The sequence below is a fragment of the Ictidomys tridecemlineatus genome, chromosome 3, assembly GCF_052094955.1.
Source record: "Ictidomys tridecemlineatus isolate mIctTri1 chromosome 3, mIctTri1.hap1, whole genome shotgun sequence".
Classification (NCBI taxonomy): Eukaryota; Metazoa; Chordata; class Mammalia; order Rodentia; family Sciuridae; genus Ictidomys; species Ictidomys tridecemlineatus.
The window spans coordinates 65,895,765-65,967,853 of record NC_135479.1 but is presented as its reverse complement, the minus strand read 5'-3'; the positions used below and the strand labels follow the sequence as shown (position 1 = coordinate 65,967,853).

Here is a 72,089-nt window from a genome sequence, read left to right as displayed (position 1 = left end):
AATTGATTCATCCATTACCCCAAAGTATTTTCTAGTACCCTTTTTAGCCTCGTTCTTATGCTCTTCCCCACCACCTTTTGTGAAATTAATTTGATCTTATTTAACAATGCAAATACTTGACCACCATCAAAACTCTACAGATCAGTTAATTATTATGTGTGGAACATACTATGTAACTACTATTTCTATTAAGAAATAGACCATCAATGATACTATGGAGAACAGGTTTGTGTCCTCTTGCTTTCACTCTACCCTCCAGTAACCCTAGTGGTAATTTCAACATTTTTGTTCCAACTTGTTCTTTTAATGTATTATTCTTTAATTTTTTGAATTTTAATATTTATTTATTTATTACTTTTTTGAGGACACAACATCTTTGTATGTGGTGCTGAGGATCGAACCCGGGCCGCACGCATGCCAGGCGAGCATGCTACCACTTGAGCCACATCCCCAGCCCAATGTATTATTCTTCAAAATAAATAAATATATATACTGCAGTGGGACCATTTATTTATTTAATTATACCAAAAATATGAGTAAAATATTTAGCTCATTTTGTAGGAAACAGAATCTTACATGAACTATGCTTAAAGCATTTTTGGTGGAGAAAATCAGAGGATGATCCAGGAGTTAGAAAAAAGAGGGGTAGCTCAAAATGTCATGGATGGAACATTAAGAGTTCAGGTATGAGTGGTAACCAGAGTATAAGGATTGGTGGGATGAGTTGAACAAAAAGAAAAAAAAAAGATTGGGTATGTATTACTGGAGACATTCTGAGGGAGCTCAGACTTAACAGGTCTAGAAGTGGAGCAACAGCAGATTTAAGTTGGATGAGCAGTGCCTGGAGTGAAAAAATAGAAGTCTTGAATAAAAAGAGTGTGACATCTCTGGTAGAGCCCTAAGAGCAGGAAGCCAGGTGGGTGGCATACTTGTTTGATTACACCATTATACCATTAAGTTCTGGTTTTTAGGAATTTCCAAATATGAGGCCACTGGTGTAAGTATCAAACTGCCACAATATTTTCTATCTTCTTCCACTTGGGATGGACCTTTTTCTCATCTGATAAATGGTTAGCAGTTTCATCTTCCTCCTCAGTTCCATTCTTTTACTCCTTCACCACTTTTTCTTCTACTCATTCCAGGTTGCCTTTTTTTCCATTGTGTCCACATTGATATTTTTGATTCCCAACTATGCAACATTCCTTATGCTTTACTCTGACATTATTGTGGGACTGGGCATAGGCTCATGGAAATCTTGGTAACAAGGGCCCTGAGTTATGGAACTTGGACAATGGAAGGTGGTGGCACATGAAGTCTATATTCATGGTGAAAGCAGTAGTGGCAGCTATCTGCTGGAACATTCAGAATATTTTGGTGTACAAGAGTAGAACTAATGACTCATTAAGGTGTACCTATGTAGGCAGTACCAAATCACTTTTCCACTAGACCCTAAAACTTTGTATGGCAAAGAATAGGGTTTGGAAATTCCAATAAATTATGTTTGTAATTTCAGTCTTTTTTTCCCTTTCTACATTATGTTTTTCTTCCTGGTTGGTATGCAATAGTGAATTGGCTTTTTTGGAAACTTGTCTCAGTAGTAGTGATTTATACTCCTTTTTTGTGAATATATGTGATGGCTGAATATTTCCTCCTTTATTAAGTGAATTTAGAAATATTTTACCTGTAACATACTCTTTTGGTATGCCTTCTTTTACTCACAAATATAACACCACTTTCATTCTGTCATATCAATTTTTTTTGCTACATATGTACTTTAAAAGTATTTTCTCCCACTTTATATTTTAACTTTGATCACTGAGTGTTCCTCATTCTAAAATAGTAAAAATTAATCTTCAAATATATAAATCTGTGGGAATATACAGGGAAAGATCTTAAAAATTGAGTAACAGAGATCACTGTTGTAGTTTCTCCTTTCCCAATATTCAAATAGGTACCATGAATATTTATTGTAGGAGGATGACTAAGGACAGACAGAATGTATACATAGAGTATTAGTTGAAATAATCCAAAGCTCCATAGGATTAAGAAAATTTCCAGTGTTCCAAGAAAAGAAAAATAAGATGTACATTCTGGACATGGCTCTGTCCTCTGCTCTGAATCTGGAGAGAGTGTATGATGTCACTTTTTTATACATCACACTCACTTTTGTGCAAAATTAACCTGTCTTGCTACATTGTCCTGGCTCAGGGTCCCCTCTTTTTCTTCATCCACTGTGAATAAAATTTCTTTTGTGTGATTCTTTCAAATACTCTGTACAAGAATAAAAATAAGCTTAATGGAGTATCTACCTTCTATGTTGCTATAGTTTTCAGATTCTATAATGCTTGAATGTTGTAACTTGTTATGATAGCACCATCTCTCTCTCTCTCTCTCTCTCTCTCTCTCTCTCTCTCTCATATATATATATATATATATATATATATATATATATATATATATATATGGTTTGTCTTTATTTATTTGTTTGAAGGATGTATCACTACAAGGAGAAGAGAAACATTTGTTTGTTACCACGGAAAAAAATACCAATAGCCATTAGAAGCTAGAATGATTCTCTTTCAAAGTTTCTGGAAAGAGTGTAGCTTTGCTAATACTTTGATATTAATCTTCTGTCATGATAATAAAAGCATTCATAACTATAAAAGAATGAATTTTTATTATTTTAAGCTGTTATATATGTGATTATTTCTTTTAGTAGTAATGAAAATCTAGAGATCTTTTTCAAGTTTAATTGACGATGTGACCAAACGGAATCATACTAAAGTGGTAGGTATCAAATATAAATACTGGTTGTCCAAGTTGTGCATACATAGCTTGGTAAGACAAATTCCTCAAATTCTTCAGTATTTTAGATTATTTTTTTTGTTTAATTTTTTAACTTTTGCTTATTACAGATGTGACTTTAGGAAGTGTTCACTCTCTTTTATGTAACTTCTCACTACTCATTCTTTATTAAAGATGTTGTTCTAAAGTACTTTTGATATATATATATATATATATATATATATATATATATATATATATATATATATATATATATATTAAGTGTTTAAAAGTGTAGAGTTGATTCTGATAAACTTCCTGAATATATATGGAGAAATTCTTTATTTAAAATCTTTATTTAAAATTCTTTATTTAAAATCTACTGGTTCATGTTTCTTTTACTTTAACTGAGTGGATGTATTTGTGTCTCATTGGTGGTCTCTTTTTTTTTCTTTTGTTTCTGAACTGCAGGTTTGTGAGACTTTTACCAACGTTATTAATGTGGTGAAAGTCAGGTATACACAAGGTAGCTTCCTTGTGTCTCTTGCAATCTTAATTTTGTTCTTTCCCCCAATGATTAATAACAGAATTCAAAAAGTAGATATTTTTAAGGTCACCATAAATGAAGTGTGTAAAAATAGGAAAAATTTAGATAAAATGAAAAAGTCAACAAAGCATATGCACTTGAGCTTCCGATTAATGTGTATGATGTGGTGAATTTCTGGTTGAACGTTATCTAAAGTGTTCTGTCATTGTGTAGATTAAAATTTGAGTATGAAGACTTAAATTAAGAATGTTCACATGAAACTTTTTTTTATTTCTAATGTGTCTTAAGACTTTACACGAGGGGTATTAAAGGATCTCTATACTCCTTATTGTGTAGTGTTCAGTGACTTTGAAACCATTCTTGAATTCACTTTCCTGAAACTTTGAAATGCTGAGAGCAAAGTATCTTGTACACAATAAAACAATTAGTATACAGAATAATATATCCTGTTGTTTAAAAGGTATTTCAGCCTATAAAAATGACATTGAAAATTTATACTTAGAAATATATGGCACATAGGAAAGAAAATTTACCAAAAACTACATATCTACAGTATTATAGCCAAAATGCCATTAATAACATTTTATAATTTTTCAGTATTATCTATTGTTCTGTATGTGTTATGTCATTGTCAAAGTTTTACCACACTGCCTTAGTTTCATAATATATTAGATATCCTTTTTTTTTTTTGGTATCATTGATTGAACCTCGGTACACTTAAGCAATGAGCCACATCCTGAGCTCCCATGCCATTCTTATATTTTTACTAGAGACAGTGTTTAGCTGAGTGACTTAGAGCCTTGCTAAGTAACAGAGGCAATATTTGTCTTTGTGAGCCTCCTGTTTTATCCTCTCAAGTCACTGGAAAAAATCTGTCAACAAAATCTGTGAATACATATCTGGAATGGGAAATTCTGAGGAGCTCACAAGCTTGGGTGTGGCAGAAGAGATCCCAAAAGTAGGGGACAGAGTAAACATTCCACAAACTTGGAGCTGTGCTGGCCTAATGACTTCTTGACTATCTGCATCTGACATTTGTGCACTAGAAATATAGTTTTGTGCCTTAGCTTCCTTTGTCATGAGACCATGAAAGATTGGTCTGAGTCTATGCTTGAAGGAACCCAAGGATCTGTGATCATGACCAGTAGCTGGCATTGGAGACGTGTAGTTTACAAATAAGTGCTTTATATACATGAGTATTGCTAATCGTCACAACAGTTCTAGGACAGACAGTTTCACATGCCCAACGTCAGTGGAAAAGCACACTGAGATTTGGGGAGGCACCACGATTTGTCTCAGAGGAGCTGACTGGTGAGTTTCCTCCATACCCAGAACGGTGGAACTTTCCCTATCTAGAGTCCCTCCCTAAGCAGAGCCTGAGAGGCTTCTTCTTGCTCAGTTTCTGGCTCCAGTTGAGTGTAGGTCTTAGTCCTTTCTGAGCCAGTGTCTCCTCCGTATAAAGGGCCAGCATCATCTCCAGAGCGGGGAGGGAGGAGGGAAGCTATCACAAGCAATTTGTGAGAGGGAGAGCATTTGTAATGAGGTCACCATTAGATGAAGACTCAGGGCCTGGGCAGGGAGCACATAGGCTCAGGCCAGAAGAAGCCTTTCCCTGAGGGCAGGGCAGGGTAGAGAGATGCTGGATGTGGTACAGAAGCTTCTGGAAAACAGCCCTCTTCTGTTTAACTCTGTACCTAGGATTATCTGTACAGTCAGCCCCAAGGGCTCACATGGTCTCCAGCAGCCACCAGGGGCATACCTGAAAAGGTGGGCCTCCTGACAAGCTCAGAGGTCCTTTTTCCTATGGCAGCAGAGGACACTACTCTGTTCCCTAAGGCCTCAGCTTTGTGTCTTTGGAAGTCACTTAGTATCTCAGCTTCAGTCTCATCTGTGAAAAAAGGAAGTAAAACAAATGACCTGGAACCCCTTGAAGCTTCAGTTCCCACTCTTGAGGAGTTCACAATCTTCATTTCTCCCCCTTCTCTATATCCCAGTATCGTATATCTTTCATTTCCTAACTACTCCCTCAAGTCTTTTATTCTCTTGCCTAATCTTCTCAATTCTGAGATGAGAAAAACTGAGTTCCAGCAGATGGACAAATGTGTTGTCTTGCCAAAGTTATCTGAGTATCTTTCTGGAATCTCAGTTGGATGTGATTCCAAAGAATTCTTATCATTTTCATGACTGTGTGTGTGTGGGGGGGCGGGCACATACTAGAAAATTCCCAGTCAGCAGAAAGAGACCTTACTCCCTTTGGTGGTTTTTGAACACTTGGATGTGGACATACATCCACCCAACACCCCACTCTCTTCTGCTTGCTCTGCCAACCTTGTCTGCCCCGGAAGGCGTCCCACATGCAGTCCCCTGAGCCTCTGAACTCCATTCTCTCCCTCTGGCCTTCAGACTGTGGTGATCTGTGAAGTGGGCTTTTTTCTGACTTCCTGTGTTCTTCAGAAACCTTAATGAATGAGAGCTGAAGGAAGAAAGGCCAGGGACCATTACACCAAACACCAGATTATATCTGATGTGAGCTGAATTCATGACTTTGACAGATAAAACCCATGATTCTGACTACTCTGTCCCCAGGTCGGCTGAAGAGCAAATGGAACTTCTTGGAGGCTGGAAGTAGGGCCTAGGTCCCTCATTATTTTCAGACTTGGATCAAACTTATCTAAAAGAGAGCTAAAGTGATCCTTCACCAATGAAACCAAGCCAGCGTTGATGGGAAAAACAATTTCCTCTCTACTACAACTGCTTTAATTTCTCTATTTCCTCTTACTATAAAACTCAATTGTAAATATGCATGTTATCAACTTTTTGTCACTGTGTCAAGAACTCAAGTAAAAAAAGTGAAAGGAGGAAGAATTTTTTTGGCTCACACTTTCGGAGGTTTCAGTCCATAGTTGCTGGCCCCATTGCTCTAGGCCTAAGGTGAACTAGGATGCAGCACAGGAAAGGTGCTAAGCTCATGGCAGCTGGGGAGCAGGCAGAAATAAAAGAGAAGGGGTAAGACCCAGGGACGAGGTGTAGTACCCAAGGACATGTCCCCAAGGACCACTCCCTCCACCAGGTTCTACCTCCCAAAGTCTCCTCCACCTCCTGGATCCATCCAACTATCCATGGATTAATTCACTAATGAGATCATGTTCCAGTGACTTCCCAAAATATCCCACTTCTGAACATTACTGCACTGAGTTTGAAGCCCTCAACTCCCAAGTCTTTGGGGGACGCTTGATATTTAAACCATAACACTGTGGGAGTACATTTTTATAGTGACTGTGCATATAATATTTGGAGTTTGCATATTCATTTGAACTGTCTGCTTATTAATTACTTAATTATGAATTAAGCTCTGTACCCAGGTGAGATAGTACAATGGCCAAAACATGATGTTGCTTTTATTTTATTTATTTATTTATTTTTTGGAATGCTAAGGTAACTGTCCAAAAACTCCCATTCTCAGGGTCTTGCTACTGAAATTGAGGTCCACACGCAAGTCTAAGGGTTGGCTCTTTCCTGCCCAGCCCTCTCCCAGGTCTAAACTTTCATGCCTGGCTCTGGTTCTATGTGATCATTTTTTTCCAAAACTCTTAAAACCCTAAGAGTTGTCTTTCTACTGTTCGTGTTCAAGAGAGTGTCAATGAGGTTTTCTCTTTTATTTCACTCTCTAATCAGGGAGGAAAACTACTAATCAGCCTGAGCAGTGGTGGGAAAGTTGCTGGAGAAGAGCTTTGTGCTGGGGAGTTTCATGGGTCTACACCCAGACTCTCCACTTGGAACTTTCAAGGCTGGAGTTTCAGAAGACCAAAGTTCCCCCAAATTTTGTAAGCTGTGAACAATTGAAACTGTTTTTTTCTTTTTCTGCCCATTTCCCAATAAAGGGCTTGGATAACCAGAAGAAACTAAAATAGAAACCAGCACTGTACTCTGAAATCAGAGGTCCAGAGACACATAGGCATCTACCAATTGTAACCCATTAAGATCTGTTGCAACACCAAGCTTGGCGTGGACACCATCCTGAACACTGAACGTGTGGTTCGGAGGAAGGGATGCACAGTGGGGGGTCTGCCACCTGGGAACTGGGAGACCCTAGTTCCAGCTGAGAACTTAATCTCTGAAACTCAGTTCTCACCAGTGAGGCAAGGACCAGAGCAGTAGCTTCTCACTCTCACTGGGAAGGCATTTATCATCACCCCCTGGAAAATGGGGAGATGGTTGTCAAAGGAGACAGAACTCCTAGGACACAGAATTTGTAATCCCTAGAGGTCTAATGTCCTGTGATTTATCACACTGTATTATGTACTGGATATCTGCTGAGAGTGGATCTGACATGTTCACTCACACACACACACACACACACACACACACACACACACACACACACAGTAACTATATGGAGAGATGAATATACTAACAACCTTTATCACAATTATCAGTTCACTATGTATATGTATATCAAAATATTACACATTGTACATACAATTGGATATACAATTTCAACTAATTTAAAAAAATAACGCTGGGCATGGTGGTGCATACCTGTAATCGAAGCTACTTTGGGGACTGAGGCAGGAGCAACTTATCAAGATCCTGTCTCCAAATATAAAATACAAAGGGCTGGGGAATGTAGTTCAGTGGTAGAGCACCCTTGGTTTCAATCTCCATTACTATAATTTTTTAAAAAATTAACTAAAAACTATTAAAAATCAAAACCAGGCTTGATGGCACATGACAATAGTCTCACCACGTGGGAGGCAGTAAGAATTGCTTGAATCTAGGGGTTTAAGTTCAGCCTGGGCAACATAGTGAGACTCAAAAAATGTTTTTCTTAAAATCACAAATAGAGAAGGCTGAGCCCATCCACACAGGTCTGCACTCTAGTATGGAGCTCAGGCCTGGGAGGTCCGAGCCTCACTTCCCCCAGTGACACACTGATCAAGTGTTTATGGGGAGGGATGCATAGTGTTTCTCCAGGTTATGTTTCTAACCTGGAAAGTTTAAAATCCAGAGCCCCCAGGGCACTTCTCTGGGTGTGCTGTGGGGTAAGGCCTCCTGGGTGTACAGGCCTGGACTCTGGCTTACTGCCAGGGCTTTCATCACTGCAGGTCGGGGCAGCAAAGTGCCCTCATCTGGAGCCCTGTCCAACTCCATTGGAGTCTCATTTCTGCTCTCCACTTGCTGTGTGACCTTGGGAGTTACCTGCTCAGCCTCAGTTGCCCCATGGATGAGACAGGGGATACCAGTACCTCCATGTTGAGCTGTTATTAGGAAAGAATGGACTCATGGTGTAGGTAAAGTGCTAGGCTGGGACAGGGTGAGGAAAGTGCTCTGAATAATTTATCAGAAATGAGACCTTTGACAGCAAGGAGGGGTGAGAAAAGGGCCCAGGTGGGGCTAAAGTATGAGGGCTGCAGAGCAACCCACAGTTGCAGTGTAGGAAGGAATCTTGAACCCTTGCAAGACACTCTGAGTTCCTGACAGACTATTTAGAATCAGGGACAACTCCTGTGGTCTCAGTCTCTCCTGTAAAATTTCACTGAGATGTCTCTCTGCATTGTTTACCCCAAGCCTGATTTTTTTTGGATAGGATCCAGAAATTTTCATTGTAGGTGCTGTATGTGCTCTCTAGTCTAGCTTTGTGGCAAGAACATTGGCCACCCTCTTCATGGGCTGCATGAAGAGCACAGGAAATCAGACCACAAGAAAAGGCTCTAGAAGCAGATGCACAGGAAAGGGGGACAGCTTTATCCTTGGGGACAGACTGTACATATTTTTAAATATATTTAACCAGTTTAACAGTAAGAAAACAAAGACCTTTTAATTGCATGTAACTTTAAATATAGATGTGTTTTTGTAGTTATAATAAGTATGTAAATTCCATTCTCTGTCACATTACATTTTTATATAAATCTTTTCATGTGCAACTATTCCCCATATTCTTTTCATAGTATATCATGATTGGTATTGCTTAGCTTTTCCTCTGAAAATTTCCCTGAGCACTTTGTCTGGGTTATCATGATTTCACTATGATCAGTGGTACAGGTGTGAACATCTTCGTGCAAATGACCCACACCCCCTGTGCGGTATGTTTCCCACAGGTGGAGGACCAGGTCAACATTTAAGTTATTTTATATTTACTTAAGTTGTTCTTCAGGAAGCCAGTGCTGAGTTCATTGGCAACTGTACCAGTTTCTTCATAAGATATAAATGTAGGTGTTTTTAAAAATATTATCTGTCTTTAGGTCTCTTGGCTTGTTTGATGAGTTTCTAGTGATTCCTTAAAGTATTTTTTTTTTCATTTGCAGTTTTAACCACTGAGGGGTTTCCCATGTATTTTTCATCTTCCCAAGTCTTTCACACACAGGTGGTGTCCTGTTCGCTTGACAGGGCATCTACATTGGTGTTTTATCCAGCTCTTGTTAAAATGAAGGCTGACTGCTGCAGTGTATAGATGGGGGCATTGTCAAGTTGGATGTTTTTGGTGTTTGTTTACATGAAGCAAGTTTTTGGTGCAGACTGCATTTGCAACGAGTGGCAGATTGGAGACTGGCAGGTGGAGGTGCTTGTTCAAGGGATGTTTGTGTTGCTTCTACGGTGGTGATGGATGCACAGGACAACACCTGTGCTGTTAGACCTGTGTTTGTGCTTTTGGATTTTTTTAAAAAATAAAAGTATTGAGTCTTCTTTTAACCACCAGTTGTTTGGGGTTGTTTCTTTAATGTATCCTATGAGATGCCTCAAGAAAGCTCTATGCCTCCAACATTGCCACACCTATTAATAGTGTTGAAAGCTCACATTTATTCCAGGGCCACATGGCTAGATGCTGATGTGCTTACAGTAAGCAGTTTGGGTTCTATCAGAATTCTGGAAAGCAGGTTCCTCTGAGCACTTCTTGGGCACAGAGACAGAAGTGCAGGCGACCTGAAGACTTAGGTTCTGTATGAATGTGGGGTAAGATGGGAAATCTGAGATATAGTCCAGGCTCTGCCACTTAAGAAAGGAGGCTCTAGGCTGGCTGGCTTTATTGGGTCACTTTTTCTTATCCTCAAACTGGGAGGGACATCTGCCTCTGGAGACATCGGCAAATTAGCAAGGGTACAAACACATTAATGGGCAACTGTCATTCAGTTGGCCTTCCATGTCTGAGGGTTCTGCATCCATGTGTCCAACCAACTGAGTATTGAAAATGTTTGAAAAAAGAAAAATACCTCACCTGTACTGAACATGTACATAGTATTTTTAACTTGTAATTTTATTCCTCAAATTAAAGGGTAAAACAACTATTGACATAGCATTTACATTATATCAGGTATAAGTCATCCAGAGGATGTGCTTAGCTCAGATGCTAGTACTGTGCCATTTTATATAAGGGACTTGAGCATCCTTAGATTTTGATTATCTGCAAAGTTCTGCAATCAGTAGTCTGCAGATATTGAGGAATATATATATATATATATATATATATATATATATATATATATATATATATATATATCCTCCTCTCTTCTTTCCTCTGTGTGTTGCATTTTATTTTAAACCTTGACCTGGTTGAAGAAATCAGATTCATCTTTTTTTTAACATGGCACCTCAACCATCATAGGAAATCTGTAATCCATCCTGCCTTCCCCAGACTCACTTCTCCCTTTGGTCTTAGGGGTCTGCATCCTGCACCAAGGTCCCTAGTTCCCAGGGATCCAATTTCCACACCTAGAACACAGACTCTTAAGCCTCTGGGCCCTTAGCAGGCAGTGCTGAGCTGGGACCAAGTGTGCAAAGCCCAGGGGAATTAATATTCTCCTTTTTGGGATTTTCTAGAAACCCCAACACTGCATTAATGTTTTGTTTTGGGCAGCCACATCACAGTGACTAACAGTGAGTTTACAGTTAGCTTTAATCCTGTTTTTTTTTTTAAACCATACTGCTGCTCAAACCACATCTTCCTCATCAAAAACTGGGGAGAAATATATGTTGCTGTTTGCCTTTAAGAAGGCTACATTTATTCCATTTTCTAAGTTACATTTTGTTACATGGGAATGTCCTGCCAGCTTGTGAGGACTTCAGGGATCCTTTATTTATTGATTTTTACTTGTAGATGGACAAACATCCTTATTTTGTTGATTTGTTTTTACCTGGTGCTGAGGATCCAACCCAGTACCTCCCACATGGGAGGCAAGTGCTCTACCACTAAGGCAAAATTTCAGCCCCTGGAATCCTTCTTGATCCATAGCATGAGTCATTACCTCTCCCAATCCTTTACTCAACTTGCTGCCTCTCATTGGATGACCACAAACTCCTTCATACCAAGTTAAAAGGTGCACACGACGGGCATTTAGAACAACAGTCGGTCCTTAAGGTTAGCATGGATATTTGATCAGCAGTCTTTGAAGAAACTATCCCACCACTTATGAATTTTCCTGCTTATTATCTGGCCTTCTCCTTAACTTTTCAAGCAAATGGGGAAGAACTCAGTCAAAGATCCAGCCAAAGCAATGATTCATCACGGCACCAAATTTCTCTGCCTGACCACCAACTCTAAATCCTACTCACAGAGGGAAATGAGATTTTTTTCTGGGTTTGGTGGCAAAAGCTGAAATCATGATTCAAAGTAGAGTCTAGTTTGGGGTTAGAGACAATAAAGAGTGTGGCTTTGAAAATTACAGCTTCTAGGAGATTGGACAGTAGCAAGTTCCTTGCAGAAGGGCCACCTCTTGAGTTGTGGAGCTTCTGTGTCTCCTGTACTTCACTGTCTTGCAGTGCTGGGTGATGACACCACTATAGGAACAAATGGAAATCAAGGGTCAAATGCTGGCTGGAGAACAGTGACCCAGAAATCTGCACTCCTTGCCTGGGTTCTCTCACTGTTTTCGCAGTGGTGGGCTGTAACCACCTCTCATAAGTGGTTGGTGCTCATTTCTCTCCAATTCTGCTTTCAGTGAGGTCACTCTTGTAGCTTAAAATTGGCCAGAGAAACTTACACCAGAGAAATTGGCCAATGCTACAAATTGAGGCCTCCCTGCTCTGGTTTGCCAGTGGCTAACATGCACAACCCTATACTAATGGCTTCCCTATCTCCCAGCTCACCCTGGTGTTCTTCTGTTGCCAGATTTATAATTTTAAGATGAAAATCTGCTTTTCAGCAGAAGGAAGCTCAAATTTCTTAACATATTGCCATCTTCTGGCCCTTTTTCCCAGCAACTCCTCACCTATTCTCTTTCTCAGGCTGACATCTGGTCATTTGGTTTCCTCATCTTGCTGGGTCATGTTTTCCTAAGGTCTCCAAGCTGGTACTCAGCCCTGTCCTGAGGTCCTCTCATGCCAGGCCACACTGTGGCTGGTGTGTGAGTGTGTCTTTTCCCTCTGGTCTGAATGAGAAGGGTCTGTCTGTAGGCAGAGACCCTCTTCCCTCTTCTGCTTATCCTCATATTTCCAAGCTCTGGCATGACTCCTGAGACACAAGAGGGTAGATAGGGATAAAAGGGAGGAGAGGGCACAGGGGAAGGAGGGGAAGAATGCAGGAGGAAGGAGAAAAGCCATTTGTGAACTGCCAGATAAAGAGCAAGGGGATTGTGAATTTTTTGAGGGGTCTGGAAAGCAGTGGAACCCAGAGATCAAATAAGAGGAGAGCTAAATCTGGCCAGCTAAGGGCAAAGGCCTTCAACTGTCGAGGGAAGCAGAGATCCCCTCAAAAAGAAAGAACAGGGTAACATGTCTCATTGCTCCCTTCCTGCTCTCCTGAGTCAGCTGGCCCCTGGGTGGGCATGTGCTGGCAGCAGAACTACTCCTGATGGATAATGGGCCCCGGGGTGGGAAGCCAAAGATGTGGTAAAGTCTCAAAAAATGCCTTTAGAATTATTCTGAATTATAGATGGCAGTAAACCCAAACTTTCTGGCTCCTTTCTTCACAAGGTAATGGGGAGAAATGCCTAGAGAGGAGGGAAGGGATTAGCCCAGTGCTGGGCTCAGGGGCTGGCAGCAGAATGCTTCCCTGCAGGAACTGGGTACTGAAAGGGCTTGGTCAGTGAGGGGGCACCACGTGGAGCCAGCAGGGCCCAACCTTGCCCAGAGACACAGGAATGGTTCCCTGACACTGCAAAGCCACTCACAATGAGTTAAGTGACTGCACCCAGCAGGCCCGTGTTCCCTATCATGTTGATGGGTAAATGGCAAGGGAAGTGACTCAGATAGAGTGGAAATCAAGTGTGCCTCTCGTGACACTCTGACTTCAAGCTGGACCCAAGGGACTGGTGCTCCATCTGTTTTCTGTGAGCTTCCGTCCACAGAACATGCTTCTGAGTGCTCAGGGCAGAGCAGTGACCTGCATGTGAGCAGAGCAGGAGGGAGGGTGACCTTCCTAGGTGGTAGGTGGAGAGAGGAAGATGGGCTTTGTGGTGAAGGCAGCCTTCTAGCTCTGGAAGCTGAAGAGGCTGTGGTGACCACCCGGTCCCTCACTTACAAGGCTAGGTGTTCTTTTAAGAAAGGGTCTCAGTAGTACATTTCCAGTTCTTTCTTCTGCCAATTTATAAGCATTTTTAAAACATATGATCCAGGGACTTTACTGAAGTATCCTCTGATTCTCCAGAAAAAATCTGAAGAATTCAGCCTTATGCCCCAAGAAAATAAACCAAGGCCTAGAGGGGTCAGTCACTTTGTCCAGATGCACAGCTGGTAAGTGGCAGATATGTCCAGCCTCAAATTACCAAAAACTATTGTTCTCCTTTCATCAATGAATGAGCATCATAAATACAGGAAAAGGTAGACAGCATAATGTTAGAATAGGACTGTCCTTCAAATTGAGCTTTATGATAAATTTTCTGCAGTGTCCTTATTTTTTCCATTTTTTCCATGGGCAGGTGAATAAACATCAAGGCCACCATCAACCTACCAGCTGCTGTTGGGGAGCCTTATGTTTCCAGGCGTCAGAGCCAGTTAGTGGCAGAGCTGTGACATTACCCCATAACTGTGGTAGCAGGACATGACACCTGCTCCCAGCATTTGGTAATTAGCATTAGTGAGAAGGGAGGTATGACGTCACAAAGAAGGCTGACACAGCTGATTCATTCAAACCTGGATTTAAAACCTATGTCCTCGGGGCCTCCATGACACATCACTAGGACATTACTTACTGTGGACTTTGAAGTCAGGCAAAATGTCTGCCACTTACCACCACAAGAATGTAGGCCTGTTTCTTCTCTCGGCATGACACGAATATGACCTACTTTCAGAATTTTTCTGGAAAATCAGAGATTATTTATGTGAACTCCCTGGCACACAGTATATGTTCAAGAAGGCATAGCATTACCCTACAATGTCTTCAAGGGCACAAATTCTCTTTTTCTGCGATGTTTACCCCTGTAGCCCTAACATCTTCTCCAGGCCAGGAGCACCTGTGACATCTCCAAGGGATGTACATCCTGCCTCAGTCACCCCTCCTTCAGGCAGGTAAGTGTCTTGCCATTCAGAAAGAGCATAATTTATCTTCTTCCTGAAGCTTCTTGGACTCAAAGATTGAACAGCCTCCTTGAGTACCTGTTGCAGGTTAGGGCCAACAAGTTCTTAGAGCCAATCAAGACCTTTCCTGTTTTAATCTGAGCCCATTTACTTGTGGTTGTTATTCTTTGACTGTGACTTTAGCAGACCTGAGGGCTGGAAAGCAAGTTGGAGCCCAGCATGGCTCGGGGCCAGGGTTTTTGCTAATGCCACAGCATATAGGCGCTGCTGACACCACTCAGTGGATCTGAGGCAGACCAAGACAAGGGAGGAGCAGGAGCCAGGGCTAGGAGAGCCAGGAAAGAGGTCTGGAGAAAGGGGCAGGGATTTTGTCTCACACATTGAGGGTAAGAAGACTGCAGTTATAGAAAACCAGAGATGGGCTATTGATGAGAAATTCAAATATTCAGGCAAAACTCAAAGGAACAAGCAAGTTCGCTTATCAGGATCAGGAGCTGGAGCCTTCTAGAGGATTGTGCTTACCTCTACCTGACTCAACTTTCAATAATATAAGTTAGTAGCTTGAAATAAGCCATGGAGGGAATATTTACACCATGGAATTGGCAAATGCTGCAGGAGGAACAAAATATGGGAATTGTTTTAGTCAGCTTTTTCACTGTTGTGACTAAAAGACCTGACCAGAAAAATTGTAGAGGAGGAAAAGTTTATTTGGGGCTCATGGTGTCAGAGGTCTGAGCCCTTAGACAGCCAGCTCCATTCTTAGGGGCTGGATGTGAGGTAGACCAACACGGCAGAAGACTGTGATAGAGGGATGAGGCTCACATGACAATTGGGAAGCAGAGAGAGACTCCACTCACCAGATACTAAATATATACCTCAATGGCACGCCCCCAATGCCCACCTCCTCCAGCCACATCCTACCCATATTCAGTTACCTCTTAGTTAATTCCTCTCAGGGAATTAATTTACTGATTGGGTTAAGCTTCTCAAACACCAATTATTTCTCCTCTGAACCTTCTTGCATTGTGTCACACATGAGTTTTGGGGGAACACCTCACATCCAAACCATAACAGTAACACATGCAAGATTTTGGAAAATAGGCAACTAATAACTGTGATGAGACTTGCCATTGGATGCTGTTAATGAACATCAATTTATGTTTTCCACTTCATTATCACAACCTTTCCAAAAGAAAAACAGAGTAGGTAGCCCTGTCCCCATTGTATAGATGTGGAAAATGAGGCAGAGAGAGGTTACGATACCTGTTTTAGGTCCTGGAGTTAGTCAGAAAGTGAGGTGGAACCCAAACACAGGCAGAGTGAGCATGGGGAGTGTATAGGGGTGAGTTCTCCAAGACTCCAAGGACAGGTAGCCTGGATCTTTCTTGTGTGACTCCTCTCAGGTACTCTACTTCAGAGAGTTTGAGGAGTTCATTACAGATCTGTATCTACTAGTGAGAGTTTGGGGCACCCTTGAAGAAGCAAAATGCATAGTTTACACTAGGGCTCACTCCCGATGCTGTACTTCCTATTTATTGGACAGAAGCATAAATACCTGTATTCACCATTAAACTACCATAGTGAATAGTTTCACTGCTAAAAATTCTTCCTTCTCCACCTATTCATCTTTCCCTTTCCCCTAACCCTGGAAACCATTGATCTTTTCACTGTCTTTATACTTTTATTTTTTTCTGCAATGTCATACAGTTGGAATTCTACTTTGTAGCTTTTTAAGATTGACATTTTTACTTAAAAATAAATTTTTAAGGTTCTTCCATGTACTTTGTGGCTCCAAAACTCATTTGTTTTTAGTTCTTATATTTCATTGTATGGATGTACCACAGTTTGTTTATTCATTCACCCACTGAAGGGAATCTTGGTTACTTCCACCTTTTGGCAGTTATGAGTAATACTATTACAATTATCCCTGTGTACATTTTTGTATGGACATGTGTTTTCAGTCCCTTAGTGTAAATACCAAGTGGTGTGATTGCTAGATCTTATCATAAGAGCATGTCTAGTTTTGTAGGAAACTGTGAGGCTGTTTTCTAAACTGGCAACATCATGCTGCATTCCCACCAGCAGTAAAGGGGAGTTCCTGTTGCTCCACATTCTTGTGTCCTGTTTTCTCTCGAGATTAAAAGCACTATCTGCTTTTTTACCATCATCTGTAGCAGCTAAGGCAGAGAAGCACCTGTAGGTTCTAATATCATCCCCTCAGACTTTGCCCTGTCCCTGTTCCAGGCATGGACTTCTAACTGTCCCACACCCCTATGCTTCCACACTTCACCTGCCAGTAGATACATATAACACTGAATATGGAGTTTCCCAAGATCCTACCAGTGAGATCTCTGAATTCTATAGACATTTTATTCCTAAAACATTCTTTCTCATATTCTTACCAGGATATTTTAGGAAGTCACTGAAGTGTCTTGTGTGTGCTCACTGGAGCATCACCCTTTGGTAAGAATGCTGGCTGGGTTGAGGTGATACCTCTTAGGGCTCCCAAAGCTTCAGAAACACCAATTCCCTTCATGGAGGCTATCTGAGAGCATGCGGTATAAGCAGCAGATATGAGTACAGTGCCCTTCTTTCCAGCTTTGAGAGCATGTTCTTACAAGCATGACATTGCAGCATTACAGGCGTCCAGGTTTCCCAGTGGCCATTGGGAAGCCAGGATGTTGGCTTTCATTTTAGAGTCCTAGGAGTTCTGTCTTAGTTTGGGCCATTATACAAAGTACCATAGACTGGGTGACTAGAACAACAAGCGTTTATTTCCCACAGTACTGGAGGCTGGAAGTCAAAGATCAGGTGTGAGCATGCTTGGGTTCTGATGGGGGACTTCTGCCTGCTGATACATGTGGCAGAAAGAGGGTGAAAGAGTTCTCTTGGGTCCCTTGTAAAAAAGATCCTGACTGATCCTATTCATAAGGTCAAGCTGGCAGCTCTGCATCTTTGTTAAGGAATTTCTCTTTTCTCCCTTTTGTGGAACTGGCTGGAAATGCTGGGGACAATGGCTGTATGAAGCAGAGTCTAAATGTCCCAGGTCTGGGTGGGTGTATTCCGTCAGGCTCCCAGGATTCCCAGCAGAATTAATTAAGCTGTTCAAGTGATCCCTCACCAGAGAGCTCTTTCGTAGCTATCTTGACTTCCCTTCACACATTCCATACTCTCCAAGTAGTATTTCCTGGGATTACCTCTCAAATGACCTCCTCTAGATTCCTTGTGGCAGGTCAAGGGGAACTGAGATCCATCCCACTGCATGGCAGACACTGGCACCTGGACGTGTTCAGTGATGTCTCTGGGAAGATGGAGTGGACAGTTCCAAGATGCTGGGTGAATGGTGTATAGATATGTACATAAAGATGTACATGTTTATGTAGCTGCCCTGAGAACTCTGATCCTGGTGTGTCCCCTTGTCCATCTGCCCCTCAGCTGAGGGACAAGCCCTGCTCTTCTCCTCAACATTACAATACCTCTTTGAACCTTCCTAGTACACATTTGCTTTTTAAAATAAATGGTTCCTCAAAGCTGCTGACTGTCTAAATCTTTTTTTAACTAGTGCCCAGCATAGTGTGTTTAATTTTATTTTTAAATCATAGACTATAATTCCACTTTTTAAATATTTGACCAAACATTTGTTTTTTAATATGGCCAACTCCATCATGTTTCCCCCAACTTCTGGTCCAGAAATTTTTCCTCCATATCATAGTATCTTTTGAGATCTTTTTCTGTAACTGTAGATTTCACCATGAGAGCTAAGCTAACTCCAGGTGAATGTTAGGACACTCCTAGAACTTTAAAATATACTAGTGTTCAGACCTCAGTTGCCCTTCTGTAGACAGGACCCAGAGTTAGTGTTCTTTAAAACTTCCCAGGTAACCCCAATATAGAGCTTCAGTTGAGACCATCAATCCAAAGCATTTCCATCACTTCTTTTGGACAACCCTGTTTAGACCTCTAAAAAGTAGGTCCTTGGAAGTCTTATTGGATCCAGAGGACAGGATCTGTTTGCTGAAATTTGGGGTGAACTACAGATTCATAGGATTCTTATAGCTTGATCTGCATCAAGCTAGGCTATCATGAGAACTGGATTAATCTTAGAGTCCAGCCCCTCCCACCCTACAGAATACACTTTCATACATACTGGAGAGAGGGTGGGAATTGTCCTTCATGTGCTGAGGTATGCTCTATTTGATGAGTTCCTGGGGGGACCAAGGCTTCCTATCATGAAACCTCTGGCTATCAGCTGAGGCTGTGGGCAGTCAGGCCATCATTCAAAACCAGGTTCACCATCTATCCCCTCTCTTGCCTTCTCTGTTCCAGGTCCCTCAGAGCTGTCCATTCTCCAACTCTGTCTCTTCTCTGCTTTCTCCCCCTTGTCCATTTTTCTTTTCTACTATTTTCTCCTGCCCCACTTCTTACTTTTCTGCTCCACTGTGCCTTGGAACCAGGCTGTGGCCACCTCCTCTCACAACTGCATTTGCTCTGTGTGGGCCCCTTGCCTAGGAGCCATTGTGGGGGGAGAAATGGGAGATAGAGGGGGCTTTCAGAGGAGAGGGCTGGCATGCTTGGAAGCTCCAAGTCCAGATTTTATACCTGAATGTTCATGAACCCTGCTTCTACCTGCTGTAGCTTCCCAAGACCATCCAAGAATGCTGGATGCCTTTAGGGTAGTTTTCAGGAAGAGCAGAATAGGTCATTTGCTTGGTGGTTGTACCTGAAGGGCTAAGGCATGAGGGCTTCTAGGCACTCATTTCAGTACTGTCTCTCTGTTTTCTCCACAGGACTGAGATGTGCTGGGCCCAGCTGCTCTCTGAGAGGATATCTGGGGTGTCCAAGCCCCTGAGCTGAGTAAAGGTTGGCAAATTACACCAGCCTGAGGGCCCCCCAGAGCCCATGGTGGTGGTACCAGTCGACATGGAAAAGGTTGGCAAATTACACCAGCCTGAGGGCCCCCCAGAGCCCATGGTGGTGGTACCAGTCAACATGGAAAAGGGAGATGTGTGCATCCTCAAGGTTTGCTTCTAAAGCAACAGCTTCAACCATGAGAAGAACTTCAAACTGGTCAAATGCACTGTACAGACAGAGATCCAGGTAAGCTGGAGACCTGTGCACTCTGTTTGTCTGTTCCGCCCTCTGCTTCATGGACAGTTGAGCAGCACTTCTTCAGCCCAGCAGGCACTCCTGTACTGCCTGGCAGAGGAAAGTTGGCATCAGGAGAGATGTCCTCAGCTGATGTGGCCAAACTCCTCTCCAGGTGTGCAACTCCACTTCCTTAGGGGCTTGGGGGACAGATACTACAGCCTTGGTTTGAAACCCTGATTGTTTGTTTGGTCTTTGTTCAATTCATTTCAACTAAGGAGTTGAAATGACATTTGAGTCTCTGCAAAGGACATAAAAGCCCCCTCAAATACTCTCCAATGTAATTGGAATTAGAGGCATATGCAAGTGATTACATTTTCAAAACCAAAAAAAATCTAAGATTTCTGCTGGACATTGAGAGGATGGAGCTGGTGGGGCATTTAGAGCATGGTAATGAGCTACAGATGCCCTGGGCTAGATGGGCATCACCAGGCTCTTTTGCCAGAGCAACAGCTCAATGGGCTTATTCTTACTTAGGGTGCTAAAATCTGTTAACAGATCCAGGTACCCACCTGATCAAGGTATCTAGATACCAGGAATTCAGTTCAACTTAACTAAGTCTATATGAAATTGTCATTAAAAGCAGAGTTCCAATATACTGGCTGATTTCACCACCTACATGTATTGAACAATGGCTACATGGGAGCAGTTAGGTGTGTCTTTGTATACTCATGATCTCATTAAATCCTCTAATGGCCCCAAGAGATGGATTCAGTGAGGATGCATCTTTCCTCTGCCCAGAACATTTCTTATTGATAATGGAAGGGAAAGTCAAATGGGTTCTCAGAACGCTGCTTGGAGAATTTGTGATTTGAACAAGGAAGCAGGGAACTCAGAGGAAAGGCACCAGCTCTGGGGAAGCTGCCTGAGCTCTTCTCCATGGCATTGCCAACCCTTCCTGTGTCCTGAAAACCCGTGCCTCTAAACTCTGTGAGTGGCTCCTTTGGTTGGTGCTGTGGCAGCTTGGCCATGTCACCATCCCACCTGCTGTCTGTTATGGCATGCACCTGCCTCTGCACACCAGAGCAGAGTGTAATTGATTAGCTCACTTTGTTGGCCAGTTACCATTGTTGATTCTGGCTCGGTTGACTCCTTCTGTTTCCTGTAACTGATTTGATTAGAGTCTTAATTACTTGTCCTATGGTTTCTGATATGGGATCATAAATGTGCCTGAGTATAAGACCTGGCCCCCTTCTTCCAGGGGACACTTTTCTATCTTCTTTACTGTCCTTTTCATGAGTCTTCCCTCAGGTATGTCAATTTCATACATAGATGATGCCATCCACTGTAAGCCTCACTAGCGTAATTTTCAGAAGTTAACCTGATCTTCAAGTTTGAGGAGCACCTCATTGACCTTTTGTGCTGAGAATCATAGAACATCTGGTTGGTTCAGCTTGGGACAGGTTTTATGGAGTTAGCAGTGAGAAGGGCCCTGAAAGATGGGTGAGATTTAAAGCAGAGACTCTTGGGTAAGAATGGAGCAACACAGATAGAGGCTGGGAGGCTGATAGATGGTGGTAGTCTGGATTGATGGAAGCATTAGATTTATTTAGAAAAGCATCTCAAGTCAAGGCCAAGGTAGAAATTGAGGGCAGATAATGGAGGCCTAGAACATAAGGTTAGAAATTTGGAGTTGGGCAGGCACTGGGGAACAGCACCTAGTTTTTAAGAAGGGGGAGAGAGATTTTCTTAGAGTTGTGTGATGGCCTGGTGGGTGTCTAAGGGGAGGAAGAGCAGGAGGCCAACAGAAAGGGCAGTAAGGCCCAAGCTCGAGAATGGCTACCAGTTCTGGGGGCATCATCTGGAGGAGTGTGGGGACAAAGGAGAGGCAGCAGCAGCAACAAAAGGAAGGAATTGCCTTCTAGGAGTTTCTATCCAAGTTTTGACTTTTCCTGCTTCCAGTGTTTCCTGCAGGCTAAAGGTCACCTTCTAATGTTACTGATTATTACAAACAGCTGTGGCCATAAAAGCACTTGGACTTCCAGCCATGAGCTTCCCTACCCTTAGTGGTGTGTGGCCTTGTGTCTAAATGCTTAACCCATCTGCACTTCAGTCTGCACCCTGGGGACCATGGCCATCTGCAGCCTTGCTGTAGGATTGGAGATGGTAGATAAAATGACCTAGTGCACAACAGGGTCTCAAATAATTGGAAATATTGGTTGCATGGATGGATATTAGGTGATTACCCTGCTCAAAAATCTCCGAGAATCACTAATTGCCCAGAGAATGATGTTCAAGTTGTCTTCTTTGGGTATTTATCCATTCAGCTTTCTTATTTTCAAACTGAAAAGACAACCACATTAGTGTTTTAAAATAGCATATGGTGTTCTGAAAGATGTTAATGAGGTTGCCCTGGAGAAAGGGTCTTATCTCAAAGAAGCTTAGAAGATTCTTGGTTAAACAATTCTGAACAGATTCTTTTATAGCAAGCTTTCTCAGAACCTTTAATAAGCTAATATGCCCAGTGAGTCTTTGAGACAGGGGCACAGAAGTATTGTTTTCTACCTAGCTGTTTCTTATTGGCCTAAAGAAATGCTCTAAATGCTCTTTAAAAAGTTGGTCTACTAGTCTTCTGAAAAATTATTTAGGGAACTTTTCTCCCCAAATCCTGGCAGCAGAACACAAAGGGTTAGAGAAAGAAGCTGGCAAATGGGAAGTGGGTTAGGAAGTGGTGGCTGTTGTGTGGGAGGGAACTGATGAGTACCTGAACTAAAGGAGTGTCACTGGGAACAGATAAGTCAACCCATCAGAGTTTGTCTCAGGAGGCAGAGTCAACAGAATTTGATGATTAACTGGATGTAGGGAGGGAAATAAAGGAAGGAGACAAGGATGTCTCAAGCTCTTGCCTGGGCAGCTGAATGGGAGCTGGCACCATTCATTGAGATAGGAGCAGAGAAAGGAAGGGCCTTGAGATTCCAGCTCCATTTGTGGTGTGTTTGAAGTGTGTTAGAAGCACCTCCATAGTGAAATGTGAGCCTGGAGCTTAGGAGGGAGAAAGGACTTGGAGGTAAGGATTTCACATTGTCATGAGATGGATGCCAGACAAGAGAGTAGAATCATCCATGGAGGCTGAGTTGAGCAAGAGCAAAAGTTCCAGTTGGGAAACCTGGAGAAGTCAATTTCCAGAGAACTGATGAAGAAAGACAAGCAAATGAAGGAAAAGAAGAGTCCAAAAAAATGAAGAGAACTGAGAGAACCAGTCAGGGGGGCCAAAGGCTGAGGGGCTTTAAGGAAGAAGTGTTTAGCAATGTTAGGTGTTCATAGAAGTCAAGTCAGGGGAGGGCAGAAATAGGGTCATTGCCTTCAGCCACAGGTGCCATGGGTGACTCTTTGCTGGGCAGTTCCAGTGGAGAGATGGGGGCAGGAATCATTGTACAATGATGGTTGATTAGAGATGGTGAGAATAACTAGCATTTTACAATTTTGACCACTAACCGAAGGAAAGAGGAGAAAGCAAGAGAAACGAAGTCACCAGCCCAGGCAATACCACATGTGGTAGTCCTTGATTGGAAAGGTACATGGCAGGTTGGAGGCTGAGAGTTCCTTAAGATTGGCTTCTTAAAACATTTTAAGTTTTGCTCTTTACTCCATCCCTTGTGGGAAGATGCTGATGTAATTTAATCAATATCCAGAGACTGTAGGAGATGGAAGTGACAGGCTTTTTGGTGATGGATGGGAGGTGCAGGAATGAGGGATAGGGAGGTGTGAAGAGTAGCAGCCCTGGTTCAGGTGGAAAGGGCCCCCTCCCTAAGATGAGGAACACTGGAGGTGAGACTGGGTGGGGAGTGACGTGTGCCCCAGCTCAGTTACAGATCTTTCAGTGCGATTGAGGTGCTTTAACACTTTCACATGGAAATATTGAGTAACCGTTGGTGCATGTTCTGGAGGGGAGAACTAGTGTGGGCACAGACAGTTGAGTGTGGTCAGCCTCAAGGTGGTGGTTGAAACTGTGGCTGTGGATGAGGTCACTGTGGAAAGAGTCTTGAATAATTCCATCTTCCATTCCACGAACAGAATTGGGTGCCCAAGCCTGGCACCATGCTGGACGTGGCCTGGGGCAGCAAAGTACCCCTAAACACAGGTACACTCTCTGCTTTCACAGGGCTTCCTGGTCAAGGGTGAGACCAAAATTGACTCAAACCAAAGAACAAACAATTACAAACTGAGGCAAAAGCTCTGACAGGAAGAAACAGGGCTGAGGAGAACAAATAACACAGAATAGTTGGGTCTGAACACCAAGGACTAGCTTTGCTACTCAGAGCCCACTAGAGGTGTCCAGTAGGGAATGTCCAATAGGGAACCCAGGCCTGGAATCCTTGACTGAGATTCTCCTGGAGCAGTGCCTCCCTCCCTCTACTTCCTCACAGCCTCCTTTCCCTAGCTTGGCTTTGACTTCAACCAATTTTTTATATCCAGCTCCATATCTTCTTTCACCATCCTCCCAGTACTCAAAATGCTGCCAGCACTTCCAGATTTGCCAAGCACATGTCCTTCCATAAGAGCACTCCTGAAATTCCAACACCCCCATTTGGCTGCATCTGATCAAATAGAAGCAATGGAGATTCACCCTGGCACATCCCCTGCCAGGACATGTTTCCAAAACATGGTTACTCCAGGTGTACTTGCTGACTTCGTAGAGTTATCTTTATTCCCAACTTACTTCTATGCAAATACAATAGACTCATGATGCTTGCCCAGTTCAAAACCACAAAAGTACTCCCTGGCTTTGGTTCCTAGGACCCCTCAGAAATCAGGAAGGTGCTGGAGAGACTCAGCAATGTGCCAAATGAAAACCATACTTGACTCTTCTTGATTTTCCACTTCCCTTTGGTTTGCTATTCAGAGGAAATTGTGTTTGTTTGGGAGCTTTGAATCTCTGCAGCAAGCAGAGGCTTATATCATTCTATTTTCTTCTAACATGCCAATTTTCTTGTCTAGGAAAAAGGCTAAAATGACATTCTGAAAACAACTTGCAGAGCATCACCTAGATGTGCCCACACGGGACGTCTCCTTCATGATCATGATTAAGCGCACGCAGCCCCCCTCCTCTCTCTCCCCTTCTCCCTCTCCTTTTTTATCATTCTCTTTTGGGTGGGAGGGCTGACTATATGTCCTGGTTTGTCTCCGTCCCAGCTTACACATAATGTCCAGGGATAACAATTAGGAATGTCCCTGCCAATCCCCAAGGTACGATGCAAGTGAGGTTGAATTGTTTGGTCACATGCTTCTAAGTGCCATGTTCTGTTCTCCCCATGCCTGGCGCACTGACTGCCTGTTTTGAGGTGTCTTCTCCCTCTGGCAGACCCACTCTCTGTGTGTGTGCAACCCTATCATCAGACCATCTGTTTCTCTCTTAGAAGGGCAGTAAGCAAAAAGTGGGCATTTGTCCATGATATGGTGCAATGCAGAATTGCTGGCAGGACCCCAACTCCTGACCTGTCTCTCAGCCAGCCTCCACTAGGCTGAAAAGCCACATTTGAGATCCATCTTCATTTTTCCCTGAAGCATCACTTCACTGGGAATTAATATTTGCATCCACAGGAGGGGCAGGAACTAAAGCCATTCTGTGTCCTTCCTGTCCTTCCAGATGCATTACTCCCACCCACAGCAGAGTCTCTGCTTTGCAGGTGTGGTTCCTGGGTGTGGCTTTCCTGGCATGGGATGAGGACAGAGTCGAGTTTCCAAGTGTGCCCTATGCTTGTGTGACACCATCAGCTACCCATCCAACTTAGCTTCAAGCTTAAACCACTCACCTAATGTGGCACAATGTGCTACGGACTGGATGTTTTGTGCTCCTCCCCAATTTACATGGTAGAATCCTGGCCCCTGATGTGGTGGCATTTGGAGGTGGGGCCTTTGGGAGCTACTTGGTTAAAAGGCTACATTGGACCTAATACTGAGTGTGACAGCATCAAAAGGTGTGGCCCCATGAATGAGATTAGTGCCCTTACAAAGAGGTTGAAGGAAGCACCCTTTTCCCTTCTCTGCCATGTGAGGATGCAGTAAGAAGCCACCATCTTGGAACCTTCACAAGACAGTGAATCTGATGGTACCTTGATCTTGGACTTCCCAGCCTCCGGGTCTGTGAGCAGTAATTCTCTGTTGTTTATAATTATCCCTCTTAAGGTATTTCGTTATAGCAACAGGAACAGACTAAGATATGAGGTAATTAGATTTAGATAAGACCATGAGGGTGGGGCCCCCATTATAGGATTAGTACCCTTATAAGTTTAAGAGAGGCCAGAGCACACTCTGTCTTAGCCATGGGAGACACAGCAAGAAGGCAGCTGTCTGTAAGCCAGGAAGTGGACCCTCACCAAGAACTGACACCTTGATCTTGGACTTCTTAGCTTCCAGAACTATAAGAAGTGTTGTTTAGGCTGCCCTGTCTGTGGTATGTTGTTTCAGCAGCCTAAGGGACAGAGATACAGGGCCAGAAGCTCTCTGGGTTTGGAGGAGCAGTCTGGCCTTCAGACCATTGGTCCAGGTTCTCAGTTTCCAGAGCATTCCTGCTGCCCTCATTCAGATGCAGGTAAGGCAAGCCTCAAGTTTGAGATGCAAGGTTGGGGTACAAGAGGAAAGGAAGGGAGGGCTACCTTTCCTAAAAGAAAACCTACCCTAATGAGGATAGATGGAATTATAGAAGGCCATCCCCCCATGAATGAGAACGTCACTGGAATAGGGGAGGAAAGGCTCAGCCAGGAAGCCACAAACTGGTACCATACAGAGACTCAGAATAATATAAAAGAGACACACTCACAGGCCTTCTCCTCTCTGCACCCTCCTCATTTTCTGTGAGTGCTCCTGGCCACCCACTCACACAGAAACCTACTGAGGCAAGCACAAGGCAAACATGCAGAGTTCTGGGTCCCTCTGTTTATCTGTATGCTTAGATTCATGACATCGACAAATTAGCAGTCAGGTGTCTATGCTTTCACTTATATTTTTAACCTGGTGGTAGCCTTGCTAAATGTTCTTGTTAAAGGCTTTTATCACCTCAAACTTAGTGCTTTCAGAGTGATAAGTTATGCTAACTTTTATTATTTTGTTTTTTCTATCACTTTTTAAAAAATTATTGCTTATGTGTTGAGGACATGGAACTCAGATGGCCTTTGAATCAGTTTTCTATCTCAGTCATAATATATTACTTCAAACCTGGGGCTTCAAAAAACATAGGAATGGTTCCTTTGCAGTTCTGGAGGCCAGAAGTCCCAAATCAAGGTGTCAGTGGGGCCTTGGTCTCTCTGAGGGCTCTAGGACAAATTGTTCTCTGCCTCTTCAGCTTCTGATAGTCCAAGTGTTCCTTGGCTAATGACAGAATTGCTCCATTCTCTGCCTGTGTCTTCACACACACCCCTTCTCCGTGTGTGTCTTTTATAAGAACATTGCCATACTGGTTACGAGCCAGAATGACCTCAGTCCAGAATGACCTCATCTTGAAATTCTTAACTCAGTTACATCTATATAGACCCATTTTCCAAATGAGGTCACCTTGAGGTTCTGGAGGTTAGGACATAGGCATACTTTGGGGGACCCCATTCTTCTACTCTTGATAGCTATCTATCAATATCACTGTGCTTGTCACTGGTTTCTGTATGTAGGCTAGCACAGACCAAGACATACAGATGTACAGACTTAAGTGTGAGCTCTCTGCACACACTCCACCCAGAGGTACAACTGGTGTTGGAACTGACCATTGAACTTGGCTGACACAAGTCTACCCCTCCTCTCCACTTCCCAGAATTCTCAGCTGCTGGCCATCTGCAGGTTGTGTGCCCTAATATGAGGCTCCCTGTGATGTTGCCAAGCATGTGACCCTCTAGAGTGTTGCCTTGTCACTCTTCAGGTTATCTCCTCCAGTTCCCCTACCTATGATTCTAACCTAAGTGTTGCCACATATGTACTTCTGACTCCAGTCTCCCACGACTCCCAGTCTCTTACCCACCTGACAAGTTGCCATCTCCACTGAACATATGTGTAGAATCAAACATCACCACCGGTCTTCACCACCGGTCTTCTCTTCAGTCTTTTCCATTACCTTGCATTCCACTCTTTGCCAACCATGTCTCAGGCCTTAGAGCTGTCATGACTTCGTTCATTCTCTCAGACTCTATTCAGTCCATTAGGAAGTCCTGTCAGGCTTCACCATCACAAACACCCAGATTCTGACTCCCTTCAACCATCCATTGCCTCTTTCTTGGTCCAAGCCATCAGCATCTCTTGTCTGGAATAACTCATTTGCCTACTAACTGTTCTTCCCTTAGCCCCACATGCTCCACCCTATAGGCAGAAGCTATGGTAAATTTTTAAAACACAGGTCAATTAGAGGAACATGTTTAAGGCATAGCTTAGATCATATTATTGCTCTGCTTTAAACTCTCCAGAGGCTCCTTATCTCACTCATAATCTTCAGTCTCACCTTGGTTCACAACAGGGTTTAGAAGCAATCATTGTTTTGCAAGCCAAATATAGCTAGTTGCTCTCAATTTTGTAAATACAGTTTTATTGGACCACAACCACACTCATGTATTATCTATGGCTCTTTTGAGCTACAGTAACAGTGTTGGGTATTTGCAACAGATATTCTATGGTCCACAAAGACTCAGATATCTTCTACTTGGCCCTTTACAGAAAACATTTGCTGACGCCTGGCAGAGCCTTCCTGACCTTTCCTCCCATCAGTTCCCTCCATGCTGTCTGCACCCCAGCTCCTGTGGCGCCAAGCACACTGGAGCCTCACGTCCTCCCACCCAGGACCCTCCATGCTTTCTGGACCCTTTGTCTGGAAAGCTCTTCTACACAAAAGCAGCTCTGTCCCCCTCTCTCTTACTTCCTTAATTTCCCCAATTTGCTGAATTAATTAATGAGTCCTTATTTAATGATGGATGGTCCAATGGGGATGGCTCACATACAGTGACTGGTCAAAGTTATAAAGCCCAAAGAGAATGGCCACAAGTCCACATTGTCATCACTGTCACCACAATTGGGGTCTGGGGTGTGGCTGTCAGTGGGTTGTAGCTATGGGTGTAGAACAGACCCACATGACAAAGAAACTTCTTGCCTCAAATGTCACTGGTGCCTGTTGAGACTCATTGATGACAATTGTGGAGCATTATAGTAAAATGGGTGCCTGGGACCCATCACTGAACATGAGAAAAACCTGCTTTACCTAGACACTGAAGTAACCCACGTAACCCACCCCTCCTGCTGAGGCACATGCTACATGTTGACTTCACAGTGAATTAGAAAGTCATTACTTTAACAGGCAGAAATTTTTGAAGAAATACATGAAATCCACCTGGTATTTCCTTCCTAATTTTTATTATCCATCATTATCCATCATTCCTCCAAAACTTAGAAAAAGGCCCAACCTTGTGGTGTATTAGTAAATCTGATTATTTGATAGAATGGTTTTATCTTTAACAGCATTTTTTTGGGGGGGGAACCTCTCATGCACCTGTAAGTCAGCCACAGAGAAGCTCTTGTTCCCTCTTCAGGCTTCCTTGCACCTACTTCTGGTCTCACTACAGAAGGGAAAAGGGAAGCTGCTGCTGGGCTGAGTGGGGTGCTGGGGCTGAAGCCCTTCATGGCTCTTGCTCTGAGCAGAAGGAAGTGGTTTTTTTTTTCATTCTTTCTTTCAGCCAGCTGGCATGGCTGCATCAGCTGTGACCATGGCCTGATTGTCCCACAGAATCATTTATCATTTACTACCCTTCACCTGCCTCTGCTGGTACTGGCTTCAGCTCGTCAACAGCCTCGCAGTCCTTTTCTTTCTTTTTAATATTTATTTTTTAGTTATAGGTGGACACAATGTCTTTATTTTAGTTTTATTTTACTTTATGTGGTGCTGAAAATTGGACCCAGTGCCTCACTCATGCTAGGCGAGCAGACTACCTCTGGAGCCAGAACCCCAGCCCCCCTTGGGTCCCTTCCTAAAGACTGTTTTCTTCAACACCTCACCCCTTCCTTGGTGCTTGCAGGTATTGAGTGACTGCGGCCCACAGCTCTGGGCCCACAGCTCCGGCCCCTTCCTTTGTCCCTTACCTACTGGGTTTCTGCCTAAGCGCCAGCTCCCACTCACTTAAGCAAGGCCTGAGCCGTTGGAGAGATACTCCATCCCCAGGTCTCAGACTTCCTGGGCCAATCATTTCAGCTCTTCAGGTTGACTTGACCTTTGGGCCAGGTCAAGCACCTACTGTATGCCAACCACTGCACTAAGCTCTTTATGTATCTGTGATCCACATAAGGTCGCCCAGTCTTAGTACAGTGTCACACTTCATAAAATGTTAGTCTGACATCTAAAAATAATTGGAAATACATTTAAATCTTTATTGTCATCACTTGCAAAGGTATCACTGAAAGATCACTGTTAAGATAGGTAACAAAAGTTCTTAAAATTCTCATAACGATTTACCAATTAGAACTAAAATGATAGTTGGTGTTTGTCTTATCAAAGGTCAGACTTAGACTGTGGTTTTAGTTCGTATTGAAAAATGTCTTCATTAGTTTCCCAGGGCTGCTATCACAAAGTCTCACCAATAGGGTGGTTTAAAACAATGAAAATGGATCATCTCACAGTTCTGGAGGAAGGAAAGCCAAGAGCAAGACCTCAGCAGGGCCACGTTCCCTCTAAAACCTTAAGGGAACCCTCTCTTGCTTCTTAGCATCTGATGACTTTCCAGCATGCTTTGGTGTCCCTTGGTTTGCAGATGTGTAATTCAAATCCCACATCTTCACCTGGCACTCCCACTGTGTGTGTTTCTCTCTACGTTTCCAAATTTCCCCCTTTTGGATGATACTGACCATATTGGATGAGAGCCCACCATAAAGTTTTCATTTGAGCTTAAGTAGTCTGCAAAGACCCTATTTCCAGATAAGGTCACATTCTAAGAACTAGAGTTTAGGACGCCAATGTGTCTTTTTGCGGGAACAAACTCAATCCATAACAGCTTCTTGCTTGATTCATAAGCAAAGTCCTTTGTTATCTCAGTGAGAAAACAAGAGCTCTGTCAAGGGCAGTCAGGAAGGGATTTCCAGAGGACTTAAGTGTGGACTTGGCCTTAAAGGGTACCTGGGATGACTGGGAGCTCTCCAGGAGAAGTCAGAAGACAAAAGGAGCCAGGAAGGAAGATGATGTAGTCAAGCACAGAGAAAAGCAATGGCATGCTGTGGTGAGGATGGAAAGACTAACCCTGGGGCTAGGCACTTTATGGGTCAAGAGGGGGAGACAGGACTGGGAAGAACATGTGGAGGGACATTCCAAAGGGCCTTTTAATCCTAATGATAAAGAAAGTTTGGTTCTTATCCTATTATCATATAGAAAACAAGGTACCAATGGGAATTTTCAACTCAAGTCACTTGCTTTAAATTTGTTCTCAATCTCAGAGTGACACCTTTTTGGACAAAGTTGAAGCAAGACTCTCTTGAACCAAGGCTTAAGTAGATCTTATTCATTAAAGGTTGAATTCTGTCATCTTTAAAAAGAGGAGCATTTGGTCTTAGTAGGGCAATGAGTAAGGAGGGTGAACTGAATCAAGCCCAGAACATAGTCTACAAGCCAGAGGCCCATTGGGGCTCCCAGGAGGCAGACCCGGCTTGGAGGCCTGGGTGGAAGAAGTGTGGACGAGGACTCTCACAAGATGCACCTGAAACAGGAGATGCAGGATCGGCTGTGGAAAAGCTAGGCTGTGACACAGTTTATTCCACATGGAACTCTGGAGCTCTGGAGCTAGGGCAGCTCAGTGATATTGACCCAATCAGGATGAAAGGACAGGCCTTAATGACTATCTATTGGCCAGTCACTGTATATGAGCCATCCCTCATCAGGGATGTGACCTTAGGCAAGGACCATTTTTTTGTGAAAGAGTGGAGGATGATGGGGACCTCATTTATCACATTGTTTTGAAAAAATCCAGCCACTGATATACAGTATGTCTAATAAGCTTAAGGAAAACAAAAAGATTAGGTGATGCCTAAAAAGAAATGAGCCTGAGAAAATAGACGACAGAGATTACAGGGGAAGTACCTCAGTGTGATTGATGTGGTTAAAGAGAGAGAAAGTAAATGGAGAAGATAGTGCTTGGATGACCTTTCTCTTTGGGAGCATAGTTGAGTGTCACTCAATGACAGGAGAAATACATCTCGAGGTGATTTCATCCTCATGTGAACCCTGTAAAGCACACTTACACACACATCTAATGTCACTAGATGGTATAATCTGTGTGACTGCTATCCTATATGTGGTCCATTATTGACTATGTAGTGTATGACTGTAAGTTTTTCTGCTCTTAGGGACAAGACACCCAGACATATTCTTTCTTTGTTTATGACCTACAAGAGGAAAAGCCAAAGAATGGGGAGAGAGGAAAAGACTTCGGGAGGAGGTCTTCATGCTATTTAGTAAAGCAAATAAATCACCATTAGCCAAATAGAAAGAGAAGCCCTGGAAATGCCAACATTTGCAAGAAAGCACCAGAAGGCTTCTCACATCCAGGCTGTGAACCAAGGGCAGGCTGAGTGGCTAGAAGCTTCATCCAGGGCAAACAAGGCCTTCCTGCAGAAAACAAATCCTGGGCTTATCCAAAGAGCAACTGAGAAAACTAAGACCATTTTTTAAAAATTGTGTTCCATATGGCAATTGAGTGAGTAGGTATGCATCTTGTACTATCATTTTAAATGAGTGATTTATTAATAGAGAAAGAAATATTGACTCATTAGTGACAGGTGAGGAGCAGTGGGTAGTGCACCCATGTTGCTGCTTCCACCATTTGAGAAGCTATGCAGATACCAGAGAGCAGCAGGGAGCACAGAAGACAGGACCACTACAGGAGCAAACACAGGGAGGTTGGCCCCAAGGCCCCGAGCTTGCCCTTCTCTGACTCCTCCCTGAAAATTAACCACTTTCTTCTACCTACAAAATATAAGTTCCTTCACAGCTGAGGGCTCTGCATGCCAATGCTGGAGCCCCTAACTTGCTCTGCACGGTGTGAATGGGGTCGATTGTTGCTGATGGTTTGAATGAAGACCCTTTCTGCAGCTCAATAGAGAACAACAGGAAGAAGACTGTCCTATCTTGCTAAAAGTGTGTCAGAATTAGATTCACACCCTGGTTGGAGAAACTCCATATTACTGCTCTTTTTGTGTCACTTGTGGTCATCAATCTTCTTTTTTCTCCCTGCTGTGCCTAATGGATTAGCCCATTTTGTAATTCAAATTCTGTAGTCCATATAGTCTTCACAGGTTGGGGGCATAGTCCACAGGACATCCCTCCCTTCAGACCCGAGATGCAGGCTCCACCATTCCCAGACCACCAACACTTTTGATCATCTGATTATGAATGTGGGAGTTCCCTCTATCTGCTTAAGTTTCACCAAACCAACTCGTAGAACTCAGGAAAGTGCCAAAAACATGAATGATTTTAGTTTTGACCAGTCAAAGGAAGAAATGCATAACACAAAGTCCAAGAGGATCCAAAATATGAAGTTTCCATGTCCTTAGGATGCATCACGAACCAGGAAGCTCACCTGAGCACAAGTTTCCAGGGTTTTCTCAGGGTTTATTATGGGGGCCTGTTTGGATGGTTGATTGAATCATTGGCCACACTGAACTTAATCTTCAGCTTTCTTCCCTCCTTCAAGGTCAGGCCATCATGTGGCTCAAAGTTCCAACTCTCTAATCACAGAGTTGGTCTTTCCAACTTGAAATAATGAAACATGGTTGACCAGGACCAATTCTGAAATCATCTAGGGTCTCTCTACGTTCATTAGCATAGATTCAAGTGTGGTCCATGAATTTCAAAGGCAATCCTATCACTTGGGAATTCCAAAGGTCTAGAGGCTCCTTCCCCAGAACCAATGTCAGAGAATAGCCAGATTCTTTACCATACAACCTTAGTGACCAGTGGTAGTCATGTTGGTAGTTTCCCTGGAGCATCAGGTTTGTCCCTGATAAAAATCTTCCCAACACTGGACAGCATCCCAGAGAGCGTGTTTGGGCTTAGAGAACTCACAAGTTCTTCCTTTCCTGGGGCTGAAATCTATCTTTCTACGAGCATCTGTTAAGCAAGGAGTTATGAATTTCCACTCCAAGGACCTAGAGTTACCCCACTATCTTCTCTACAGAATCTTTCACTTCCAAGAAAGAAACCTGGAAATTTCTTGCCCAGAGCAGGTCGTGGAAAGTTTCACCAACCATGAAACAGAGAGCTGGACTCTGTCCTCTCAGACACCTCCAAAAGCAGCAAGGCTCTGTCTGGCGTGATAGAAGTTTTATTTATCCCCTTGGTATAGTATCTTTCTTTCACATGTACTAGGTCCTATAGGAGTCTCTCCTCTCTTTTTATTTTGTAAGTATTTCAAATTTAACAAAAAATTGGAAAAATCAGTGCTAAGAATTCAAGTCACCTTCACTCTGGTTCCACAGTTTTTCAGTGTCTTCTGCTTTATTTACTAGCTCTTTTTCTTCTTAAGCACATTCATTAAAGCATGCCCTTCATCTTTTTTAAAAACTATTTGAGGGCAAGTTGTAGCAATGTTGCCCATTATTAAAATGCTCCAGTGTTTATTTTCCCCAAACAAGGGCACTCTCCTGCCAAGTTCCACTACAGCCATGTAAATTGGGAAGTCAGTGTTATTCTGATACCACCACACAATCCACACCCCTGACACCATCATTCAGCTCATATCCCTGATGTCACTGGGCAACCCACAAACTCCATCTGACTGACCCAGCAATATCTATGTCCCCCAGTCCAGGAGCATACATTGCTGTCATATTTCTTCTGTTTTCTCCAATGTGGAAGAGTTCCTCAATCCTTTGTTCCACAGGGACTCTGGAGAGACCCCCTCACCCTGGGTCTCATCACCAGACGTGGGCCTCAAACTCTTGGCAGGAACATCTCAGAAGTGAAGCTGTGCTTTTCTCGGCGCATGGAGGCAGGAAGTGTGCTAGAGCTGCCTGTCCTAAACTGGAAGCTGTTAACCTGGACAACTGGGCCATTCATGTCTGCCAGGTTTTCTATTGTATTTGGTTGGTGTCTTTGGAGCAATGCCCTGAAACTGTCAATCCTCTGCCCACCATCAGATCTCCACTCTCCAACTTTCTCATCCTTTGATGAACCCTGCACTGATTAACCAACACTGAGCTTGTTGCCAAATGGTGATTTCTATTACCATCCTTTTCTTTACATTTACTAATTGGCCTTCTACTAAGAAGAAAAGCATTCTCTTCTCCCCCATTTATTTATCTATTCAGAGTCTATTATTTCCATGGGATGTAATTTCTATAATTATATGTTAATACTTAGGTTGTCCCAAATTTGGCCATTTTGGTCCCTTCAAGCTCATTCTGTCTCATTGTCATATATTCCCAACATCCTCTAAACATTTTCTCTTTTTCTGGCAAAAATGATGTTTCAGGCTCATCTTGTACTTTTCTCTTCTGCCTCAGCTCTGGCATCACCCATTTCTCCAAGGAGCCTTAGATAACTTTCAGTGAAGAAGGGTACTTATCTGGAAACTAAGACTTGATGGTTGGTTTGCAAATCACTATGGAATGTCCTTGCCCCTAAGCCCTTTCGGTAAACAAAGCTCAGTCTCTTTCTCTCTCTTTGTCTTAAACTATGAGTAAAACACTATTTCTAATTCCAGTTCCTAATACAGGGTCCTCTCTAGCCTTCTCCTCTCCTTAGTTTGTGTACTCCTTCCAGCAGTAAAAGTTTCCCAGCATGCTCATAGATTTCTTCTTTGCTCAGCCCCCTGTGTGGAGCCAATCTCCTAATCACTAGCTGACTCTGCACTGGGCCCTCAGCCTCACAACTTTGACTTTTGGCCATGCCACCACCTCCTAGGGAAGGAAAAAGAAAAGAAAAGGAGGTGTAGAACAGGAGGCTCCAAAACTTTGTTTTCCCAATCTAGTTTATGAAGCACCAGACTTTGCATGAGGTTGTTGTTAAAACAATGTTTCATTTGTTTGTGCTTTTAGTATTTACCTTGAGTCAAGTGATAGTCTAAAGAGTTCAAACTAATTTAATTCTCACAAAACCATTCCAAATACTGTCATTTTCCCCATGTTCTAGATTTAAAAACAAAAAATAAATACAAACAAACAAACAAACAAAAATGGACTCCAGAGAGCATCAGTGTTGTCCAAGGACATCTAGCTGGGTACTGGTGAGTGGTTGGGAACTGCTAGAGTGGCACCAGGGCTTGCTATTCCTGACAATTGCTATGTTGCTGTCTGGCTGTTAGTGACTTGAAAGGAGCTCTCAGCTCCACAGGCCTCTTCCATTTGCAGAGGACACAGATTTGTTCATAAAATAGCACAGAGATTTGAAAAACAGTGAAATAGCTTGATTGGACTCATCTTTCTTCAGGTAACAATGATAAAACCAGGACAAAATTTTAAAGCCATCTCTAAGGACTGAAAAGTGCCTACAGCAAGCAGTGACTAAGAAGGACATCCACTCTTGTGACATGGACTGTGATGAATAAGTGGGAGTGCCTGGGTTTTCTTTGGAGGACATTATCCAGTCTGGGAGGGGAGCAGGCAGAAAGCAGCAGCCTTGCTAATCCGAGATGTAAGAGGTTAGAACCCGGGCCGGCAGAGCAGCAAGAAGGGAGTCACAGAAAGGGTGAGCAAAATGAATAATCGACTTTTAAAAATCCCAATTTAAAAAGCATCAAAATACACCAGCCATTTAGGACTAAAGCCTATAACTGGAAACTATAAAGCATTACTTAAAGAAACTAAAGAAAATCTAAAGAAACAGAGAGATACAATGTTCAGAATTGGAAGACTCAGTACTTTTAAGAGATCCATCCCTGCATCCCCACCCCATTAAATGAGAGATTTAATACAGTCCCAATCATAATAATGCTACAAAGTTCTGGAAAAGAACAGGGAAAGCTGTTTTTAAAATCAATATGGACATGTGAAGATCTAAAACACCAATAATCTTGGGGAAAAACAGAAGATTTATCCCATTTGACTTTAAGATCCCTAAAACTACAGTAATGTGTACATTTATGGTATCAGCGAGGTGTGAAGAAAGATCAATAGAAAGGAGTCAGAATTAAGAAATAGACCTAAACTTAGATAGCCAACTGATCTTTTACAAAGACAGGAAAACCATTCATTTGGAAAGGAAAATTAACAACCAATTCAAATGACTGTAGAACTATATGAACAAGTGTTTTATCCCTGCCTCACAACACACAGAAACATTCATTTAAAATTAATCAAAGACCTAAAAGTAAATATTTAAATCTATGAATCTTTTTTAAAAATATTTTTTAGTTGTAGGTGGACACAATGCCTTTATTCTTATTTATTAATTTTTATGTGGTTCTGAGAATCAAACCCAGCGCCTCACCTATGCTAGGTGAGCGCTCTACCACTGCTCCAAAACTATGACTCTTATAAAAGAAGACACAGTATATCTTCATGACCTAAGGCATGTGAAGATTTCTTAGGACGCAGAAAACACTAACTATAAAAGGAGTTTTTGATAAATTATAGATACTGAGACACTAATATGGAAATGATAACAGATCTGGAGAAGATATTAGTAAAACAGATCATACAAAGTACTTTTAGCTAAAATGTGTAAAGATCTCCTAAAACTCAGTCACAAAAACACAGCATAGAAAAAAGGGCAGAAGACTTGAACAGACACTTCACAAAGAAGGAGTGTGAATGGCCAATACACCCGTAAACGTGTGATCAATGTCGTTAGCCATCAGAAGATGCAGATCAAGGCACAATAATATACTACTAGCCCTGCCCCTCAAGTGGTTCCCACACTGATCTGCTAATACATGCATGCTGTGCCTCAGTTTCCCTATGGAGATGACACATATTAGAAAGATTGACAGCACCCAATCTTGGAGAAGGTGCAGGGTAATAGAAGCCTCGTGTCACAATGGAAACACAAAAGTGGAACAAACGTGGCAGTTTCTCGTAAGGCCACACATACATTGACCTAATAATTCTACTCCTTGGTGTCTACTCAAAGGCCATAACAGCATCTACACACAAAAATACTTGTGAATTAGTTTTCACAGCAACTTAATTCATAATGGTAAAAATTAGAAATACCCCTTATTTCCAAGAGTAGGGGGCTAAATAAGCATATTGTGTTTTCTTTATAAAATAGAACATCACCATTAATAAAAAAGAAACACATTACTGATATATACAACAATGTGGGGGAATTCAGATATTGTCCTGGGTGAAAAAAACTGTCCCAGACACAAAAGAATGGCACCTATGAAATGATCCCACTTATGTGAAGTTCTGGAGGGTGTGGTTCCTGGGAGGGAGAGGTGGGAGTGAGCCACAAGGGATGACTGAGGAGGGAGAAGAAAGAACTTTCCAAGGATCTGGAAAACTGCCTTTCTTAATTGGTGTGTGGGTTTCACAGGTGCATTCATGTGTCAAAATCATATCGTTAAAATTTGTGCATTTTAATTTATATAAGTTTTACCTTAAAAGAAGAACCACAAAATAAATTAATAGTTGAGTCACAGTTGGCGAGTAGGGGGTGGCACAGATGAAGCAGGAGGGGCAGAATGTTGGTCATTGCTGAGGCTGGGTTGTGTGTACAAGGGAAGCTATTATGCTCCTCTGTTTACCTTACATATGTTAAAGATTTTCAATAATAAACAGCACAGGGGGCCCAGCCCTAAGAAAATTAGACATTAGCCTAATCGGTTTTAACTGGGGAGAGGGAATGCTCTCAGTTTAAATACCTGAAGTGGGAACTCCAGGTGGGGCTCAGGAGGGAAAAGGGGTTGGGTACCATATCATGAGGACCTTGTGGACAGAGTGGTACAGATGAGTGGTATAAGTGGGTGGAGAGTGACGAAACTGTCTACTTCACATCCTCTTGCCCTCGTCCCTCTCCCAGTGGGTACCCTAGGTCAGAGCCCTCTTCCACATCCTGAGACTCAATTGATTCCCATGCTGATTTGTTACAACTGATGACATGTGCATGCTGTGCCTCAGTTTCCCCAGCTCTCTCACAGAGCAGTAGTCAACTTCTCTGCAGTAGTCAACTTTCTCTGAGGGGAAAGGGAGGTTTTAGGCTGAGAGACTTCTAGCATCCTGGTAGGAGGTAGCTGGACCCAGACATGTGTGTGCTCAGGCAGATGAACAACTGGGCATTCCTTCATAGTCATATTATTTTAATATTAGTTTAACATTCTCCTAGTGGAGATAGAAAGAAACAGATTTTCTTCTGAGAAAAAAGATGTCATATCTCCTTCTTTGTGTTCCAATTAAGAGATTAGCTGCATTTCATTTACTAAATTAGAGAACTTCTTGGGATGCATGGTAAAAAATAACAACAACAAAAAATCATGAAATCTAAGTAATAAACTGCCTCTGCTCTTCCTGGTCAGAACAGCAACTGCCTGGGCATCAATCCATCTGTCACACTGCCAAGCCATCCAACAGGATAGGTCAGAGCCTGAGGGCTTCTAAGTTTGCATCTGAGCCATCTCTCTGCTGTCAAGAGTGGGCTCCAATCACCCATTATGTGTGAAACCACATGAGAGGCTTGAGCAAAAAATGTTGCAAAAGTGATGTCAGAACAAGGCAAGGCCTCAGATGTTCACATCCAGGCAGCCAGCTGCCTGAGTGGCCCTTGTGTCAATCCAGCTCTGGCTCTGGCCAGGAAGCTAGGACATCAGGCTGTGGGTAAGTGGCCCAGTTAATTAGAGGCCACCATGTCATATCTTCATTTCCTATGACCATCCTTCTTATGTAGGGACTGTGCCACTTGCTCCCTTGAGGTGAATCTTGTTCTTCTGTATTGCCCTCTCCATCATCCAAGTGAATCAGCTTGGCCTAGTAGAAATCTGGAGTCCAGCAGGCCAGGGTTCAAAAATCCCAGCCTAATGCCATGGCTTGTGTGACCTACATCAATTTCCTCTTTGTCACACAAGGACAGTGACACCTGCTTGTTTCCCCATGTTGTACAGATTCAGTGAAATCATGTGTGTGAAAAGTATCTAGCAGTGCCTGGTCCAGTAATCAGGAAGGATGGTGAACTTGGGAACCATTAAGAAGGTGCTTTTTACATGGAAGGTGCTCAATGAGTATTAACTGATTCAACTGGTATGCAGTGCAGAAGCACAGCATCTGTGCTGTCTCCTCAGTTCCGTCTCTGTCTCATTTTGACTAAATGAACAGCATTTGTTCATTCACAACATACAGTTCATTGTATACCTCATCTTGCACTAAGTGCTAGGAAATCAGAAACAAGTACATTGTTAAGGCAGAATCCCACCCTAGAGAATCACACCCTGGGGAGCCCAGCAAGGAACATCCCTGAGTTGTGTCCTGTCACGACCCCCTTGCCCGCAAGGAAGACGCGACTCAGGAATCTTCTTTCAGCAGTTTATTCAGGCCCTTGACATTCTTTTAATAATTCTTCTAATTCCCCTCGGATGCCCCTCCCAGCCTTAATAAAGCACCGCGAACCCCAATGCGAAGCTGCCACGTGGACCTTTCTCACAGGGTGTTAGAAAACAACATGCCAACTCTCTCTAATAGGAGTTGACAACACGCCAACTCTCTCTGATAAGGAGTTGTCCTTCACAGACCACAGCGGAGCCAGCGCCATCATGTAATGGCGACCACAGTCCGCAGGAACGGCTCACCACAGCGGAACGGCTCACCACAGTGTCCCCCTCTACTCTGCAGGAGATCATCACCTCTATCCTGCTAAGTGGGCAGATTGGGCCCAACATCCAGCTGGCTGAGTGCTACGGACTGAGGCTAAAGCACATGAAGTCAGATGAGATCCACTGGCTACACCCCCAGATGAAGGTGGGTGAGGTGCAGGACAAGTATGAATGTCTACATGTGGAGGCCAAGTGGAGGTAGGAATGTGGGGTGGGGAGGCCCTGGAGGTCCTCCTCACAGCACTCCCCATCCTCAGAATCTTCTAGAAAATCCAAGAGGCATCCTAGACTTAGACCTCCTACAATATCTAATGCATGAATTTTTAAAGCCTAATGTGGACTCACCGTAAATCTGTATCCAGAAATGTTCCCAGTTGGGATAATGTCGTGCTATGGTGAAGGGGAGCAAACGATAGGGAGGATGGAGGGACCCACTTCCTCCTCGAGATTCGAGCTTCCCTGCATCACCCAGAGTCTGACCGCCTATCACAGGTATGACCTTCACATTAACAAAAATAGAGTCCATTTATGCAAACAAAGACAGCTATGATTCTAGGTGAGTAATCTTATGAGACTGCTATGATATCTGTGGTCCATTGTTAACCAAAAGGTCATTATGTGGCATCTGACAGTACATACAAGTTTTCATAAATGCATATATTTTTAGGAGAAATGGGACTTGAAGAAGATGTATCATATATTAATAGATACCACCTCTAGTGGTAGGATTATGGATTATTTATATTTTCTTTTACAAATTCAAAAATATTAACATGTTCATTTAATAATTGTTTAGGTGAACACACAAACATATGCACACATTTCAGAGATGGCAAATAGGTAAAAAGAAAGTGCCCAGGAACCCAGGACCTCAAGGTGCAGGTGGTGTCCCCAGCCTCCTGGGCTTGGCCACCATCTTCTTCCTCAGCCTCAAAGCCCACAGCTCAGTAGCTGGGTCTCCCAGAGCATGAGGATGGTGCCTTTCTGGGAACAAAGTCTGTGGGATTTCCTTGTCCTTACTGTTTTCTAAAGATCCAATTTTACCCCCTGCCACCTTGCTCCCTCTTGGCAAATCCCACCTCTGGCAGGGGAAGGGCCTCCAGGTCAACATCTGGGCATGAGTGCTTTTTATTTTATTTTATTTTATTTTAAGGCCCTGATGGCCTTCTTCTCCAGTTACCAACTCTCCTCTCCGTGACTGCTTTCTCTCCAGGCAGTTCTTCAAGGACATGCCCCACAATGCCCTTGACAAAAAGTCCAACTTCGAGCTCCTGGAGTAAGTGCAGGGCTGCCTCCTCCTGACCTGCCTCCCCTCCTTCCCTCCAGAGCCTCCTTTCCCACTCAACCCTGGACCATAGTGGGATAGTCAGGGCCTTATCCCCAATCCCTGGTACCTCCTCCCGACTAGCCAGAAGTCTTGAGCTGGAGGGAAGGAGAGTCAAATGCTGCTTCTGTTTCCTTGTTTTCAGAAAAGAAGTGGGACTCGACCTGTTTTTCCCAAAGCAGATGCAGGAGAATTTAAAGGTGAGAAAATCAAAGGGTGAGGGGCCCAGAAAACCTTTCTTTGTGCCGATCCCCTGGGCTAGAAATACAAGGATTGGGCTGGGGATCCTCAAAGAAGCTGGGGCATCTGTGCTGTCTTGAGGCAGGACATAGGACAGACAAATGCCCCCAGTGGGCCACTTCTGTGGTGGAGAATCAGGATGGGCTGGGCTTGGCTCTAGTCTCCCAAGAGGCCGCCTGAGCCCTGGGAGGCTGACTTCCCTGCCTCCTGCTCATGGTTAAGGTGGGCCCCACTCGAGACCACTGAGTGTGGTTTGAGGAACAGGTCAGTGTTGCTGTCATGGCAGGAGCCCTGGGGGCATCTTCCAGCATGGGCATCCTCTCAGTGAGACCTAGTGGAAGGACAGGTGCCAGGAGGGTCAGGGCCTGGCTCAGCACTGCCAACCTCTCCCCAGCCCAAGCAGTTCTGGAAGATGATTCAGCAGACCTTCCATCAGTACGCCTCACTCCGGGAGGAGGAGTGTGTCATGAAGTTCTTCAACACCCTGGTGGGCTTTGCAAACATTGATCAGTAGACCTATCACTGTGAATTTGTTGTAATGACCACTCTCCTTATTCTCTCTGGGCCTGGGTTCTAGGCCTGGCAGGCTAGAAGGCCAGGGAGCTATTTGGGACCAGGAACAGAATTCAGGCAGCAGGGCCTTGCTGTTACCAGCGGAACTCATGTTAATCCATGTGCCAAGCAGGAAGCTGAATGTTGGCCTCCAGCTGTGGGAAGTGGGCAGGTGGGCAGTTATCCAGAGGGGTGAGCTGTAGAGACCGTGGTCCCTGTCTAGCTTAATGAGTGTCAACACACCAGGTGGCAGGACAGAGGTAACAGTCCCCTCTCTCCTCTATTCCAGCAAGTGTGGAACATTATGGTGGACCTGATCATTGGCCCCAAAGGCATCCACCAGCTGACAAGTCAAGATACAAAGGTAGAGAGCACTGAGGCTATGCCAGCTCTTGGCGTGAGCTCTATGGACATTGTTGGGGATGGCAGCTTGGGCAGATGGCTCCTTATTGCAGACATAGGTGCAGAGAGAAAGAAAAGGATGTGCTTGGCATTCTCCTGGTACAGAGAGAGGAGTATTAAGTGGCAAAGGGAGGCAGTTCTGGGTCCAGTTCTGACTCTACTGCCACCTCGACATATGACCTTGGGTAAGTCCTGCCTTTATCCACACCCCATTTTCTCTTCTGAAAGGTAACGGCTTGGACTCGATGATCCTTACAGACTTTCTCCCTTCATCTGCAGAGAGACTCCCAGTCGCTCCTCCCTCCCCATCCTGACCCATCTGTATTGCCTGATCCCAGCAATGGGATGTTCTTAAGGCCCCCTTCTTCTCCACAGCCCACCTGCCTGGCTGAGTTCAAGCAGATCAGGTCCATCAGGTGTCTCCCGCTGGAGGAGGGCCAGGTTGTCCTGCACTGAAAGTGAATCCCAGGTAAGCCTCTCTGGACACCTGGAGTCTCTTCAGGGGTATCACTATGGGTTAGGATGCCCTTGGGTCGACATGACTGTGGCAAGCAGGAATCCAGGGTTTCAGTGGCTTTGGGGATCTTGTTAAGAAAACTGCACCCATGCCCCACCAAGGTGCCTAGATGATTGTTTGTATTTTTATTTTAATATCAGGAAAGAAGTGGGGTCTAATATTGACCAAGTGAAAAATGACTTATAGGTCAAGATCCCAGGGACGGGGGGATTTCATGGTGGAAGAATCAGAGACCTCCAACTGCAGAGCATCTATCTCTGCTCTCCCCAGTCTGTCCCTGCTTCACTCTGTTTTCCATTTCTCAGTTTCTGCTTTACATAGGGAGCACCCCACGTGGTACGAGGCATCCTGCTTTCTCACTGGTCTTCCCAGAGCTCAGGGTGGTCCATAAGAGGGAGCACAACACATCCCCTAGTGGCAACAGGGAAGGCCAGCAGAGCCCGGAGGAAGTGTGGGTTAGGGTAGGGGGTCCTGCAGCATGGTTGGGATGAGGGTCCTGCAGCCTCTCAAACAGCACTAGGGGGTATAGTGTAGCCAAGGCTTCTCACCTTTGGCTGGCTTTTTCTCTGCAGTCTTTGTTCATCAAAACCTTGTCACTGGCAGAGGCTGAGAACATGGCTGACCTCATAGATGGTTATTGCCAGCTTCAGGGGGAACATAAAGGCTCTCTCATCATCAATCCCAAGAAAAGTAGGTTTCTCTAAAAGGCACAGTGGACAGTTGCACACTGAGCCAAGCCTGCAGGGTGATGTGGAGGCATGGGGGCGTGGAGCCATTGGCCCTTGAGCAAATGCGTTCTTCAGGGATGTGACGAGGTCCTCAAGCAGCCCTGCAGGTGCTTCCTGTGGGGCCATCCTGGGTCACCAGCTACAGGCCCTGGTCCTGGACAGCCACCCCTGGTCCTGCTAGTCAGAGCTTTATAGAGGCCAGCTTCTGGAAAAGCTGCATTTGTAGTACCAGGGAGATCAGAGCCATTGCTAGGACATGGGTGGACCTTCCTTGTTTTGGGACCAGGGTCAACAAATAGGTCTGAAATGGATCACGGGATGCTGGCAGGAGGAAGCCTACAAGGAGGATTCTGATTCTGGCCCAAAGCTTACATAGCTTTTACCCTGATGCTGATAGTGGACACAAGGTGGGGAGGGGTCTCCTTGTGGAGCAGTGACAGGCCCTCCATCCATCCCGGACTCTGTGTCCCTGGCTCCAATCTTCCCTCCCCTCCTTTCTCTCCAGATGGTGAGAAGCGGAACAGCCTGCCCCAGATCCCCACCCTGTGAGTACAGTGGGGATTTGGAAGGGCCCTGAGCCCATCCAGTGTGTGCTGGGAGGAAGATTAACAAGCAGGGTGCCCCCACCCCCTCATTTTTGAAAGAACTCTAGACCCTGGCCTTTCCCACAGTGTGTTGTCCTCCATGCTTCCCCCTGGTGACATCCTGGGAGGATTGCTGCTGAGTCCCATCCCAGGCCCAGGCCATGCCCCAGCTTGTTGCAGCCAGGCGGGCTGCTTCTGCTATTGGGCAGTGGGTGAGGGGGACCAAAGCTCTGGGGGAGCTTTGCAAGCTCTGTGTTCACTGCCTCCTGCCCTCTCACCTCCTGGAGAAACCTGGAAGCGAAGCGGACCCACCTCTCAGAAAGCTGCAGCATAGGTAAGCCTGCCCACCCTGCCCACGTCCTGTGCCCACCTCCCCATGTTTGGTCCCTGTGCCTGCTCTTCTGACCATTCCCTCCAAGTTACAGAAAACAACCTTTCCTATCCCTTCTCAGTACTGGCTTTAAAATATTGCCATTTGTAATATCAAGCATATGTTAAGTAGTCAGTACACATACTGAGTTTGTCATAACAAGAGGTGGCCCCAAACAAAATCCACAGACCACATAACTACAGACAGACATTGATTTCTCACAGTTGCAGAGGCTGGCAAGCCCAGGATCGAGGAACCAACAGATTCAGGTGACTGCCTTATCACTGTGTGCTCCTGTGGTGCAGAGAGAGGGAACTCTGATGGCCATTCCCCCTCTTATAAGGACACTAATCTTGTAATGGGGGCTCCACTCCCTGACCTCATCTAATTTCCCCTCCAAACTGCATATTCTAAAACCATCAAATTGTGAGTTAGGGCTTCGGGACACAAGCACCCAGTTCATAATGGTGTTAAATGGGTAATAGGAATGTTTAAAGGAGATGGATTTGCCCTAGATAACAAAAGAGAGACTTGAGCCAAGACACCCCAGGCTCAGTGGCTGCCCCAAAGCCTTGGACAGGAGCCGAGGACTTGCCCAGCTTCCCTGCTTCAGCACCCTGACCTCTGGCTGCTCTGGGCTGCAGGTGGGAGCCACAGCCAGGTTCCTTGTCTGATGAGGCATCTCACCTGTGTGCTGGGCATCCTCCTGTCGTTCCAGAGTCAGACATCTATGCAGAGATTCCCAACGATACCTTGAGTTGGCCGGGAGGTAGGTCCTGGACCCCACCAAGGCAACCAGTCAGGGGTCTGGGAAGTGACATGATGGCGACTCCTGGGACACCACTGTGGAGCTTCCTGCCCTCCCTTCCTCCTGCCCCAAGTGTGCTCAGGCAGCAGCCAACCCAGGCTCTTGTGGGTTAAAAGATGAGCTCCTCCTCTGATGGATTGTGTGCTTTTGTGTGTCTGTGGGATATGGGGGTTCTAAGAACATGAGCCTGGGACCCAGGAAACATGGTGATGGTTCCTCCATGGATCTGAGGAAGTGGAACATTCTAGATCCGCTTTCCCAGCCCAGCATTTTGGCTGAGGTGTTATGGGGTTCTGGGGCACCAGGGGATGCCAGCTAGTTCTTGTGCCTAGAGGCTGTGTTCTCCATCTGTGCAGGTCCACAGTACGGAATTGCCTGTGAGGATGTGGTTCTCAATCGTATTCTAGGAGAAGGCTTCTTTGGGGAGGTCTATGAAGGGGTCCGCACAAATCATGCAAGTCCCAGACTCTTCACAACTCTTTGTCCACCTGTCTAGTGGTGGGACTTTGGTAGGAGAATACACAGAGGGCAGAAGGGTGGACCCAGCCAAGTGGGAGTTCATCCAGGGCACCTCTAGGTAGACAGGCTTTGCCTTTGTGGCCATGCTCAGCAAGCCTGGGGAGGGCAGCGCCAGAGTGTGGGCAGAGAAGGAAGGAAGCACAGTTTGAAGCCAATTGTAGAGAGAACAGGGCCAGCCAGCCCGCATTTCATGAAGGCCTGGGGTCACCTGCTAACCAGGGCAGATCATGCGGTCCCTCATCTCAGCATCCTGGTATGCACAGCTGGGCTTGAGCTCATTGATCTCCAAACCCAATTCTGGTTCTAACCCAGCCTGGTCCAGAAGAAAGGGGAAGAAGAGGAAGGGAAGGGGAAAGGGGAGAGAAATGGAAGAAAGGAAGGGGTGGTGTGTCCTGCAGAAGCCAGGTCGCCTCACCCCTCAGCAGTCGGCAAAGTCTGTGGGAAGACCCTGCTGAGGCCAGGGCAGAAACGGTTTCCTTTGAGCACTAGGGTGGACCAAGCTTCCCTAAACCCCCTTGTTGCAGAAAGAGGAGAAAATAAATGTGGCTGTCAAGACCTGCAAGAAGGACTGCACCCTGGACAATAAGGAGAAGTTCATGAGCCAGGCAGGTAGGCACGCCTGGGTGGGGCCCAGACTCCTTGGCCTTCTAAGTTAGAGGAAAGGGGAGGGTTCTCCTCCGGCTTTCCCCCATTCTCCTGTGTGACCTCCTGTTTCCACTTCAGTGATCATGAAGAATCTCGACCACCCCCACATCTTGAAGCTGATCAGCATCATCGAAGAGGAGCCCACCTGGATCATAATGGAACTGTACTCCTTCGGGGAGGTGAGCTGGAGGAAGCAGGTCAGGCACCCTGAAGATAGCTGGGACACCAAGGGAGCAAAGGACACTTCTCCCAGTTTTCTGTCTTCCATACTCAGCAGAAGCAGAGGCCCTGTTGATAGAGGTAGTCACCAGAACATCTTGCTGACTTGGGCTTTGCCCCCAGAGGAAGAGGGGTCAGTGGCTGCCAGCAGCCCTGGCTCCATGCTGGGGTCTTGACGGCACCTCCCTTCCCACAGCTAGGCCACTATCTAGAGCAAAATAAGAAGTCCCTGAAGGTGCCCACCCTCGTCCTGTACACGCTGCAGATATGCAAAGCCATGGCCTACCTGGAGAGCATCAGCTGTGTGCACAGGTGGGTACATGGAGACAGCAGGAAAGCCAAGCCCATTCATGACCCCAGAGGAAACTGAGGAGCAGGGCCAGAGTCCCACAGGGAGGAGCTGGGGTCCCTGCCTGGGCCTGGTCCCAGCAGCTTAGAGTGCTTGAGCACCTCTACAAAGTGTTTTCTCACTAAAAAGCAAAAACAGTTGTGTGGGCCTCAGAGAACTGTCACTAGAAGTAGCTCCAGAGCAACATCAAAGCTCAGTGTCTGACTATAGCTGAGACCTTCTGCCCCTCCCCTACAATGCCAGGAAACCTCCTCCCACATTCTCAGAGCTCCACCTCCTCCAGCCTGCCCACTTAGCTGCCAGGGGTCCAGGAAGAGGATCTGAGCTAATAGAGCACCTGGAGATCCTGAGGTTGAGGCCCAGCACCACCCTCATTCCCCAGCCCCTGGGGCTGTGGAGCTGTCCCTTCCCCACCTGGCCTTGTTCCCATTCCCTGAGAGGAGGCTACTGCCATGGGAACATAGCCCCGGGAGACGACCTGGGCACTTACCAGGTTCTTCCCCATCACTGAAGTGGCCTTTGTGGCCTTGTGCCTGACCCTATGCAAAGCCACACAGGAAGTATCCATTCATTCAGTGAGTATTTATGGAGCTCCTCCTGGATGCCAGGCCCTGTCCTAGGTTCTGGGACAAAGTTGTGACCAAAACAGACAAACCTTGTCCTTGTGAAGCTCATGTCCTAGCATGAGCATCAGGTACACCCTGTCAGTGGCTGTAGGCTAAGGGAGTGGAATGATGGGCTGGGCCCCTTGGTGTACTTAAGCCTGCATGCTTTCAAGTCAGCTTTTTAACAATGGAAGCAGACTTTTGGGAGCAGAGCTGCCTGCGCGAACCCAACAGGCCCAGTGGTTTGGGATGGGGAGCCATGCCAGGACCAAGGCCATCAGTACCAGTAGCTCCTCATGGAGGCTGGAGCTCAGCTCGCAGGAAGCTACCTGTATGCAACCTCTTCCTGCACTCACCTGCTGGGAACCTTCCTTCAGCTCTCCCACCTGCCCCAGGGTCCTAGGCAGTGCCTCACCCTGGTCTCCACATCTTTCTCTAGGGATATCACCGTCAGGAACATCCTGGTGGCCTCCCCAGAGTGTGTGAAGCTGGGGGACTTTGGACTTTCTTGATACATTGAGGATGACGAGTATTACAAGGGTGAGGGAACTTCCAGATCCTGCTTTGTCTCTGAAACCAACATCCCAGAAGGAGCCTACAACTGGGCAGCCTAGACCACAGGCCTCTGAACAGTAGGCTGTTTTTCTGGAAAATTCTAGCTCTTTCTTCCCTTAATAACGCCTGTAAACCTCTTTGCCCACCCCAAGCCTCTGTGACTCGTCTCCCCATCAAATGGATGTCCCCCGAATCCATTAGCTTCCACGGCTTCACGACAGCCAGTGACATCTGGATGTTTGGTACGAGGCAATTCAGGAGGGTGTGGAAATGGGCTCAAATTTTCTGTGTGGGTGGACCAAGAGGAGGATGATCCCTGAACCCACAATACTCATTTCACTGTGGCCACTGAGAAGTCCCAGAGGTGGGGAGGTGGTGGTAGAGTCAGGGGTGACATGAGCCAAGGACTGGCCTAGAAAATCTGGGTTCATTCTCCTGTAAAAGGCTCTGATAAGCATGGACCCCACCAACCAGCTCCAAAGACAAATGTGGGAACACCTTGTAAGAGAGCTTCAAACACAAAACTCAGGTGTTTCATGTAAGGAGAAGCAGGGAGTGGAGAGTGCCTAGCTGGGTGTGAATGGGCAACCTCACCAAACACAGCACTTCAGGTTACCTGCCAGTTCTCCCACAGCTGACTATAAACCTCATCATTGTTACCCCCATTTTCAAATAAGGAAACTGAGACTCAGACCAGTAAGGGGCTTGCCCATGACCATACAGGCAGCAAAGGGTGGTGCCTGCCCTACTACTGTTGATCCTGATCTTCCCAAGAAGGATCTGGTGGTTCCAACGTGGGCCACCTCTTGAATCTACAGAATCCAGCCAGCTCCATGTTGAGGGAGTCAGGGAGGTGAAGCTCTGGTTCATGTACCACAGATGTAGGTCATTGGTCCCTTGAGTGGACCACCATGGTGGGTAAGACCCCAGTGGCCATAGAGGGAGTTGCAAGATAACACAGACACTCCCTGCTGGGACCAAGTGCTAATGGCCATAGTGTCCCTGGGGTGCCCACTTGCCAGCAGGGTGCCTGACCTTTCCCCTCTTCCCTTAGCCGTGTGCATGTGGGAGATCCTGAGCTTTGGGAAGCAGACTTTCTTATGGCTGGAAAACAAGGATGCCATCGGGGTGCTGGAGAAAGGGGAATAGCTGCCCAAGCCTGTTCTCTGTCCACCTGTCCTTTACACCCTCATGACTCGCTGCTGGGACTATGACCCCAGTGACCGGCACCACTTCACAGAGCTTGTGTGCAGCCTCAGGTGAGCACGGGCTGGGGAGCTGGGGGGGGGCGCTAGCTGGGTTACTCCAGAGGCAAGCTGCTACCGGTGGCACTGAGAGGTTTACAGCTAAGTCAGTGCACTCAGGGGCTCCTCAGGCCTATGCAGCAGGTGGCCCCATTCCCATCTGCTGAATGGAAGAGTTCAGGTTCAAAGTCAGTGACTTGCCCAAGGCAGTGACAGGAGGGCCAGGACATGTACCCAGACTTCCCTGCTGATCATCTCTGAGCCACATGACCACATGGAATGAGCTGGTCCTTCCAGCAGAGGCATGATGAGCATCGGGCACTTGGTACAGAAGCAGCTCCATCAGGGGCTGAAAGGCTGAGGCCAGGTTTACTGTCAGATACTAGTTCAGAGACAAGGTGAGCCGGGAGAGGCCTTGCTCATCAGGGCATCTCCAACCCAGCCCTGTGCCTTGCCCCTGCTGTGCCTAGAAGATATTTTCTCTATTGGAATAAAAAAATGTCTGGTGCAGCCAGACATGGTGGCACACATCTGTATCCCAGCAGCTTGGGGGACTGAGGCAGGAGGAATACAAGTTCAAAGCCAGACTCAGCTATTTAGCAAGGCTCTAAGCAACTTAGTGAGACTCCATTTCAAAATAAAATATAAAAAGGGCTGGGGATGTTGCTCATTGGTTAAGCACCCCTTGGGTTCAATCCCTGGTACCAAAAAAAAAAAAAACATGGCCCAGACACCTATGGTCTGCAGAGTTTGGCTGGAAAACACCTGTATCCTGAGTGGGGTTAGGAGTCTGAGGCCTTATCTTACTCAGTGCCAAGACACTTGTTCCCCTGGTACTGGAAGGTCACAGGTAAAGGGTGTTGTCCATTTCAGAGGTCCAGGAGTCCCCAGTTTGCTTGGTGGCATGCATGTCATCAGTGCTCCCAAGGATGGTCCCCTTCATTAGGCATACTTTAGTAAGGAAGTCAGACGACCTTCTCTGTAAAGGACCAGATAGTGAATCTTTGGGGCTTCTGTCGAGTCTGCTCATCTCTGCCTCCACAGCTTAAAAACAGTCATAGACAGTAGTGAATGAATGGGGGTAGCTGGGTTCAATAAGAATTTCAATAAGAAATTCAAAGAAATTTTAATTTCTCATAATTTTCATGTGTCATAAAATATCATTTTATTTTTATTTTTTCAATTATTAAAAAATGTAATAAGCATTTTTAATTTGAAGCCATAGAAAAAATAGGTGGGAGACCACATGTGGCCTGTGACCATGGTTTGCTGACCTCTATTTTAGGAGATCTCTTGCTTAATTGACCTTTAACAACATTAAATGTTGTTAATACTACTCATTGATATCATATAAACATGTTGGCAAATTTTAGTGAGGGCAAGAAAATTACCCCTACAAACTGGCTGGTTGAAGGGCCACCAAGGAGGAGGCTGGGAATGCCCAGGCAGGGGACAGCAGGGATGACCTTGCATTTGTTGGTGGGGCAGGGTCCCCAACATAGTCTGAAAAACCTCTAGTTTAAAAAGCTTCTCTGGCTGGGTGTGGTATTGCACGCCTATAATACCCGTGACTTGGGAGACTGAGGCAGGAGGATTGCAGGTTCAAGGCCTGCCTCAGAACTTAGGCCTGTCTCAGCAACTTAGCAACACTTGTCTCAAAATAAAAATTATTTTCCTCCTTCATTGGCTCGCCTGATTAATTCATCTGTGTTGTCCCTCACAAAGAAGATTGATGAAGCCATGGAGTTCCGGGAGAAAAGTATTTAAAGCTGTACTTTGAGAGAGCAGAAGTTCTGAGTAGGAGGGTGTGGTCTTAATCCATTCTGGGATCTGGAGAACCAGGGACACATGATGGGGTACCTGAGATGAGAGGTGTCTCTTTCGGAGGCAATGGGCCAGCCCCGCGCCATGATACAGTTTGAAGCAGGCTTCTCTGAGGCAAAGGAAGGATACTCAAAGACCCAAAGGATCCCAGCTGCCTCCCTCAGGTTCCTTCTTTAGGGGAAAGAAAGGTTTTGATTAGTGTTTCCCAATCTTGTAGGGGTAGGAAGGGCTGTTTTAAAGGTCAAATTTGAAGAATTCTTCCATGTAATCGTAATTTTAGAATCCTTTGATCGGCAAAATACATTGTGTTTGAAAACACAGTACCAGGCAGTATTCAAAAGTACATAACACTCTGGGGCTGGGGATGTGGCTCAAGGGGTAGCGTGCTCACCTGGCATGCGTGCGGCCGGGGTTCGATCTTCAGCACCATATCCTCAGCACCACATACAAACAAAGATGTTGTGTCTGCCAAAAACTGAAAAAGAAATTAATATTTAAAAAATTCTCTCTCTCTCTCTCTCTCTTTCTCTCTCTCTCTAAAAAAAATAAAATACAAACAAAAGAACATAACACTCATACCCATTTAAACGTGTGGATTGATGGAGCCTCTGCAGTAATTCCAGAGGCCTCTGGGGTCTGTGATGCACAGGTTGAGAAGCACTGAATTGGGGCAGAAAGATGAGGGGCACTAGAATGGCTAACAGGTGAGGGTTGGGGGAGGTGAATCCACAGCCCATTTGCTCACATCAGAAACCGGATGGTGAATTGTTTAATGACAAGTGAAACCCAGGCCTTCATCATGAGGTTGACTGGAACACTGGAAATCTAATCAGGGGATTGGCACCAATAGCAGGCACAGGAAGGCAGGAAGTGTGGGGAGTTGGGGATACCGAAGGCTTCTGCTGCCCAGTTGGGCTAAGTCTGGCTCTCCAGGGATCTCCTGCTAATGATGGTGGGTTTTTAAAAACTTACCTTTTATGTATATGTGAGTGTGTATATATATATATATATATATATATATATATATATATATATATATATATATATATATATAATAAACATAATAAAAATATGTATATTATTTATATATATTATAAATATGTATATATATATATTATTTATAAATATATATTATTTATAAGCAAAATTGCAGATCTAAAATTTATGTCAAACTTATCCAGAGCATGGTGTGTACACATATGCCATACATGTGATGTTTTTTTCTGTATATGCATACCTGTGATAAAGTTTAACTTATAAATTAGTTATTTATTAACAATAATAACTCAATAAAAGAAATTAATAACAACTCAATAAAGAAACACAACAATAAGCTGTAATAAAGGATTTTCTCATATGTTCTAATCTCTCTGGAAAGAGTGAAAACATACTGGTATTTCAACCACAGCTTGACCATGGTGGGGGTAAAGGGAACCATGGGAAGTGAAACCTCAGATAGGGGCAGGGGAGACTGCTGTGTATAAACCACATTCAATATAAAGTCACACATACAAAAAGAGAAAGATGGGCAAGAAATAACTTTAGAGAAGAACTAGATTAGCTCAAGGACTTTTGAAAAATTATACCATACACCGGGTGTATTAATTCAATATAAAGTGTATAACACTTCATTAACTAACTCTGACTTATTCCACTTGTGCTACTCGAATAGAATACCACAAATGTTTAACTTATAAGCAACAGAAATGTATTATCTCCTAGTTCTGGAGGTTGGGAAGTCTAAGATCCAGGTGATGGCAGGTTGGGTAACCTGGAAAAAGAGAACTTCTTCCCTGGAGGAGGGTTGGTCATGATGCTACATTCTCACACAGTGTGCAGCTTGCCCAACCTGGGCTGATAACTGAAGATAGGCTGCACAGAGACAGAGCAAGAGCTCTGCCACTGAGCTACATCCACAGCCTATGCAGCCTTTTCTAAGACCATCATGCTACTAACTCCTTACCTGTGGAGAGAACACATTCAAACCACAGTGTCAGATGTGCCAGGTAATTTCATTTAATTCATCCTAAATGAAAGACATAATGTGTAGAAATCTTACTTCAATGCAATGAGTATCTTTAGTGAAGCTAGAGATAAGACAAATGATCCAAAATATTCAAGTTCATAGAATTCTAAGTGTTTTTTAAGATTCTACCATTATAAGTATGTCTTAGAATCACTTACCTTTTATCTTGCTTTTACTAAAGCCCCTTGTGGGCCACAGCTACTACTCCTCCCCAGACACTTGTTGCTGCCATGCCCAGCCAGCTATCCTCGGGCCCAGGGCCAGCACAATACCTGAGAGGACGGCCCATCTTGGTTGACTGCCATCCAGGCCTTAACTCCTCTGCAGCGCCCTCATACCTGGGTGTTGGGATGGGTGAGGGAACTCTCCCCCCCCAACCCAGGGGAGAGGACATTCCCCCCTCCCGGGGGAGGCCACTTGGACCTGGGTGTCAGGGTGGGGGGGAGCTCCCCACACACACACACACACAGGGGAGTGGCCCCTCTAACCTGGGTGTCGGGGGGAGCTCCCCAGCGCACACAAGGGAGAGGGCACTCCCCTCTGGTGGGGGGGCCCTCGAACCTGTGTGTCCACATGCAGGGGGGAACTCCCCTCCGCACCCAAGGGAGAGGGCACTCCACCCTCGGGAGGAGGCCGCTAGGATCTGGGTGTGGGGGGAAGCTCACCTCCTCTGCCCCCAGGGGACAGGACACTCCCCCCTCCAGAGATGAGGCCCCTCTAACCTGGATGTGTGTGGGGGGAGCTCCCCAGCACACCCAGGGAGAGCGGCACTGCCCCCTCCAGGGAGGAGGCCCCTCTAACCTGGGTGTTGCGGGGGTGCTACCCAGGGCACCCAGGGCAGAGGTGCACTCCCATCTACAAGGGGGAGGCCCCTTTGACCTGGGTGTGTAGGGGGAGCTACCCCCCCCACCCCCAACCATGGTAGAGGGAACTCCCCACTCCAGAGGGCAGGCCCCTAGCACCTGGGTTTTGGTGGGGGGGGGCAGAGCTACCCCTCCTCCTCCGGCACCAGCACCCAGGGAAGAGGGCACTCCCCCCTCCAGGGAGGAGGCCCCTCAGGCCTGGGTTTTGGTAGGGGGGCAGAGCTCCCCTGCTCCAGCTCTCAGGGGAGAGGGCACTCCTCCCTCAGGGGGTGAGGCCCCTTGGACCTGGGTGTCAAGGTGGGAGGGGGGGAACTCACCCCCCTCCCCCCACCCTCCCCCTCCCCCCTCCCCCCCCCAACCAGGGGAGAGGGCACTCCCGGCTAGGGTTGGGGGGCCCTGGGATCTGGGTGTCAGGGTGGGGGGGGAAGCTCCCTAGCTCACCCAGGGCAGAGGGTTACTCCCCCTTTCAGTGGGGAGGCCCCTCTCTCCTGGGTATCTGGGGAGACCCCTCGGACATGGGTTTTGGTGGGGTGTGGAGCTCCCCCCACCCCGCACCCAGACGAGAGGACACTCCTCCATGGGCGGGGGGGGGGGAGGCCCCTCGAACCTTTGTGTGTGGGGGGCGAAGAGCTCCCCCCGCACCCCCACACCCAGGGCAGACTTGTACACCCACCTCCACCAGTGAGGACCCTCTAACCTGGGTGTCGGAGTGGGGAGCTTCCTCCCTCCGCACCCAGGGGAGAGGGCACTCCCCACTCCAGGGGGAGGCCCCAGCCTGGTTATCGGGGAAGCTCCCCAATACACCCAGGGCAGTGGGACACTTCCCCTTTCAGTGGGGAGGCAACCCTAACCTGGGTGTCGGGGGACCTCCCCAGTGCACCCAGGGCAGAAGTTCACTCCCCTGTCCAGGGGGCAGGCCCCTTTGACCTGGGTGTTGCAGGGGAGCTCCCCCGGGGAACCAAAGGGAGTGGGCACTCCCCCTTCCAGGGGGGACGCACCTCGGACCTGGGTTTTTGTGGGGGTCTGAGCGCCCCCCGGCACCCAGGGGAGAGGGCACTCCCCCCTCCAGGGAGAGGCCCCTCAGACCTGGGTGTCAGGGTGGAGGGGAACTACCCCTTTCGCATCCTGCACCCAGGGAAGAGGGCACTCCCCCCTTTGGGGGAGAGGCCCCTGGGACCTGGGTATTGGGGTAGGAGGGGGGAGCTCCCTTTTGCACCATGGAGAAGGCCCTCCCCCCTCTGTGGAGGAGGTTCCTTGGACCTGGGTGTCTGGGTGGGGGGGTGGAGCTTCCTAGCACACCCAGGGCATTGGGGCACTCCCCCCTCCCGGGAGGAAGCCCCTCTGACCTGGGTGTCCTGGAAGCTCCCCAGCACACCCGGGACAGAGGAGGCACTCCACCCTCCAGTGGGGAGGCCCCCAAGACCTGAGTGTCGAGGGGAGCTCCCCACCGCACCAAGGGCAGTGGGTCGCTCCTCCCTCCAGGGATGATGGCAGGGTTGGAGAAAAATGGGGAAAAGAGTTTTATTGCTTTGCTATCTAAGGAGAAACATGGTGGTCTCTTGTCACAGGGGGTGTGATTCTCTCTGCCTTGGGGAATACAGAGCTGTTAAGAGGGAAATGGAGGCTAGCTTTCAAATATGATGGGTAGATATAATTAATGGGCATCTATTGGGTGTCCTTGACAGCTGTTGCTGGAATTCCTAGGGTTGAGATTTTCTTTCTTCTTGTGGGCAGTGAAATCTTCCAGTGAATAGCATGATAGCTTAGCCTGGAACTGGGAAAATGTTAATCTTGTTTCCCTTATGTTAAAGATAGAGTTGGAAGAAGAAAAATCCATGTCAGTTTTAAAATAAGCCACCTGATCCTGTATGGTAGCACATACTTGTAATTCCAGTGGGTGCAGATGTTGAGGACAGGAGGATCACAAGCTCAAAGCCAGCCTCAGCAACTATGAAAGGCCCCAACCAATTTATCCAGCGCTGTCTCAATATGAAAAGGGCCAGAATTTTTTCTCAGTGGTTAAGCACCTGTGGGTTTACTCTATGCTACCAAAAATAAATAAATAAATTAATTAATTAATTAAAAGGAAATAAGCCACCTAAGGTGTATCATCAGAAAATGATCCCAACTACATTTCCTTCTTTCTTGGTATAAACCATGATTAAGTAGGTGTATGCATAGGTAAATAACCATGGTTCCGCACTTTTAACCAGTGTATTTTGTGCACTTTCAGATATATGTTTTCTTTCAAAAATAGAGTAGGTACAAAGATCCTAGACTAGAATTTCAAAATGATACGAGACTGGTAGGACTATAATAAGTAACACTCCCCGCCCCCCCCCCAAAAAAGCATTTGGGAATACAAATGCACACCAAAATGTGTATTGTCCCCACCAATTAAGTGAAAATAGTTGTGATTACATTTTTCATTTCAACTTCTCCTAAACTCACTCCACTCCAGTTATCTCCTTCCAAAGGATACTACTGTGCTATATGTGTTACTCCCTTGACGTCTTGGGTTCATGGACTCTGTGCAGCAAGGAATTGAAGAACAGGACACAGAGACTTATTGCAAGTAACAGCAATAGACTTCTCTGAAGAGAGTGGCCTAGAGTCAGAAATTTTGGAGTATTCTTTTTATAGATTCTGGATTTTATACTTTTCTTATCTTCTCTGCTCTCCATGCTTTTCTCTCTGTTGTTCATTTTTTCCCTCACAGTTGTCCATGCCTCTATTTTAGTTGTTTTCTTTGATACCCCACTTAGATGCATGAATACAGAAGTGACTATCTGACTAGGTTCCCTTCTTGTGCTCATAAGCTCTTTTCATCAACCCAAAAGTTGATCTCATTGGAGGACCTTCTCCATGCTCCTCTGGTCTGCATCCACCCATGGCTTCTTCACTTGGCATCTTGCCCTGCCTCGCTATGCTCTTCTACATCTCTCTCATATGGACAAAGCCAGTGGTTTTTATGCCAGTCTTGGATGTCAGGAACAGTTCCAAGTTCCTCCAGTGTTGAAGATTAACCCCCTGAGAAATGTTAACCAAGCATAGAATGCAAGATTTTTATTTTTTTAAATTTGTTCTTTTTAGTTATATATGATAGTAGAATGCAATTTGACATATCATATATACATGGAGTACAAATTCCCATTTTTGTGGTTCTATATGATGTAGAGTTACACTGGCCATGGATTCATATATAAACGTAGGAAATTTATGTCTAATTCATTATACTGTATTTCCCATTCCCATCCCCAACTCTTTCCTCATTTCCCCTTGTCCAATACTGTGGACCTCCACTCCTCCTTGCCACCTATTGTGAGTCAGTATCTGCATATCAGAGATAGAGCATTCAGCCTTTGGCTTTTTAGAGTTGGCTTATTACTTAGCACAATAGTCTCCAGTTCCATTCATTTACTGGCAAATGTCATAATATAATTCTTATTTATGGATAATATTCCATCATATATATGTAACACATTTTCTTTATCCATTTATCTATTGAAGTACACCTTGGTTGGTTCCATAGCTTAGCTATTGTGAATTCAGCTGCTTAGAAAAATAAGTGGGGTCATGTGGAGTGCCTCTCCCTGATGAAGAAGGAATATCTAAATGGCTTTTCCAGCAAGTTTTATTTATATGTCTCTTCATCAAGTTAAAGACTATAAAAGCATTATGCTTTGTGCTCAAGAAAGTTACAGGACAAGAACCATCTATGTAGCTTTACCACAGTTGCAATGTTCAACATTAGGAGCTTTGGACAGCAGTCAAGAAGCCCAGTGTCTAAAGTTACTGGTAAGCAGGCATGCTCAGGAGTAGCAGTACTGGTGAGATATTGTGGTTGTCCTGCATGCTCGGAATTCCTCTATCCCTAGGAGTTATGACTTGAGAATAAGGTCAAAGCTGATAGGACTCTTGCACAGAGCCTCTCAGGGTGGGCCATCACCAGGCAGCAGACATGCCACAGACATGAAGTCATTAGATACCCCCAATCTCAGTCACTGCTCTCCCACTCTCTGTCATTGCTCTCCACACCTTTCTTGTCTCTTGTCTTCTTGCTCTTATTTGAATCCTTGTCTGTCAGTGGGGAATCCAAACTAAGGCTATCAAATTTCTAGTTCATTTGTCATATACAACTGTAAACAATTCATAGTATCTCTGAATTTCTGACCATTTGGTTAACAAGTCCATTTTATTGTGCTTTAATAATTTCTATTGTGTATTATAATAACAAGAATTGTTATCATTTACTTTTTCAAATAACTTTTACAAGCACATTAACCTAATTCAGTGTTCCTTCACTTATATTTTTCTTTTAAATGTTTTTATGAATTATGGAAATATCAATTGACAAGAGATCTGAAAGATTACTAGTGAAGACCATTATCACTAAACCCCTAAGTAAAAATGTAAAGAAGAAAAGCAAAACTGTTTTGAAAAAAAGTGAGGTGGGGCAGATGCAGAAGAGCAAAAATTCCACTTAAAAGGTCTGGAATACCTGAAGTTTTTAATTTCTTCTTCTGCAGCTAAATGAGTGTTTCTCTGTCCTATTAAATCACTGTCTAAAAAGTGACCTAGAATTGTAAAGGTGATTGAACTCTAAAAAATTCTTAAGTTGTTGGAGGTAAATCATCTCAGTATTACCAGGCATTACACTTCTTAGAGAGAAGGAAAGGGTTTGGGGATGTTAGGAGGAAAGTCACTTGATTCAAGTCCCCCTGGGGTAGATTGTTAACCTACTAGGGTTGCCTGCCTTTTTTGAACACTCTTCCTGTGCTGGGAAATTCTCCAACTTTTGATTCCAGGCCTTCCTGTGACAGAGTCAGACACCTTCTCCTACCTCCCACTTAAGTTGGAAACAGTGAGTGACACAGGATATTCTAATAAGACACACTCATGCAACACCTCAGAACAAAGACAAGCTTCCAAAAAACTTTCTGGGTCAGCCGTGAGCTGCAGTGATGATGCCATTTGGTGACTCCATTGGGACCCATCTTCTGGTAGCATTTGCACATATCTCTGGGCCTTATGACCTTCAAAACTGATGTTCTGCTCCTCCGGAAGACTCTTGTGCTACCAATAACATATGATACATTTCATTACTGCTTAAAATATTTCGAATTAATTTCTCTTACTAGGAACTATAACTTTAACTATAACTTTCATTTGTTCTGTTATATATAAAACACTTTTGTTGTGGATAAAGTATCTCTGAAAGTTATAGTCTCAATGAAATCCTAATCTCAAAATTGTATATCTAAAACAGGAAGATTTGTCCCTGCATTCCTTGGTTAAATTTTGTACCATTTTACTGGAAGTTTGAAAGTAAGGGAGGGTGCTGTGGTTGTGACTCGGTGATAGAGCACTCTCCTAGCACACTTGAGGCCCTGGGTTCAATCCTCAGCACCACATAATTAATAAGTAAATAAATAAAAAAAATAAATAAGTGTATTTTAAAGAGTTTAAAAAAAACAAGGGGGACTTTTTCTTTTGTTGTATTTGGAGAAAACCATTATTAGCCCAGAAGCAAGTGAATTAACAATCTCTAAAATTTCCAATAACTTTGGAAATTGAACATAAATTATTTTTATATCATATATTTACAATTTTCATTTGTACATTTTTAATCAGTATGATTTGGATTCCAGTAGTGTTAGAACTTTTATTTTTTAAATTACAAATTAAATACTAATTTTATTTTATTTATTTTTTCTTTTTTTATTGGATGTTCAAAACATTACAAAGCTCTTGACATATCATATTTCATACATAGATTCAAGTGGATTATGAACTCCCATTTTTACCCCAAATACAGATTGCAGAATCACATCGGTTACACATCCACATTTTTACATAATGCCATATTAGTAACTGTTGTATTCTGCTATCTTTCCTATCCTCTACTATCCCCCCTCCCCTCCCCTCCCATCTTCTCTCTCTACCCCATCTACTATAATTCATTTCTCTCCTTGTTTATTTTCCTATTCCCCTCACAACCTCTTATATGTAATTTTGTATAACAATGAAGGTCTCCTTCCATGCTCATGCAATTTCCCTTTTCTCTCCCTTCCCCTCCCATCTCATGTCTCTGTTTAATGTTAATCTTTTCCTCCTGGTCTTCCTCCCTGCTCTGTTCTTAGTTGCTCTCATTATATCAAATAAGACATTTGGCATTTGTTTTTTAGGAATTGGCTAGCTTCACTTAGCATAATCTGCTCTAGTGCCATCCATTTCCCTGCAAATTCCATGATTTTGTCATTTTTTACTGCTGCGTAATACTCCCTGGTGTATAAATGCCACATTTTTTAATCCATTCATCTATTGAAGGGCATCTGGGTTGGTTCCAGAGTCTAGCTATTATGAATTGTGCTGCTATGTAATTTTAAGGACACAGAGTTGACTTTTCAAATACTGAAACTAAATTCTCACTTTACCTCAAAATTTAGGTAATATTAAGATACTAGGACAATGAATTTAAGGATCCCTGAGTTCGATCCCTGCTACAAAAACAATAAGGCAATGCTTAGGACATTATTTTTGAATAGACTGAAAATAAGACTAGTTATTGAAAACATATCTTGTAACAGGCTACATTTGGCTGTGGCCATGATCATTGTTACTTTACTTCAAAATTGGAAGTGAAAAGGAAAATCCCTAATTCCAAGTATTGAGAAAGCAGTCAAGGTATCACCTCTGCATCTCCTCAGCATCTTCTCAATTCACATCAACACTCTATTATGTGGCTCTGTAGATAATTGGGAAACCTGTATAGTCTTCCCTAACTTCTTTAGGAGATTGTGATGTTCCACCCTCCTTATCCAACAGATGTGACTTGTTAATTGATTGATAATTCTCTAAGACCCAACCTCCAAATTTTCAGGTCAATTACCCTACATCTTACTCTCATATGTTTTTCCCATGGGGAAAAATGAAGTTGACCATGGAAAAGCCTTAATATTTTTGCTGTGAAAGACCTGCATTTTAATTATGGCAATTTACATGAGTCTCATGTTTAATGGTGAACAATATGAATTGAAATGTTTGCTAATGTGACATAACACTTAAGGAAGGAACGATCCTTCCCAGGCAACATGTGGCAGTGAGTTAATTCACTGTGGTAGTAACATTCCAGAGCCTGAGACATCACCTCCCTTTATGAATAATTTTACATAAAAACTTATGGGTGTCTGCCATTTTATTTACATGTGCCATGGGAAAAAATACAAAAAAAAACTAACATTATTTGGTTTGCTGTCAAATGTTTGTCTCTATTTTTGTTGTCTGCAGTGCTCTCATTCAATGCATTCTAATAAGTTTTTAAGAATGCATGAATTACACTCAGAGAAAAGCTGGGATGACACACACTCATTACAGAATATAAAGGAATGAAACATTATCTATTGTTTGGCATGCCAGAAACTCTTAATACCCTTTATCCTTAAGAACTGAAACATTCTCAGTGCAACTGGGCATTCACCACTTGGCATAATTTAAAGTGCTTCTTTAAGAGGCTTTAAATCTTAAGTCATGCTTGAGGTATTCTGCAAATTTGATCTCCTCCAGATTTTATCAGGCTACATTAATATTTGGGCTTTGGAAAGCCTCTTCCCTCCATGGCTATTAGAGGTTCATAGTTAATTGGGTGTATCTTGAACCAAGCAAAGGTAAATGTGAAATACAGTGTTGTTTCTGTGAAGCCATGAAGGATGCATGCTCATCCTCTTGATCTTTGGCATGTTATATCCAGTCAATGATGAAACAAATTTAAAAGTTATAGCATTAATTATATCAATTGTTTTAGGTGAAAAATAATTTGAACTCTTATTTGTGCTTCAATCATCCCTATACAATGGCAAATCAGTATATTCAAGTTGCCTGCCTATTGCTGGAAGTAGAGCTTGTATTTTAAGTGACCAGAACTAAGAAACTTCCCCCTGGATCCATAGCCAATTTATGCATGCTAAAGACTTCAGCAAGAAATTTCCTAATGCCAAGAACAATGCTAGTGTATTCTAACACTGGCGGATATTTCCAGCAGCTGCAAGAAGGATGTATAGCCTTTAGGAGAGGATTCTGTACAGGATACCACAGTAAGTAAAGTGCTCATGATCACAATAGTAAAATGCTGAAAATTAACCCAAGTCTGTCCAACCTTAGCCTGCCCTCTTAGCTAAGGTGCCTTTGCCCTATCTATCTGGCGAAATTGCTACTATCTGATAGAAAATTTATATTTATAATACATTTTTATGCTTTAGAAATGTCTAGTACACCTTGTCCTTCAAATTAACAGGTGCTGAGGGGCCAGTTTATTGCCTCGTGTTCTCCCTGGGTCAGAGATAGGGTCAGCCACTCTAAAATTGAAACAAAGCCAGATGTTAGTTTAGGAGTAATGATAGATCTTAATAAATAATACACTGTTGCAATGGAGAAGAGTACAGTATGTACTGAACTAAACTTCCATTTATACAGTGGTAACTCAACATTTTATTTTATTTTTGCTAGTTTTTGTGGTTTGTTACCAAGGATTGAACCCAGGGGTACTTAACCACTGAGCAACATCTCAGCCTTGTTACCCCCATTTTTTGAGACATTATTTATAAAACACATTGGTTGATAGTCATTTTCCCCATAATTAAAGGTCTTTGGGGTGGTTGGTATCAAAATAACATTGGTTTTCCAGAACACGTGGGTATATGCTTGTGGACTCAGCTCATTGAGAGTCTGAGGCAGGAGGATCACAAACTTGAGGCCAGTCTGGTCTCAAGTAATGCCTGGTCTCAAAATAAAATACCAAAGTGAAGGGGTACCCTTCACCCTCAGTGGTAGAGTGCTTCTGTAACATTGGTCATGAGTCATTCTAACCTTAGTAATTTAAATCTTTTCATTTTTGTTTATCTCAGTGTTCTCCAGTGATTTCATCTTAGATATATTGATTATTTAGATACTCATTGTTCCTCTCAAAAGGTTTTTTTAAAAATGTTTGGTTTTATCTATATTTTTTTAAAATTCTATTTTCTATTTTATTAATGTCTTTTCTCACTTTATTATTTCCTTTCTTTGTTTTCTTTAGATTTCTGGTTTGCCTTTTCCTATTTTGTAAGTTAGAAGGGTAGATTATTGGGTTGTGAGTGCTTTTCTTTTATAATGTAAGTTTCCATGTCCAACGAGGAAATTCAACTAAAAAAATTGCAAAGAACTTGGAAATAACTGAAAGTGAAAATGCAAGGTTGCAAAACTTTTGGAGCAAAGCAGAAGGAGTTCTTACATGAAAACTAGTAGCCATAAAAACCTACATTATCCCAAATCTAGGAATTCCTGCAACACTTGTCAAGGACACACATGGATGCCCACTAATTGTATCTACCCATAATAGTTGAATGCTAGCCTCCGTTTTCCTCTTAACAGCCCTGTATTCCCCAAGGCAGAGTGAATCACACCCTTTGGGACAGGAGTCCTCCATGTTTCTCCTTAGCTAGCAAAACAATAAAACTCTTTTCCCCATTTTTCTCAAACCCTGTCATCTTTATTGGATAGGCAATGGGGACAAAGACCACGGTTTAGGTAGCAGAAAGGGTACACTATAATGTTCCTTCTGCACCTTCTCATTTTATTATCCCTCAGAAAGGTCAATCAGTATTTTCAGTGCTATCAACATCTGCTCCCTTGAATTACAACAAAATCAATGAAATAGGGCTGGTGTTGTGGCTCAGTGGTAAAGGGCTTGCTTTGCATGCTTGAGGCACTGGGTTCCATCCTCAGCACCACATAAAAATATGTAAATAAACAAACGAACACACTGTGCCTATCTACAACTAAAAAATATATTTTTAAAAAATCAATGAAACATGAAAATAAAGAGGGACATTTGGGAAATGCAAAGAATTGAAGAACAGGACACAGAGACTTATTGCAAGAATCATCTTAACAATCAGCTTGAGCGATTGTTAAATGCCAACCATCTGGCGATAAAACCCTGGTGCCAGCCATTTTTCAGTGAAGGCGGGTCCCACTGCGACTCAAGCCCAGCTTCGGACTTTTCGGGGGTTGGAGCAGCCACACACGGGCAGGGTAAAGCAGAACCCCAAGCCCAGTTTCTGACTTTTACCGTGTCAGACCAGCTGCACCTCAGGAGGGTTAAGGCACCGCCCTGCCAAGGTTTGGTCTTCTGGCGAGGTGGACCAAAGCACAGCAGGCCGGATAGGGCACCGCCACCAGCCCAGGTTGGTAGTTTTGGCAGGGTAGATAGGCCGCACCGCAGGAGGGATAAGGCAGTCTTAGGTCCCAGGTTGGGACATTTCACGGGTTGGACCAGCGGCACCGCCCCACGCCGATTTTCAGACTTTCTCCGCACCGGAGGCCGGTAAGGCATCGCCCCATGCCCATGTTAGGACTTTTCACAGGGTGGACCAGCCACAGGCAGGCGGGGGGGGGGGGGGGGGAGGGGGCGGTAACTCCAAGGTTGCGACTTTTTGCGTGTTGGACCAGCCGCACGAAGGTGGGGGTAAGGCAGCGCCCCACACCAAGTTTCGGACTTTGGGGGGGGGTGGACCAGCCACAGCAGGCGTGGTAAGGCAGTGCCCCACAGCCAGTTTTGGACTTTTCTGCAGATTGGATGCGCCACACCACAGGCGGGGTAAGGCACTGCCTTTCTGTCCTGTGCCCTGGGGTTAGGGCGCTACCTCATTCCCTCCTGGCCCAGACCTGGATCCTGCCGGTTGAGTGCACTCGCTGCACCCCTGTGCGCATGAGCAGAAGGCAGGTCGCGGCTCTGTCCCAAGGGTTGACATGAGGCGGTCCAGGCGCACTCTAGAGGTTTCCTTGACAGTGCGGGTGCTGTTGCTTGGCGGGTTCCATGGACCCACGGGGTGGAGCAACTGAGGAGAACTGGAGGGAGCTGCAGGAAGGAGCATGGATGGCAGAATTGTGAGTGTGGCGTGTTTGTCTTGCGAAGCCGGTCGGGGTCCCTATGAGCCCGCACACCCGACCTCCTCCCTTTCCCCAGGACATTGCCTCCCAGTCACGGAGCTGCGCCCAACTCCTCCCACCACCCAGCTCCCCAGGGGGCTGCTGCCAGCTGGGTGCTTCCTCCTGTTTTCCCACCTGAGAATAGTAAGCTGCTTCTGCATTGTGATCCCGCATTTCTTTGCTAGTGTGCCACAGGATCTGTGCTGCCTCGGATTCTCAACTTTTTGTCAGGGCTTCCAGATTGGGATTCGGGAATGATGGGGTGGGGTGGCGTCTGACTAGTTTCCATGACGTTTGTTTGAGAATGATCCTTTACAGACATCCAGACTTACTTTCGTTAAGCTTTCCGCACAATCTCTAGCCTTTTATTTTCCTTGGGAAACATCCATTTGTGCTGCTGGGATTTGGGATTTATTTTTTTGTTGATGCACATGCTAAGTGGAATAGGGTCATTTTAAAATATGCGTGCCCCCTCCTCACATTCTCTTTCTGCATCTCATTTTTCTATTGTGTATTCACAATGTAGAGGATCCTTGATTTTGTGACTCCTCGGACTTTGTAAGTGATATTGCATTGAAAGGTAAAATGAATTATTACGATGGTTGTTACAAACTCTTGATAGTGCTGGGTTGCAGTAGTTCAAACAGACTAGTGTGTCTTGTGTGGTATTTCGATTTAAAGTCCTTTCTGCTCAAGTAGGAAATAGCTGCCTCTGATTTAGATGCTAAATGGTTGTTGTGGTGGTAGTATCACTGATAGGAGTGGGATAACCGGTATTGGCCAATAGCACCATTATTCTCTATTGTCTGTGCATTGCACACTTTAAATACATTATCATACTTAATTCGCTAATGATAGCATTATCCCATGAGACAGATGAGAAACAAATGCCTAAATACCTTAATTGACCCATGCGGCTATTGCTATACTAGCTTTCTTTGGGCCTCCAGAATAAGCATTGATTGTTAGAACACCTGTATCTTTAATTCTCAGGCAAATACTCAGGTATTTTCCTGGATCCCGGCTGAAGTAAATTGGCAGTTAAGGAGGCAAGTGGGGTTGGACATCCCAAAAAGAGAACTCAGAAGACAAGATCAGTGACTTTCGAGTCATCAAAAATAAGAACAAAAATAAGATAGGGAAAAATGTTTAGTATGCATGTAATCTACAACTTTGTGGAAGGAGTCTTCAGGCACTGTTGAAGCTGTGGAGGAGAGGAAGTATAACCATTGGCAGCATTTGTTTTTTTTCCATCAGTAGATTGTTTTAGATGGGGACCTGTAAAATAGCTAATATTATAAACAATATGTTAAGCACTAGTGATTGTAAATTTATAAAATACAGTCAAATATTACTTCAGGTTATTTTTTAACTCATTTGGTCAAACTGTCTGTATAACATCAGAAGAGGTATTAAGGAGAATATAACAAACATATTACACTGATGATGAGCTAAATCCAAATTAAAGCATCTATCAGAAACCATAGGATAGTGTTTTTCTTCATTGTCCTTGGCTAAGGATTCTAAAGGTTCAAGGATTCTTTTAAAAATACAAGATACAATGGTTTGTAAAAAGCAAGGATTGCTGCACAGGGTGGCACACACCTGTAATCCCAGCTGCTCAAGAGGCTGAATGGAGAGGATCACAATTTCAAAGGTAGCCTCTGCAACTTAGCAAGACGCTGTCTCAAAATTTATAAATGGGGGTGGGGGGGTGGGGGTGGCTGGCGATGTGACCCAGTGGTTGAGTACTTTGGATTCAATCCCTGGTATCAGGAAAAAAAATGAAAAGAAAAGAAGGAAAATATTTACTAGTCTTAACAGTCTGCTTTTCATTACAAGTGAGTTATTTTCAGTTAATGTATATCTGATCAGAAGTTGTTATAGAAATATTTTAATTGAAATAAAACTTATTGTTAAGGAGTTTGAGTTTTATGTATAGTACTACTTTGATTTACTCTCCAGTGCCTGTTTAGGGAATTTCTCCTCAATAGGGTTAAGACAATGAAAATACAGAAAGTGTATTTTTTAACATTGTTATGCTTCATTTGTTCTGGTTCCATAAGCTGAGGCAAATTTCAGAAAGCAAAATTGTAGGGAAAAATTGGGACCTGAGAAGATTATGAATTCCATTAAAATGCTAGTGTGGTTGGGCATAGAATTTGTAAACTCAGGGTCTTGGAAAATGGCTTGCCAAGAGTTTTTTGTTTTTTGTTTTTTGGTTTTTTTAGCTGGTTAATATTTATATGGGGGTTAGGTTTTGAAATAATAATTTTAAATAAAAATGCAGATCTCTAGCTTCTTTTAATATTAGTAGGCTTTCTTCTTGGGCCAGCCATCCCTGTGGCAGTTCTACAGAACAGTAATAGCTGCCTTAAGTTGGAACTTAGGTTTCCTCATTCACCGCAAACCAAGGTACTTTTAAAAAATTTTTCTAACAACTTCCATTTGATTTTGCTGTATATAATTCTTAAAATGATAAATTTAAAAAAAATTGAAGCTTCTTGTGGCCACATTGTAGTAGAAAAATACAGGGGATTTTAAGGAGCTATCATTATTCATGTGCAAATGCTCTTCTAACTTTAAAATTTTATTTTAAGGATTGCTGTTATGGACAGTTATCATCCTTAATTAATAGTCCTTTTGGTTTTTAAGATGCAGCCTGACTCTTTATTGTGAAGATAAATAGCCATCTTTGGTGGGTAAAACTCACAGAATGATTAGTCCTTTATAAGGTTATGTTATCTTAATCTCCTTTTTCCACATTATATGCTCCAAACCTTTCATTACATTTTGAAGACATAATGTTCTACATCTAGTTAAATTAGCCACATCTACTTAAGCCCACTTCACTTATCATCTCTCTGATGGAAGCTCAGCATCCAGTGACCACCAAAGCAGATTCCCTGGTTACGTATACAACTCATTCCTGGTTTCTGTTGTTTGCATTGCTCTAAGGGACCTTGGGTACATCATCCTCTCTATATTTCTCTTCTCTATTTCTGTGCTCTGGTCTCCAGATAAGTACTTAATTTGTTTTTGAGAAGTCTCATTACACTCTGGTCGAAGAAGATATTGGCCATGGCATCATTTGCAACTCACTAAGCTTCAGAATAAGGGCATAGTAGTAATAGCTACCTTAAGTTGGATCTTGGGTTTCCTCAATCACCATAGCCCAAGGTACTTTCTATTTTTCTTTCAAAGTCAAGGTCACATTTTTATTTGACTCTAATATTGAATTTCATATCTAATACCTATGATTTAAGAATGTGGGCTCTTAATAACAAAGCCCTAAGGTCATATCAAATACACTCTTGTGTTCGTTCCCTGCACAACTAGTGGGTCTTGTCCTTCTCTCTCTACCAGCCTCAATCTTATTTGTGGTGGTCACAATAAACCTGGGTACCTGATTTCGCTGTCCCAAATATAACAATAGGAATCATTTATTGATCACTTAGCTATTGCAACTCCTGAAGTTTTGCATTTCTGGTTTAAATCTCACACAACCTTATGAGATATATAATATACCATATTGCAGATAAGAAAACAAGTTAATTCTCAGTCAATAGTGCTTGACACATGGTTAATAACAAGTGTAAGCTGGGATTGTCACCACCTTTATTATGAAAGATTCATAGTCTTTCCCATTTTAGCATCAACATAAACTGTCTTTTTCTTGTATGTCAGGTATGATTTGATTTGAAACCGAAGAACCTGTTTTTTTCTGTTAACTTATCCCTAGTATTTTTAATAATTATGCATCAGTGTAATTTATCAAGTGCTTACATATATACAAAAATGTCTTCAGTTATCAAACTTGACAAATTTTATATTGAGCTAATATGCAGTAATGTGTTTTCTAAAGTTGTTTTAATTACATAATTTGAATTTTCATCATGTATAACAAAACTCAATTATTTTAGGCACAATTTCCACAATCTTAATATCATTGAAATAATTCAGAATCACCACCATCACCTGATACTTAGTGATCGTCCCATATAAAACCTGCTCTATGTCCTTTATCACTTGTAGGACTGAATGGATGGTTTATCATAACTGCTGTTCCTACTCTTAGTCAATAAGTATTTGAAGATTCTCAGTTATGGAGAAGGATGCATCATAGTGTAATCATATCAGTAGGCCTCTACCTAGGATCAGGTTTGAAGAGCTGAGGTAATCTCATTTAGCAAGTATTTTAGAGAGCTCATTTTGCTTTACTAGTACCCTAACTTCCTTTAGAGAGACAAATGACACATGAAGCAGTCATGGTTGTCAGAGATTTGCAGTTATTTGGAAAGTGATGCTCTTGTGAAAAGGTGTGATCATGTTCAGCATAGGAGATGACTGAGCTTAGAGTGCTGGTGAGTCCTTTGGGAAATAGGGTGAGGGGGGAAAACCTGCTGTTTGCTGGAGCAATTCCTGGAGCTAAGCCTTGGTGAGGAAGTAGTGGCTGATAGGGTATTGTTAAGTTAGAAGGAACAAAGGACTCTTTCATCTGCAATATCAGGTCTTTTAGTTTTATTGATATTCTAATCTGGAGTTGGAAAATCTCAAATCTGCCTACCGGCTGTGCACCTTGATGTCATTATCTGGTAAGCTAAACATTAAGGAGTACTTCTGCTCATTTAAAATTTTGCAAACAAGGTGGCAATTCTATTGGGTATGGGGGTGCATGCTTGTTATCACAGTGATTCAGGAAACTAAGACAGGAGAATTGCTAGTTTGAGGCCAGCCTCTGCAATTTAGCAAGACCCTGTCTCAATGTAAAACAACAATAACAAAGTTTGGAGATGTAGCTAAGTGGTAGAGCACTCCTTGAATCAATCCCCTTTTCTGCAGAAAGAACAACATAAAAACAATTGGGAAGATCCTTGTTTATGTATATATCTTGTTTTTTCTTGTCCACTTTTCTAATTTCATTTGGCATTTTCAGTCACCCATCCTCCCTTTGTATCTACATAAATTTCTTTATTCTGTATCCTGTAAGTGTTTCTCTCCCTTCCTTTTCACTCATTCCTTTTTCCACATTCCCTTTAGTTGGCTATAATCAGAATCCTATTTCTTTTTTACTTGTCAATGCCCGCGAAGTGATGTGGAATACACTGTCCTTTTTCTCATAACATTTACTTTGCCTTTATCTCTTAATTTCTGCCTGTTTCATTCTTACCCTTCCCTCAAAGAACAGGTTAAACTTCATCTTCTCCTTCAAACTTTGTGGCTTTGGTGGGAGCTTCCTTGTGGCCATTTTCTCTGGATGAAAAAGGATCCCCTAATCCTGTGGTAGGTAGGTAGTAGGGAACTATTGAGATTTTGCACTTGAAGATGCACAATACTGGAGAACATTTAGGACAGTTGGAGAGAATCCCATACATTGGGAATGGGAAGGTGGAGGTGGTAGAAGGAAAAGTGCAAAGTTGACTCTACATAGAATCATTGAAGTCCCTAGAAGGAAAGCACTGCCTGGATGCCGCCTGTAATTTAAAACAGGATGGCAGAGATGATGTGAGTATGATGGAAGGTACCATGGGGGTGGAATTTAAACTTATAATTTAAAAATGACTATTTTTTATGTTTCAGGCACTATTTTAGTAAATTTTCTTATGGAAATTATATATATAATTATCCATAAAGTTTGAACATAAAAGAGCCTTGGCAGATCACCAGCCTTCACACACTTTGCAAATGGCACCTTCTGTCCACTGGTTTTAAGGCACTAAGACCAAGATTAGGATCATTATGCATTGAATCCCAGGTCCTGCTCCTGCTCTGGGTATTAGGATTTGAATAAAGAACTCCAAAGGCCCAGCCCTGAGCAACTGGGGTCTTGGAAGACTGAGTTACTTTGTTTGGTCAGCACTTTGCTTAGTTGAGGGTGTGAGCATTTGCTGGTGACACCAGAAGTGGGTGGGCTCTGGTCTCACCCCTGCACCAGGACACCTGCCCTGGGCCACCTATCCTGGGCCATGTCCTTCAAAGCCCTCTTACTTGCTTGCACCTCTCCCTGCAGGCCTGCCCTCAGGTCCTGTGGTCTCCATCCCAACACTAATCTTGGCAACCTCTGGTCTCTCCAGGACCCACCTACTGTGTGCAAGCATCCAAGTATCCAAGGAGACCAAACCCAGCCTCAGGCTCC

The 72,089-nt window shown here is 44.1% G+C and overlaps 1 protein-coding gene across 1 annotated transcript; it reads left to right on the top strand.

The window, feature by feature from the left end:
• The first annotated feature begins 19,699 nt into the window (after positions 1–19,699).
• On the top strand, positions 19,700–59,966 carry LOC101968416 (protein-tyrosine kinase 2-beta-like). The gene is given in 20 exon segments (XM_078041109.1): positions 19,700–19,798; positions 40,631–40,809; positions 41,825–41,887; positions 42,081–42,135; positions 42,570–42,710; positions 43,017–43,091; positions 43,505–43,573; positions 44,186–44,336; positions 44,880–44,919; positions 45,246–45,292; positions 46,047–46,097; positions 46,493–46,590; positions 47,180–47,264; positions 47,379–47,479; positions 47,716–47,831; positions 48,913–49,013; positions 49,181–49,270; positions 50,083–50,287; positions 54,304–54,476; positions 59,794–59,966. Coding segments are annotated over 20 exon segments (2,112 nt in total).
• Positions 59,967–72,089: the final 12,123 nt, after the last annotated feature.